At 36.9% G+C, this 72,089-nt stretch overlaps 3 protein-coding genes and 1 long non-coding RNA gene across 13 annotated transcripts; 2 read left to right on the plus strand and 2 right to left on the minus strand.

Annotated features, from left to right (window-relative positions):
* Window positions 1-1,315: 1,315 nt before the first annotated feature.
* On the minus strand, window positions 1,316-5,917 carry LOC145592383 (uncharacterized). 6 transcript variants are annotated; one of them, XR_014102385.1, is made up of 6 exons: window positions 5,513-5,917; window positions 4,816-4,995; window positions 4,298-4,355; window positions 3,573-3,843; window positions 3,224-3,461; window positions 1,316-2,151 (listed from the first exon to the last, which is right to left on the minus strand). XR_014102385.1 is itself a non-coding variant. In XM_081648825.1 (5 exons), the coding sequence occupies exons 3-5, from the start codon at window positions 4,313-4,315 to the stop codon at window positions 3,322-3,324; spliced, it is 429 nt and encodes a 142-aa protein (XP_081504951.1). In that variant the 5' UTR covers window positions 4,316-4,355; window positions 4,816-4,995; window positions 5,513-5,916; the 3' UTR covers window positions 2,223-3,321. The 6 variants fall into 6 exon arrangements, 2 of the variants coding, with proteins under 2 accessions (XP_081504951.1, XP_081504952.1); XR_014102384.1 differs by lacking the exon at window positions 1,316-2,151 and adding an exon at window positions 2,223-2,832; XR_014102383.1 differs by lacking the exon at window positions 1,316-2,151 and adding an exon at window positions 2,223-2,835.
* A 3,441-nt stretch (window positions 5,918-9,358) lies between these two features.
* Window positions 9,359-15,508, plus strand: LOC145590797 (cytochrome P450 81Q32-like). 2 transcript variants are annotated; one of them, XM_081647195.1, is made up of 4 exons: window positions 9,359-9,481; window positions 9,690-10,190; window positions 12,953-13,265; window positions 14,582-15,499. In XM_081647195.1, exons 2-4 carry the CDS (start codon window positions 9,745-9,747, stop codon window positions 15,206-15,208), a joined length of 1,386 nt encoding a protein of 461 aa, XP_081503321.1. In that variant the 5' UTR covers window positions 9,359-9,481; window positions 9,690-9,744; the 3' UTR covers window positions 15,209-15,499. The 2 variants fall into 2 exon arrangements, with proteins under 2 accessions (XP_081503321.1, XP_081503320.1); XM_081647194.1 differs by lacking the exon at window positions 9,359-9,481 and having other exon boundaries at window positions 9,587-10,190; window positions 14,582-15,508.
* Window positions 15,509-24,749: 9,241 nt separating this feature from the next.
* LOC145590798 (uncharacterized) lies at window positions 24,750-29,075 on the plus strand. Of its 4 annotated transcripts, none has more exons than XR_014102163.1 (7): window positions 24,750-25,288; window positions 25,394-26,408; window positions 26,934-27,176; window positions 27,289-27,529; window positions 28,460-28,569; window positions 28,665-28,804; window positions 28,862-29,075. It is a non-coding gene; the product is annotated as an uncharacterized LOC145590798 (long non-coding RNA). The 4 variants fall into 4 exon arrangements; XR_014102161.1 differs by having other exon boundaries at window positions 24,750-24,950; window positions 25,104-25,288; window positions 25,394-27,176; XR_014102162.1 differs by having other exon boundaries at window positions 24,750-24,950; window positions 25,109-25,288; window positions 25,394-27,176.
* A 2,382-nt stretch (window positions 29,076-31,457) lies between these two features.
* Window positions 31,458-40,449, minus strand: LOC145590799 (adenine phosphoribosyltransferase 1-like). The gene is made up of 6 exons (XM_081647196.1): window positions 40,245-40,449; window positions 39,521-39,631; window positions 38,633-38,725; window positions 32,902-33,051; window positions 32,602-32,660; window positions 31,458-31,635 (listed from the first exon to the last, which is right to left on the minus strand). Exons 1-6 carry the CDS (start codon window positions 40,330-40,332, stop codon window positions 31,582-31,584), a joined length of 555 nt encoding a protein of 184 aa, XP_081503322.1. The 5' UTR covers window positions 40,333-40,449; the 3' UTR covers window positions 31,458-31,581.
* Window positions 40,450-72,089: the final 31,640 nt, after the last annotated feature.

A 72,089-nucleotide genomic window follows, 5' to 3' on the forward strand; every position in this document is an offset into this window, starting at 1 on the left:
ACAACCATTGCCCAACACCACCCACCCAAAAACCACACATCTCACAGCCTGAACCACCCGGAAACCACCCACACACACCCGAACAACCTTAAAACAACCACCTCTCAGCCCGAAACCACCATGTCTAAGCCTGAAAGCACCCTCTTCTCAAGCCGACCACCTACAAGCACCCTGAATAACCCTAAAACCACCCCCTACAACCCAAAAAAAACCCTAAAATCACCCTCTCTCAACCCAAACAACACCGAAACCACCCCTTGTCAACTTGATTTTTTTAAAAAAAATTACACCTAAAAACCTAGAGCACCATTGAAATCAGATCTTGAGTAGTGACCTCGAGCATCGAAACAACCTCGAGCATCGACAGATCTTAAGCACCAATGACCTCGAGTAGCGACAGACTCAAGCACCGGTGACCTAGAGCAGCGACGACGTTAACGGTTGTGGTTAGATGTGGCAGCGACGTTGAGAAGGTGGTGTCCAAACCACCTCTAGGCACTCCAAAACCATCCCAAGCATCAGATCTAATCAAGTTTAGTTTTTTTAAAAACGAAGAAGAAGAAGAAGAAGAAGAAGAAGAAGAAGAAGAAGAAGAAGAAGAAGAAGAAGAAGAAGAGAAAAGAACGCCGAGAGAGGAGGCGGTGTTGAAGATGGTGATGGCAGCAGCGTTGAAGGTGGTGGTTTGAGGTAGTGGCATTAATGCTAAAGTGGTGGTCTGATAATTTTGTATGAGATGATGATGGATGTGAATGATTTTTTGAATTGATTGTTGGATTAATTGGGTGACAATATTATGTTAATAAAGTTAGATTAGAAGTTAAATGAAATCTGATTTAGATGACTAATTGTGTTTCTGAAATATTTAGTAAGGGTATTTTTATAACTTTATTTTAAAAAACATACTAAAAAAGGAAAAAAAATAGTTGCTACTAATGTGTAACACCCCTTTATGGCAAAAGTTGCAATTAATATGTAACGGAGGTAGTATAAGAAATGAGATAATTATATTATATTAATTTGACAACATTTATAAAAGATAAAATTGGCTTTTAAACCATGAAGTGTAACTTGGGTGCACCAGTCTCTAATACACTACCAATTGTTTGTGATGCAATGCATGCCAATAATGACACGATGGGCACTTATTTCGCTGGCAACAAGTAAACTTTTATATTTTACTAGGGTAGCTTCACGTGCGCGTTATGTGCGGAGTGATTTGGTAGAACCTTTATAAAAAAAATGCAAAGGTATAGCTACATTTGAGGTTAGTGTATGATCATTTGGGTCACACGCGATAGTGCATGTGTGTTCCGGTGTTGTGAAATGAGTTGATTTTTTTTTATTAGACGTCTAACTCGTGTTTAAATTGGAAGTGTATATATGTAGCTTATAGATTTTAATAAACCAACTTAAAACCACAAACCCCAAAAATTCAGCCTCATCTGTATAATATCCAAAACCCACAACATAAAGAATGTCAAATATAAAATGACATAATTAAAGACCACAAACTTTAAAAAAAAAATAAAAAACAAAAAAATAAAAAAAAAAAAAAACTTTAATTAGGCTGGTATATAATAGTCATCGAAAAAGTGATTAAAGAAAACTAATGCAATTCTTTCAAAAAAAAAAAAAAGAAAAATAATGCAATTCCCTTTGCTCTAATATCTAATGTGGTAGTGTAACACTGAAACATTAGTAAAAAGGTAATATTTCTTTGCAACTAACACCTTTGTTTGCAAATCACTCAACAAATAGTTTTGCCAATACCTTGATCTCTAACATATGCAGCTAGCTTAATTGTATGATCTAACTTTTGATACTTCTACTTTTTCATCTTTGAGCTAATATGATACAGTGGGTAGGATGAATTTTTGCTGAAGATATCGCCTTTGTAAGAACAAACTCAAGGGTATTAGTTCCAAACTTTAGCATTGAAAATCTCATGTCTATTAAAAATATATATTTCCTTTAACTAATCTGTAAATCGGTCCACAAACCAACTTTAGGATGGGTGAAAAGATATGCAACCTCATTAAATATGAATTGAGCTTCCTCCAGCGAGGAACAAGCTTATTAAGTGTGAACATAGAAGTATTAGTTTTTACTTACCTCCTTCAAGCTCTTGACTTTGTTGCCTCAAATGTTTGTCTGAAAATTCATGTAGCAGGATAATTATTAAGTTTTCCTCAATCTAATAATGCCAACACCAACATGATAGATCAGAGAAAAAAATCAATTAAAATAAATATTAAAAAATTTAAACTCACATAGATCAAACAATATTCACTACTCCCTTGGTATAAAAAGCTCTCTCTCTATATTATTATTCTACATCACAATTAATGTTTATTTTTCTCATCTCCCATCATCAAATTGAACTTTCCACTGCAAAGTAAACCAAACCAACTTGAACCAAGCATATATATAGACTAATTCAAAGTTCAAAGTTCCTGTTTTCCGGCACTCCTGTTAAGTTCTTCAAGTTTGGTGCTTTTCGGTCCCATGTTGTCCCTGATTGTGCAGCAAAGAGCTGCTGTAAAATTCGCTCTCAACTTCTCAGACGCTTCTTAAGATCCACAATATACAGGCTTTCTTTTTTTATTATTATGGGCTAAAAGATTAAACCTTATCTCATTCTTCGAGTACTTCTCAATGTATTCTGGGATGACAACCTTAACCTTTTGCAGCCACTGAGAGCCATTTTGTCCCCCCAACGCAAGGGTCAATGCTAATGAGTTCCTCCTTCAACCCATCTAGCTAGTACAAGACTCCTTAGTAGGGTAAATAGTGTATGAAATGGTAGACTTCATCATTCTTGGTTGTAGCTTTCTGCTGTTCAGGGATAAAGTGTTCAGGTCTAGCAAAACTATTACATGTTGTATAAAAATGATAATTAAAATTGAATTCAAGGTAGTCGAGTAGTTATGAAAAACAAAGGCTAGAATAAGAAACACAAGCCTAGTACAATGGCCCAAACACGCTCAAGTGGCTAAGATTGTCAACCCTAAGTCTCTCTCTTCTAAAGGTGGCCTAGGGTAAACATTAAATCACAAATTCTATGTAAAGAACATACTTTACATATTGAAATGGGAAATGTTTTTTTTTTATATATTAAATACATCAATGGTTTATATAGGATTTGCATTTTAGAGCAACCGACAAATTTAAGATAGAGAAAATTAGAAATGAATGAACATAAAATAAACTAAAAAATACAAACCCTTTTGCCTTGCCTTCAAACTAATTCATTAGACAAGAAGAAGGAAAGCAGCACAATATCGTAAAATGGTCGACACGGTTTGAAGATTGACATAACAATCACGGTGGCGATTGTTGATGACACAGTGCTCTGACACAAGTAAAAAGAAGCGGCTCTGCTTTTTGTGGGTTGATAGGGCAGAAGCAGAGCGTCTTCTTGATATAGATGAGAAGTTCCTGCAACGCTAAAACCCCCACTTCTGCAATTTCCACAGAAAAAACAAAAAAACAAATCCATTTCTATTATTCTTAAATCAACATTACATAATATTGAATTGAAAATATGGGAGATGAATAATTAGATAAACCACCTTTTTCTGGTTGCCAGAAGTTGGAACCATGGCTATTGAAAGCAACAATTGAATTACATATTACAAATGATCTATCATCGAAAGCTTTTGGTTTTCCCAAATTTGATGTTTTCTCTTGACTATTACCATTACCATTACCATAACCATTAACTGAGTTCCTGGCATGCCCATTTGAAATTTCATTTGTCCCATGAGCTCCATTGCTGTCGGTGTCCAGTTTTTCTGCCTTTAGCAGATCCAAAGTCTCAACGTATTTCTGAACTTGTCTCACCTACTTGTAAATATCACAACTACTTTAAAAAACTGAATTTTTTACTATCTCCAGATTATCACGATATCTACTAACAAGCATCAGAAAGTTTACATGTATCTTTCCTTGCAATTTCACATCACCGTTAACGGTAATTCCGTTGAATTTGATCAATTCATTCAATAATAATTCAATAAAAGAGAGGCAATTGTCGAGAGGAGGTGGTGGCAGCATAGGGAAGACAGGGTTAGGCGGCGGAGGCAGAATAACGGCAGCCGGAGGTACAAAAAACTTACTACCTCCGTTTCATGTTTTTTGCAACTTTGGACATTATTTGTGAGATATAAAATATTACAAAGTTGCAAAAAAGATGAAACGGAGGTAGTAATTGATTAGCCATCGCACTCCATCATAAGGTGCTACAATAATGAAAGCCATTAAAGAAAGACAATTAGGGTTCTGATGACCCACTCACCACTAAGAATGTAATCATTCAATCAGCAATCCATCACTGTCGACCTCCTCACCTACAACTATTTAATTTATTTATTGCAATAAATCATTATTTAATATACAAAATTAGTACCTTTTTTTTTTAATAAAATTGAGGATAAATTCATAAATACAAGGAATTGGTACCTCTCAAATCAAATCCTAAATTAGATGTTTACCTTTAACACAATCTTAACAATCACAAGTTGAAGAATATAAAATCAAATCAATATTAAATCTGAATAAGATAACAAGTATATGAAAAATATCATAAATTCATAATAAAATCTCAAAATACCCAAATCGTTTAAGCCATAAAATTAGCAACGAAAAAAGCTCTAAACATAAAAAATCATACTCAAAGCCAGAAATTTCACTTCAAATTCAAATCAAAATATTCAAAGCTTTAGATACTGAGACATAAATCCAGAAAAATCACCAGAAATCTACATATGTACTCAATAAAAATCCAGAAAAATTGAAAGAGTGAGGAAATGGTACCTCAGCAGCGAGATAATCAAGGACAGCAGAAAAGTAGACAAGAACCAGAATCGACCTTTTGGAGCATCTCGGCCCTTGTTCAAGAATCCCACAATGCGACCCACCGAAAACTGAAGACCGACCTAGCCGCTCTTTCGCTGGCCTCTGTCGGCGACTATGGCGCCATTTAGTAGAGCAGTTCTATCAAAATAAATCAATGTTCAATAATCATCGTCATCTACATCAGCATCAAAAGATATTGAACATTGATTATATGTTTTTTTATAAATAGAGGAACAACAAAATTGAGCAACACAAATTAGAAATTGAATTCGAAAAAGAAAAATTGAGCAACACAAATTAGAAATTGAATTCGAATTAAAAAAAGAGGAAAAAAAAAAAACTAAACAGGATTGTATTGTATATGCTAATAGAACCCATACTGACATCAACCCTAGAATTTCATGAAAAATTCCCCAATTTACACACTTAATCCCAAAATGTCGATAGCAAATTATATACAAACCTTTCAATTTAAATAATGAATAACAAAATTAACAAGAAACACTTGAATTGAACCAGATTTCCGTTGAGAAATTAGCAATAATCATACAACAATGAGCTAAAATTAAAACTAAAACCAAAATAAATTGAAACAGAAATTGGGTTGTGAAATTAATTTCGATGAATAATATTAAAAAAAAAAAAACATATTTACCTCATACGCTGCTTCAATGAGGAGAGAAAGCCATAAGCTGCTTCATCGAAGGAGAAAAAGGCTCACAAGCTGCCCCATCGCCATGTAAAACCATAAATTGAATTTTTTTTTTCTTAATAAATTTATCGTATATGTATATCCATTGTTGGCAATGCATGGTAGGATGAAATGGAGTTCTAGGTAGTTCTTGCAATCATCTTGTGGGGGTAAAACATAGATACACTTCAGAGAAGAGAAGAAAAGAGTAAAAATATTAAAGCCAAAGGTCAAAAGCAATTTTGCCTGAATCATGAAAGAGAGGAGGAGAGAGAGCAAATGTAGAAGAAGATATGTGGTATCCATCAAATAAACAAAAACAAAAATAAAAAAGACAAATCATACTTTGCCACGTCAACATTGCTCTCAAACATGCAATTGTCATGCTTGAGCACTGTTCATAAGGGAACAAGTTCAAACCTTTTAAGGGTTGAGGATTATTATTATTAATTTTTTTCCATATTTTTTATTAATCCTTAATTACCTTTCAATTAATCAATTAACCCTTAGTTAACATATTTAACCCATAGTTAACTTGACACACAAATCAATGTGTTTCACATACCAAAAAACTCTTCAGTTTACATGCGCGAAAAACATTTTCAATTTGTGTGTACTATGAAGACACAACTTGTTATCAGACTTCACCAAAGCTTGTATTACCATGTACAGCAATACAAAGTCTCCTAAAATATCCGTTTTAGCTTTAGCAGAGTGTTGCTATCTAATCCTTAGTTTGTAATAACAGGATTAACAGCTGAAAATCGTTCTGTATGCTATAATTTTCTCGTATACTTTCCAAAAAAATTCACAAGCACATTGGTTTGATAAGATAACAAGCAAAATGGACTTATCAATGGACTTACAGAAGAAAGATAATATGAAAAACTAATAATTAGAAACTAAAAATATAAGACTTTTTTCTTGTGAAAGCAGAAGAAATTTAATGCTTGATATGGAATTCACTGGATTCTAATATTACAATACAGTCAAGGTGTTTTATTCCCCACTATAAGTATGTATAAATCTCCCTGATTAGGTTATTCTCATTAATCAATATTTATAGGGATTACAACCTAGCATATGAGTTAACCTAAATATTCAAAAGGATATTCACAAAATATACTAGAGAATATTAACATATTCTCTATCATACCCCCGCAGTCATAGCGGTAGGAGGACGGACGCTAAGACTGAATCTAAAATCAAGAAATAGTTGTCGCGGTAAACCCTTGGTGAATATGTCTGCATAGTTGTATGAAGAAGGAATATGCAGAACCCGGATATGACCCAAGGCCACCTTCTCACGAACAAAGTGGATGTCCATCTCGATGTGCTTTGTTCGTTGATGTTGAACCGGATTTCTAGAGAGAAAAACAGCGGAAACATTATCACAGTAGACCAAGGTAGACCGTCGTAGTGGAAAAAATAACTCAAGTAGTAGATTCCTGAGCCAACATGACTCGGAGACAGCATTAGCGACCCCCCTATACTCCGACTCGGCACTACTCTTCAACAAAGTTGCTTGCCTTTTTGCGGACCAAGAAATCAGATTATCCCCTAAGAACACACAATAACCCGACGTCTCGTGTCGAGGCAGCCTCCCCAGTCGGCGTCAGTGTAAGCTATAAGAAGGTTTGGTGAAGATGGAAATAAATGAAGACCAAGGTGAAGTGTACCTTTGACATATCTGATGACACGTTTGAGAGCATTAAAGTGTGGTTCGCGAGGGGCGTGCATGAACAAGCAAATTTGCTGCACCGCGTATGAAGTGTCAGGGTGAGGGAAGGTTAAGTATTGCAGTGCTCCAGTTAGGCTTCAATACAAGGATGGGTCTGCCACCGGTTCCCCATCATGCGCACTTAGCTTGGAGTTGATGTCAACAGGTGTGGCTACCGACTAATAGTTCATCATCTTAGCCCTATGGATGATTTCTTCAGCACATTTCTTTTGGCAAAGGAACATGCTATTGGGAGTACGGGTGACTGAGATACCCAAGAAATAACTGAGCTTACCGAGGTCCGACATAGCAAACTCGGACTTAAGTAAGTCAATAGTGTGGCTCTTTAATCCCTCGGACGAAACAGTGAGAACAATATCGTCCACATAAAGAAGCAAGTAAGCTGTATCCCTGCCTTGACGGAAAATGAATAGAGATGTGTCACTCTTGCTGCAAGTAAAACCAATTTTCAAGAGGTAAGAAGCAAAGAGTTGGTACCAAGCGCGAGGTGCCTGTTTCAAGCCATAAAGGGACTTTTGAAGGTGACATACATAGGTTTGGGCATGCCGATTTACAAATCCCGGTGGTTGATGCATGTAAACGGTTTCCTTTAAGTCATCATGAAGGAAAGCGTTTTTCACATCCAATTGATGAATAGACCAATAATACCCCATAACAATACTTAGAACAGTCCGAATGGTGGCCGGCTTCACCATCGGACTAAATCACAGTCGACACCCACCTCTTGTGACTTGTCATTCACTATAATTCGAGCCTTATGTCGCTCAAGGTCACCATTGTCTCTGAATTTATGCTTGTATATCCACATACACCGAATTATATTAACCCCTTCCGGTCTAGGGACGAGATCCCAAGTATGTTGGTTAGTGAGAGCATTAAATTCCTCATGCATGGCCGTATTTCAATTTGGATCAAGCAAGACTAATTTCGAGTTCTTAGGCAAAGGAGAAATAGATTGAACCGTAAGGTTAAATGGGAACTTTGGTTTGAAAATTCCATGCTTGGAGCGGGTCTGCATTTGGGGTGAAAGAGATTAATGTGGACTTGGAGTAACTAGGCCAGCTGGTGAGGGAAAAGGGATTGGGCAGGGCGGGCTGGGTAGGGAATTTGGAGTGAGAGGAGCTAGGCCCATATGTTGGGTAGCTTGCAGTTGGGCCGTGGCTGATTGAACAGTCCCACACCCAGCCTGTGGACTATTCTGCCCAACAGGTGATAAAGGTGGGCTGGAGGTTGGTATTGGGCCGGCTTTAGGGGTGGGTTAATCTGTCACCATATATTGGTGAGTGATGGATGGTGCTAGGTCATGGTCTTATAAAGAATAATCTTGTTCTCTAAATTGTTTGATATTAGAGAAAGGAAAAATATTTTTTTGCAAAAGTGACATGCCGAGAGGTAATGACTTTGTTAGCAGAGTCAGCGTGACATAAAGGTCACGGGTTCGAATCTCATCCACCCCCCACTTTCAAGTGAAATATTAAGCGCTGGGTATGAGGAGGGCCCGTGCTGCATCCACACTTCTAGCCCAAACGGGCTCTCGTGTGAGGGGGCGTGATAAAGTATAAAACATATTCTCTATCACCCACCATAAAGGAAATGTGGTAATCTTCTGCATAATACAGGCATACGACATGCATCAACCCAGAGCAAATGACTCGAGTTTTATCAATCAACAATGGAACACAAACCAAAAAAGTTTATAGTGAAAATAAAATACCTTTAACTTATCAACCTTGCACAATAAATAGGAAAGATAATGAAAGAGATGTGGAAAACAGCTGGCCACCCCCTTAATGACCCAAAAATCGGTCAACCGGCCCTTTAGCACCCCACCTGACCCACCCGCCAACCCCAAAACCGCCTACCCAAAAATTGGTGGGCTGGCCCTTTAGCACCCCACCTCGATCAATTCTTCCTGCAACATATTTAGTCTAAAAAGTGGCTCGATATCTTTTAATAAAAATATTAGTCAGCAAGATTAAGTTATTTTCAAGTGTGTTGTATAACTACAAGTAATAGTTTGACTAACAACGAATTTCAATAAAAGCATGCTTGACTCTTTATACTATTATTTTTCCTACCATTCTGGACTATAAGAAATTGGTAATCAATCATCTTGTAATGTATCGCCGTTCCAAGCAACACTGCACACCAAACTAGAATACGTTGCTTTATTCTTCAGTTCTTCACTTAAGGTAAATTAGTCAAGTCTTTTGTTGACAAATAACTTGTAATTTTTTAATTTCTTATATAAGCATGTAATATGAAATCGTTGGTCATCAAACCATTATAGCATTGTTACATAGTAAGAGTATTCATTATGGATAATCTAAATTTGTTCACTTTGTCACTCTCACTTTTGATTGTCTTCATAGTTTACAAGTTTTTATCTTTAACTTACAGCAAGAAAAAGCTGCCCCCATGTCCTCCCTCTCTTCCGATCATCGGCCACCTTCACATGCTAAAACGACCACTACCCCTTCACCAAACACTCCATGAAATCGCCACAACCTATGGTGAAATCCTACTCCTGAAGCTCGGAGTCCGTAAAGTCCTCCTCATCTCTTCCCCCTCCGCGGTGGAGGAATGTCTAGTAAAAAACGACACGATTTTTGCTGACCGCCCAGACACTCTTGTTGGGAGGCTCCTACACTACAATAGCACATCGATTGCCTTTTCACCTTATAATGATCACTTTCGGGCTTTAAAACGGCTCATGACACAGGAGGTGTTTTCGTCTACTAAGATTCCCCTCTTCTCTGGAATTCGACAAGATGAATGCAGTCTCCTAATTCGCGACCTTTACCATGAAGCTGCCACTGAGGAGCCGGCGAAGGTCAATTTGAATCAGGGGTTTAATGACTTGGCTCTCAACATTATGACCAAGATGACAGCCGGGAAGAGGTAACTATTTTGCAACCTTGGTAATTATTAGTGTCAATTATGCTCATTATTATATCAAGTTTGCTTCAACTTGTTAATAAAGTAAAATTTACCACCTAAATAAGTTCAAGATGTATAAGTTAAATCTTGTGATACAAAATTTGTGAAAACATAGTTACGTAAATTCTGTTCCGAGGTAGACTCTTAAGCTTGTTTATTCAATTGTGCACCAACAGTTCATTCAATTCAGGCCTCTGCGCAATTAGTGTAAACTATGCTTTATGAGTATCCATTATATACTTGGTAACAAATAATTTGCAGCGTTTGTAATAATTAGTGTAAACTATAGTCATAATTAGATTTGTTTCGATAAGCTAATCGTGGGATAGTTTTGCATTGGCTTCAATAATGTAACTTTTAAATATGGACCATTACTATGCAATATTAAATCATAGCCATTCATTTATTTGACTATACAATTCTATTAGTAATATATAAAATTTATAAAATTACAGATTATCTCCCCTCATTTGCATCAAAATTTAGATCATCTTCCTTAGCGAGATACTCTGTTTTAAATGCAGTTTGTAGAGCTTGTATTGTAGTTTCTGCTTTAGGACTATGTTGTGCGGAGTTCGTCTTCTCTAGCCTTATTGGGAGATTCTGGATCACTTTGTATGATACGTTTAATGGCATTAGCCATCTAATATAATTCTTAATTCTATTAAAAAGAAATTGAATTAGTGACTAGTGTAAGTGAATGAAAGATCACGGTTTCTGTTAGTTTATTCTTCCATCTTTAATTACGTTTGTTTATGGTTTTGTAATTGTATATAAGGAAGATGATGGTTCATTTACTAATTTTGATGGGAATATAGTGCTTATGACTACAATAGTGCAAACTGGTTTCTTCAATTTGAAGGCTGAAACTTCAAAAACCATGGAGATTCAATTGTAACAAGCCTTTTTTTTTTTTTTTTTTTTTTTTACTTATTTGTCAAAAATAAGCTAATCTTTACGTGGTTAGCTCAAAATAAGCTATTATTTTAATTAACTAAAAATAAGTTGAATTTAATATAGTTAAGCCTTTACTGGTTGGAAACAGGTTAAACAAGTTTATTTGACAGGTGTTGCATTACATTGGTCTGACTTTGAAATTTTTATTTAAAGTTTTTCACTTAATTTTGTGTTAAATTTTTATTTTATTTTTTACCCCAACCTCTCTCCTCTCCTCCTTCTCATGACCCTTTCTCTCTCCTCCCCCTCCACTACCTGCTTAAGTTCAGCTTCTTGCTTTGAGAGTAAAGTGATGAACACCTTGTCAAACTTATCCTTCCAATTGTCACCATTAAAATTGTTGATGAAACTCAACTCTGGAGTAAATAAATAGCTTAGATTCCCATGTTTGAGTTGAGTCTTCTCGTCTACAACCACTCTTTTTGGCGATTCAACACCGATTTCTGACCGACGTAGCCGTGGAAGCCGACGAAAAACGGGCCAGGCCAATTCCTTGAACAGAAAATCTGTTAGCCCAGTTCGATCCTCCTTGAAACCCCAGGCCGTTGTTCTGAAACCATTACACCGGTGCCAATGCAGGAACCCATACTGTTCCGGTAATGGAATTGTGATTCTCCACCTAAAAGTTGTTGCAGGCCTAACGGAATTTGCTAGGGAAGGGAAAATAAAGATGATGGTAGGTCGCTATTTAGTTAATGGGGATTGCAAATCAGTGATATCGGAGCAGATTGATATTAGTAGATAGTAATAATAACAAATTGTAATAGTAGCTTGAATTCCCACATTTGACGATGGGGGGCAGTGATAAGGATAATTAATTAATTATACTACGTATTAGTTTACATTGGTGGCAGCTGTGATGAGGATAACTATGTTGGTTTACATTGGTGGTCGGATGGCTTCAAGGTGGTGGCTGGGTAGGTGCTAGTTCAAAAGGTGGATGATTTTAAAAAATTAATAAAGGTGACTTGTTTAGCAGGTTGTAGGTCATTTGACCTAATAAAAAAAGATACTATATAAAGAGATTAACTTATTTTTAGTTAATCAAAAGGTTGAATTATTTTGATTTAATTACATAAAGGTTATTTTTGACAAATTTTCCTTTTTTTAAATAACTGCAGAATAATTTTTTTCCTTGTTTATTTTATATATTTAAAAAATAATTTTTAAAGTCATTGAATGTATGGAGAAGATTGGTCTTTACAAATAAAGGGTCTAGATCAATTTTACCACCATAACTAAGTTCAAATAATATAGATATTGAAGAAAAATATAAGTTAGATTTGTGATACAATAATTGTGAAATCATAGTTCCGTAATTCTGTTTTGATATAGCAAGACTTCTTAGGCTTGTTGGATAAGATATTTAGAGGAGAAGGTGAAGTTAATTCAGAAAAAAAAAATTAAAAAAATACACAAGTTCATAAGTTTCTTCAATTCAATATGCTTTAATAGAAAACACCTTGCTGAACTTGTCATTGTTGTTGGTCCTCAACAACATAGTGACAATTACGGAAAATTCTCTGTTTCTCATATTTTCATGGGAGCATTTTCGTGAATAAATCAACAACCTTTTCATTATTGTAGGCTCTACAATTGAATAAAAGTGTTGGTTTATTTACGAAAATGGCATGTGAGACTATGAGAAACTGGGGCATCCCGGCGATTACAGTGGGAAACAAAAAATGTAAACTAAGTGATGAGCAACAAAAGGTACTCGTAAATGTATTTTCTAATGACTTATTTGTATTATTATTCTGTTTCAGGTACTATGGAAAGGAAGTCGAGGACATAAGTAAAGCGAAAGAGTTCAGCGAGATAATTAGAGAGGGATCAGCGTTAAGTGCAGCTGATAATCCAGGAGATTTTCTTCCTATGCTTAAGTTTATGTTTCGAGGATTGGAGAAGAAGATGGTTGCATGGATGGACAAAACGGACAACTTCTATCAACAGCTCCTAGACGAGCGAAAAGGTCGAGTGAACATAAATGGTTCTAAGGCTATTATTGATGTTCTAATTTCAGCTCAAAAACAGGACCCTGTCTTTTTCACCAACGAAGTCATAAAGGGCATGGTTATGGTGAGTACAATCGATCTAATGTACTTTCTCCGCCTTACTTTACATGTATTACTAAGAGTTTTACACTTAACAATGCACAATTTAAACAATTAATATCTTTGATTACCGGTAAAATTTATCAAAATTAGACTTTAATAAAATACAAATTGAAATAAATCTAACAAGGTTAAACAAAATCATATTGGGTCTAACACGCAGAGATTCGAATTGAAACATGGTAAAAAGGGAAAGTAAACAGAAGTAGGAGAAAGATGAACTAACACCTTGAAATAGAAACATTCCACGATAATGTGTGGATAATAGAAACATGGTAAAAAGGGAAAGTAAACAGAAGTGGATAATGTGTGGTTGGTGCACCCGGGTGCACCATGCGCATGGTGCAGTATGGTGCACCCGGAATGAACATTAGGTATATTTAAAAGAATATGGGCGAAAAAAAGAACATTATAGATATTTATAAAGAACGCAAGCATAATATATTCTTTAAGTTTGATTATTATGTTCTTTGAGTTTGAACTATATCTTCTTTAAATTATACAATATGTTCTTTAATGTATATGTACATAAAAAAAATTAAAAAAATAAAAAATAAAAAATTCACCCGAGTAACCAGGAAAAAGAACATGTTCTTTAATGTATTATCATGTTGTTTTTGTAAAGACTTTATGTTGTTTGGCTAGAGGTGATTAAAGTTAGACCGGCCCGGCCCGATTTTGGACGGGTTTTAGGAACCCAAAATCGGGTCGGACCCGGATCGTAAATTTAATTTTTGGGCGGGTTTGAAAATGCGTTTTTATGCATTTTAGTTGTTTTTTTTACTCGACCCGAAAAGCCCGCACGGCCGGACCATTTTGGGAGGGTTTGGGCACAAAAATTTCGGCCTAAAACTTGGCCCGACCCGATAAATGAGCTGATTTTTTAACCTTGGCCTGGCCTGCCCAATGATCACCTCTATCTTTGTCAAACACAAACATGTTCTTTTTTGTCAAATATAATGATCTTTTTCAAACACGTTCAACTAGCCGAGTAACCATGAAAAATAACATTTTTTTTTTTTGTAAAGACTTTATGTTCTTTGTAATGTCATGTTCTTGTCAAACACAAACATATTCTTTTGTCAAACACAGGTGGGTTCTTTTTCAAACACTCAAATGTTCTTTTTTTTTTTGCCTATATTCTTTATAATATGTCTAATGTTCTTTCCGAGTGCACCATGCGCATGGTGCACCCGGATGCAATATACTATTTTCACGATACATAACCTAAGTAAGCCATTTTTTTAGTTGATTTTGAGTTTTCAAATTTTTCTTTTGAAGGTACTAGTACTTGCTGGAGCAGATACTACAGCAGCAACCATTGAATGGGCAATGGCACTTCTCTTAAACCATCCAGAAGCAATGAAGAAGGCACAAAAAGAGATAGATGAAGTAGTAGGACATGATCGCCTCTTGAACGAAGATGATGTATCCAAATTAACTTACCTTCAAAATGTCGTAAATGAAACACTTCGTTTATACCCACCAACACCACTTCTCCTCCCACACGAGTCATCGGAGGACACAACTATTTGTGGCTATGATGTGCCCCAAGGAACAATGTTAATGGTAAGTTTATGGACCATCCACCGAGATCCAAAGACATGGATGGAGCCCGAAAAGTTCATTCCAGAACGATATGAGGAGAAAGAAGGGGAATCTCTTTATAAACTATTGCCATTTGGGCTTGGAAGGAGGGCTTGTCCTGGGTATGCTATGGGTAAAAGAGCGGTATGTTTGGTGTTAGGGTCAGTACTTCAGTGCTTTGACATGGAAAGACCTGATCTGGATATGGTTGATATGTCTCAAGCCACTGGACTTACTATGCCTAAAGCTAAGCCATTGGAAGCCTTGTCTAAAGTTCGTCCGAGCATGGCTACTTTACTTTCTAACGAATTTGGAGTGTAAGTTGTAATGGGCATCAATGAGTATGAATTTGTAAATCTTAAGGTTCTTTTATACCTCTTGTATTGCAAGTCTGAGAAGACTATAATAAAATATGTTGGTACATTGGTACCAAAATGTGTTCAACTAAATAGTAAAAAAAAAAAAAAAAAAAAAAAAAAATCTATTTATAGTTAATACAATAAAAACATTTTTCGATTCAGTAAGATGTACTCCCTTTGTTTTTAAATACTTGTTTCACTTTTCTTTTTCGGCCGTTTTTAAATACTTGCTCCATTTCCTTATTTGGAATACTTTTACAATATTTAATTCATTTCTCTCATCTGGTGGACTCAACATAAATCATATTTTTTTTTTATATTCTCTCTCCCCCAATTCTATCCACTACTTTTGCTTTTTATAATTTTTTATTCTTCCTCCTACACCACTATCTCCATATTTTATTATTTTCTCCTAAAACTCCGCACACGAAAAAATGGAGCAAGTATTTAAAAATGCAGGGAGTACCAACTATTTATATTACAGAACGTTCTAGTAGCAATAGGGTTTTACAATAGTATTGTTTGGGTCCATATTTTGGGCCAATCAATGTAATGGCTAAAAGCCCAATAGCTTAATATCATGTTCATGCCAAAAGCCAAAGCAACATATCTGCAACCAAGAGCTGTTTGTAATTTTTTTTTCTATGTTCAAAGTATTTTCTAATGTTCTAAAGCTTATGTTTAAATTTATTTTTTCCTATGTTCTAATTTTTCTTTCTATGTTACAAACTTCTTATTATGTTCTATTTTTTTTTTCATACTGATTCAAACACTTGTATCCACATTATACAAGTCCTATATTGAATTCGTACCCACATTTTTTATGCATTTGCACAAACCTCTACCCGTTGAGCTAATAGGCTATATATAAAATATTTTAACTAAGTAAATTGCAATGAAGATTGACATAAATAAGGTGGGTTCAATATATTGCCTACATTGTTTTTGAATAATTGACCATACTACCAAAATAATCTTCATATACTCCTTCTGTATTTTAATAAGTGTTACATTTTTACCGGCATAGGTAATTTAATTGACTTATAAAAAAAAAATAAGAGGTAAGTGGGGATAGTTGGAATATTATAAAATTATAAAAGGAAGATAGTGGGGTTAATAATTTATTGAAAAGTAATAAATGTGAGAGGAGAAGAAATAAAAAAAAAATAGAGTTGTAGTGGGTTTAGTTGGGGACCATGAGATGAGAGAGATATAATATTAAAATATAGCTTTTGCCAAAAAAGTAAGAGTAACACTTATTAAAATACGAGTGCATTTGGTAAGTGTAACACTTATTAAAACACGGAGGGAGTATGAAAAGTCATAGGATTTTCTTTGAGATTTCAATAAAAAACTAAAAATAAAGAGTAGAATAATTTTGCATCAAAATAATTTTAATTTATGCAGTATTTTGTAGACTTCGTCTACTTATCAAAAACATTAGAAGCATTTTTTAAATCACTTAACTTCAAATAACTATACTAAACTTGATTTCTTCAATCAACTCCACGGGGCAAGTCTTAAAAATTTTACTTATCAAACGATACATACAAAGCTAGTGGCGATCCAAGATTTTCGAGATGATGAGTCACCATCAATTATTGATCACTTGTGAAAATAAAATATTTTTTTTCTAGATCTTGCTCATAATTAATTTCAATCCAAAAAAACATTAATAGGCAAAATCACACATATGCACATCATAACACACACCAGTGTGAAATCAACATGCTCACAATCACAAGCATAACTTTAACCCAATCACAACCTTTACACAAACGAAAAACTTACAATTAAAATAAGTTTAATCTTGACCTGGAATTCAAATTGCAAACACGTGTTTAGTAGAAAGCCATTCCCTGGGAGTTCGACCAGTAACCTGAAGGCCTTCCCCATGGCTCCCGCTTGTGCTATTAGGTCTAATAAGTTTATATAAGTTCAGATAAATTCAGATAAGATAAGATAAATTTAGATAAGTGACAATCAACAGATAATAGAACAAACCCTTAAACTATTATTTGATTGAGCATATCCATCTTATATGACATTTATATATTTTGGCCATTTTTTATGATACATTAAGAGGTGGAACTTCGTATATGCACATTGGTGCATGTGCATCACCATCCAAAAAAAAATAAAAAATCAAATCTTTGATACTTCTATTCGTGCTCTGAAAGTGCAGCAATATCAAAGAGACCGGTTACGTTATTAATTTATTTTTTGCTTCTAATTATATCTTTGATGTGTACAAATTTCCCAAAGCTTCTCAATTAAGTTAAAAAAAAACCCATAAAGTTAATGTAATAGTTAAATAGTACCATTTGTTTGTAATATGTTATTTGTAGTACTTTAGGCTTGTAAGATGGAATTTTTACTTACTATTTGGTTGTAGTATTGATTTTTGTGTCTTATTTTTGGTTTGAAATCAATTTGGTTGTAATATAATTTTTTTGATTGAAATTAATTATGAACTAGATCCGGAAAAAAAAAATTGTACTTTCACAAGTGATCAATAATTAGTGGTGACCGGCTACATTGGCTATAGAGTAGATCTCCTTAGCATTGGCATTTGAAACTGATACATTTTTGAAGTCCATTATTTAACTATAATTAATTGAACCTCAGTAATGTACCAACGGTGTACAGTATTTACTGTACATTGAGGGTCACTTTTACAATTTTTTGGATAACTTTTATCAATAAAGTATAAATACTTCGTAACTTTTATTTATGTCAAGATAACTTTTGTTTATATAAGGGTAAATTTTGCTCATTTTAGGGAAACTTTATAACGGATGTACAATATTTCATTATACATCCGATTTATTTAAAAGTTTGTCGAAGTAAATATAGTATAATACTCCCTTCATTCATTTTTATTCTATACCTTTAAATTTTTTGATATCCAATATGCATTTTTACCACAAATATATCAATAAGATATTATTAAAATTGCTAAAAAAATTTACTTTCTGTCCCAAAAATATTGACAAAGTCAAACTTTAGACAAGTGTAATGAAATGCACAATATACAGTTGATATTATAAAAATTTTATTTTGGGTTTTTCTAAGCTATGCCCCCCAACATATTGAATTTCTAAGGTGTACCCATGCTTTTTCAAAGTTATAAGCTGTGCCCTCCACCTCACAATATTTTATCAACAATATCCTTTGACAACCATATCCATTAACGGAGTTAAGTGGCGTTATTAATTTGACACTGCATGTGTCACGTTCTAATTGGTCTAACGCTTTAAAAATAATTTAAAAAATCAGAAAATAAAATAATTAAGAATTAAGAATTTGGTTTTTTAAAATTTTTTATGTTTTTATTTTTATTTTTATTTTTTTTAATATTTTTAATATGTAAATAGCAACGACAATTAACGAACCCTAATGTCCGTTAATTAATGTTGACGTCAAAGGTTATTGCTAATTAAAAAAAGTGAGGTTGAGGGCACAGCTTAGACATTTGTAAAAACATGGGTACAACTTAGAAATTGAAGAAGTTTAGGGGCATAGCTTAGAAAAACCCTTTTATTTTTAATACATTACTAATAATTCCAACATGTAAATTATTTTGAAACATAAGAAGTATTATTTTAAAATTATATTTCAAAGCAAAACTAACCTGTAAAAATATTAATTTGTCTCCTTATTAAACAAAGTTGATTTATTTACAGTTTTACCATTTGATTAATCTTTTTACAAAAAAAAGATTAATCAAATGGTAAAACTATAAATAAATCAAGAAGGTTTTTTTTTTTTTACTATTTATTAAAACTGAGTCCCACAATTGTTGATTTATTTACAAATAAGCCATGCAGACTAGGAAAAATTGTTGATATATTTATAATTTTGTCATTTGATAAACAACTTTTGTTTACCATAGGGATGAAGTGGGGCTTTGATGTCTATAATATTTAGATTTAAGGGTAAAACTTAATTAAAAAAAATGACAATAAAAGTCAAATGTAAGTACTGTCAAGCGTGTTATATCGTGTTGGGTTCGTGTTCATGTCAATATTAAACGGGTTAATAAACCCTCAACCCAAACCTGACCCGTATTAAAAAAGTACGGGTTGAAAACCCTTGACCCAAACCTAACCGGTTATCTGAGTAATCTTTTACCCACGTATGCTATTAATTATAGAAGACTTTAAAGTGAAATAGTAGTAAAATTTGTCCACCCAAACCAAAAATTTCCCCAGTAAAAGTTTTACAAATGTATATATATACTATTAAATTATGTAGTTAGGAGGGTTAGTAAGATTGACATTTAAAAAATTCAATTATGTTGACTAATTTAATAGACAAGTCAAGCATGTCAAATTTAGGTTAACAAGTTGACATTCAACCCATTATTAATAATCGGGTTATGCATGTCGGTTTCGGGTTGAAAATTTCAACCCAAACCTAACCCGTTTTGTGTCGGGTTCGTGTCGATCCAATTATTTAAATAGGTTGAGAATTTTTGAACCAAACCTGCTTATTTCGTGTCAGGTTCGTGTCGGGTTTTCGTGTCATGTCGGCTTTTGACACCCCTAACTACTTGGGTATTATTTGTATGTGAGATATTACAAATTCAAAAGTGTACATAATCTGTAACGGAGATAGTAATAAAAATGAACAAAAAGAGTGAATGTTTGTGGCATGAGAAAATGGCTCGGTGCAATTTTATTAAATTGGACCCTAAATCATTTTTTTAAGGAAAAATATTTTACTAAATTATAAATTTTATGATAAAATTGAACAATAGATTAATGATTATCAAGTTTTCTCTTTACTTTGGATAATAAATTTCAAATATTGGGGCCCTTCTATAGTAGTTTCACTTAGGATGTTGTACGATCGACCACCCTACACAGCTCAGAACCACCCCTGCACGAGAGTTATGATAGTAAAAGAATAATTGCAAGGGTATTAAGGAGTTTCAAGGAGGAAAAAAAAATTAATTAAAATGTAAACAGTGGAATAATAAAATCAAATAAGTGAAGATTTCAATTAAGAAAAATATTAAATCATTAACATGGTCATATTGATAAATCTGACTTCAACATAAATAAAAACAGAGCTAGCACAACAAATAAATACAGAGTAATTGAAGCAACAGTGTGCCGTCTTGTGGTTGCAAAAAGGTGGGCTATGTTCCGTGTATCTACAATACTAAAAATATGACTAAAAAATAAGATTAGAAGATTAGAACAACTGAAGTGATCAGCAATCATATGATAAATATATAAAGCTAAACTTTTAGCCAGGTCATGAGGCAGCGACACTTGGCGTTTCAACTTTTCGTCAAGTGTTTCGTCAAGTGTCGCGCCACGTTAGATAGATTTAAATAGATCTCTTAAGATAAAAAATTTAATATCCAAATATATATCAAAGTAATTGATTTTGAATTGAATAGAAACTGATTCAATTAATTGTAGTCGTTGATCAGATAACCGATTCAACGCCACACAAACTACCACCAACAAATTAGATTTTCTGATGGCAAGAGAGAAATCATCTATACCGATCAAGACTGTCGTAAGGATGAAATCTATTATTATAAACGATTAAAAAGGGGATTTTGAGGATTACCACTAATAAAGGAACTAATGGTATCCCCTACCAATATTCATGAGCGAGATCAAGGAGAAAAGGATGAAGAAGAAAAAAGAGAGAAGGGAGAAGATTGAAATAAAACCCAAAAGATCGAAAAACCCTAGCAAAAACTAGGAAAACACCATCCCAAGGAGAAACCTAGAGGGAATGGATAAAGTTACCTAGTAAAATTCAAATGAGTGAAAATAATTAATACTCCCTCCGTCCCCAAATAATAGTTCCCTTGTGGACAAATTTTAGTCCCAAAATGTTCACCCCATTTGTTTTTTCCAACAATCATTAATATTAATTTTTTTACCAAAATTCCCTCCAATTTGCAACAATATTTGTGCAAATTTAAATTTCCCATGTAAATTTTGTTTTCCCATGTACTTTTATTACTTTCTCTCTCTACTTTGTTGCATACCCAATGTCAATTTACTTTTTCAATGGAATTTTACTATTCTTATTTGTGTTTATAATTCCCGTGAAAATGCCCACGAGGGACTATCAATAGAGGACGAAGGGTGTATCATTTATAAAATTCCACCATTGTTTATAAATACTATTAAAATCATATTAAGTTTCCCAAACAGAGTTAAAAGTTAACCCAAATTGACTAAAAGTTATCCTAAATTCGTTCGATGTACACTAATATTGTTATAAATGGGGTTTATGCAAAAATTGTTGAAAATAAGAAAGTCACTCTCTCTCTAACAAAATTTAACTAGTAACCTTTCTCCCAAAATTAAAACCACGTTTTAATTGACATAGTTATTGAAATATTCCACAAAAAACTTAGCTAGTTAACTACATAGTCAAAATGATGTAGGTTTGAATTCTATATAGGATATAGATATGAAAAGAATATTATGAGTATATGCTAAATTGGTTACTTTTAAGGTAAACACTAAATAATGGGTCATTATATGTAATTATTGATAACGATATTTGTTCACTATATTTTAATAGAGGAGATTTAGAAATTTTTACCCCAACCACGTGGGCCAATCAGTGTGTGACACATGTCATCGTAGAAAGAGTCCAAATAGACCTATCTGGATTTGACACATGGCATACGAAAACCCAAATGGACATGAGGGCTTTCAAAACCCATTTCCCAAGAAAGCCACAAAATGGTGCAGCCCACCAAACCTAGGTCAGAGTTACCTAGGTAAGGACATAATTATCGATGACCTTATAAATATGGAGATTTACCCCAATTTGAGGGCACGTTAATTTATTCCATTCCAATCAAATCTCTTATAACAAAGAAAACACCTGATCTCGAAATCCAAGAAGATACTTTTACTTTCCGCATTTTACTCTCTGAACACATAGTAACTTGACCGTCGAATGCGGAACTCCGAAAAACTGGAGCTTCAGTTTGTTTCAAGTACAGACAGCGAGGATACATACTTAGTGACATAACTCTCCCGTAGGACATCCAAATAAACCTGATACAAGAGATATAGCTCGGGTTGTTCGAGGATGGGGGGATGCGGGAAGGGGAGAGGTGTGACAAAGGTGGGGGAGGGATAACTAGCTGGTGAGGAGAAAGAAGTGAATTTTTTAATGAAAATTTTATTTCTATAATAATTATATTATAAAATTAATGAGAAAAAAAAAACCAACGTAACTACATTTAAATATTTAATTAAAATATATCATTATTGTTATGGTTGACTTATTATTAAAATTCATGATTATCAAATTCAATAATAAGTTCTTTTTTTTTTTTTTTTTTTTTTTTTTTTTTGCAATTTACCAAAAAGAAAAATTAAAGGTTCGATGTTACCGAATAGAATTTCCCTAAAAATAAATTATTTACAAAAGCCAACATTTGTATATATCGGTAAATAAATAAATGATCACTATATTTAAATAGAGTTCACTATATATAATGGAAATTATATTTACATAAAGGTCCAAATATATACTACCTCCGTTTCAGGTTAGTTGCAACTTTGAGTTCGACACGGTTTTTAAGACAAAATTTCATAATGGTTAATTAATGAATTAAAGTATCGCAAATTAAGGGTAGGAGAGAGAAAATGAAGGTAATTAATAAATTGACCTACACCACTAACAACAGCCACCCAACAACCATTGCCCAACACCAGCCACCCAAAAACCACCCATCTCACAGTCTGAACCACCTGGAAACCACCCACACACACCCGAACAACCTTAAAACAACCACCTCTCAGCCTGAAACAACCATGTCATAGCCCGAAACCACCCTCTTCTCAGGCTGACCACCCACAAGCATCCCGAATAACCCTAAAACCATCCCCTACAGCCCAAAAAAACCCTTAAATCACCCTCTCTCAACCCAAACAACACCGAAACCACCCCTATCAACTTGATTTTTTAAATCATATCAAAACAACCTAAAGCACCATTGAAATCAGATCTTGAGCAGCGACCTCGAGCATCGAAATAACCTCGAGTAGCGACAGATCTTGAGCACCGACGACCTCGAGCAGTAACAGATTTCAAGCACCGACGACCTCGAGCAGCAACGACGTTAACGATTGTGGTTAGATGCGGCGGCGACATTAAGAAGGTGATGTCCAAACCACCTCTAGGCACTCCAATACCATCCCAAGCATCAAATCTAATCAATTTTATTTTTTTAAAAACGAAGAAGAAGAAGAAGAGAAGAAGAAGAAGAGAGAAAAGAACGCCGGGGGAGGAGGCGGCGTTGGAGGTGGCGATCAGCTGCAGCGTTCAAGGTGGTGGTTTGAGGTAGCGATAGCAATGCTAAAGTAGTGGTCTGATAATTTTGTAGGAGATGATGATGGATGTGAATGATTTTTTAAATTGATTATTGATTTAATTGGATGACAATATTATGTTAATTAAGTTAGATTAGAAGTTAAATGAAATCTGATTTAGATAACTAATTGTGTTTATGAAATATTTAGTAAGCATATTTTTGTAATTTCATTTAAAAAAACTTACTAAATAAGGAAAAAAATTGAAAGTTGCAACTAATGTATAGCACCCCTTTATGGCAAAAGTTGCAACTAATATGTAACGGAGGTAGTATAAGAAATGAGATAATTATATTATGTTAATTTGACAACATTTATAGAAGATAAAATTGGCTTTTCAACCATGAAGTGTAACTTGGGTGCACAGTCTCTAATACACTACCAATTGTTTGTGATGCAATGCATGCCAATAATGACACGGTGGACACTAATTTCGTTGGCAACAAGTAAACTTTTATATTTTATTATTATTATTATTTCTATGTTTTTTTATTAACCTTTAATTACCTTTTAATTAATCAATTAACCCTTAGTTAACATATTTAACCCATAGTTAACTTGACACACAAATCGATGTATTTCACATACCAAAAAATCACTTCATTTTACATGCTCGGAAAACGTTTTCGATTTGTGTGTACTATGAAGACACAACTTGTTATCAGACTTCACCAAAACCTGTATAACCATGTACAGCAATACAAAGTCTCCTGAAAAATCCTTTTTAGCTTTAGCTGTCTAATCCTCAGTTTGTAATGACAGGACTAACAGCTGGAAATCGTTCTGTATGCTATAACTTTCTCGTATACTTTCCAAAAAAATTCACAAGCACATTGGTTTGATAAGATAACAAGCAAAATGGACTTATCAATGGACTCACAGAAGAAAGATAATATGAAAAACTAATAATTACTCCCTTCGTCTCTTTATTAGATTCCCCTTTCTCTTTATTATATCTATAACCATTATAAAACATGCAAAATAATTTACTGTAGCTGGTGAATAGTACTTTGTGGTGCTATTACAGCCTTGCCCCTAAAATTAATGCATTGTCAATTTTGCCCCTTTACTTGCCCCTTACTCTCTCACCGACTTCTGCACCTTCTTCCTCACAGACTTCCTTCTCTTTCCTCCTCCTCATCTCAAAAAAAAAAGCTCAGATATCTTGATGGAAAATAAGGAAGGAGAAACCTAGAGAGAGAAAATTTGTCCCCCTTCAACAATGATGGCGATGAGCTCAAAATCACCGATCATCCTTGAAAAACCATGGCGATGGGATTCGCTTCTTCTCAGCGTTTCAATTTCATCAGTTTTGGCGACGCGGTTGCTAAGGTTCATTTATCTTTCTTGTTCTAATTGGTTCGATACTTTGATGTTCATCTCCTCGATTAGATTTTACCTTTTATATGAAGGTTGTTTTATTTATTTCTGGGCTTTTCATGTAGTTTTTTTTTATTGAATTTGATTTCAAATGGTTTCCTAAAGCAAAGATGTTCAAAGGAATGTTCTAGAAGAAACAAAGCAAGGAAGAAGCTCTGCCGCAGCTTCGATCCCATGGATTGATGTTCGGAGCATGGGTTGTTGCTATTCAGGTCTCCTTATGTTCTTCAGTATTTTTCCAGAAAGAGGAGATTACTTTGGATCTTTGATTCAACCCCACCAAAATTAAGGTATTAGTCTTATAAGTTTTCAAGATATTGACTTTATTTGATTATTAATTTCACTATTTTACATTATATGGGTGTTTTAGATGTTAAAAATTTAATTTTTTCAAGGAGGAAGATGAACCCAGGTTTGGTGGATTCTGGTGCTGCCCTGTTACTGATGTTCTGTTCGTCCAAAAATCATCGACCTGAAGTTGTTTTTAGCTCATAGTCCCTTCATCAATGTTTTAGATCTCGAAAAGTTATTCAATCTAGGCTCAAGAATTTCTCGATTTGGAGTTGTGTGCTAGGAGTTATGCCTTCTGGAATTTACTACGGTCTGCTGCCCTGGTTCTATCGCAACGGGCTGTTATTGCTCATTTGATGCCTATGTGGTGTTGTTGTGTTGAGTTGGTTGGGGTGCTAAAATGAATGCCTGGGCTTCTCTTATTTATTTTGTCTTCCCTTCTTCCTTTATTCACACATTAGTTATAAAGTTAAAATGTGGACAATTTTGATTAATGACTATTTAGATGATGCCTAATTGATAATTTGCCAAAGTGATGAGGGATTAATGTGTATGTTAAATTTTGAAATGTGTGAGTGACTAAAGTTAATTAGTTTAAATGTATTGAAGGGATTAAATGTTTATAAAATAGATTTGATGAACGAACACTAATCTCCCCAAGTTTATTCATCACTCTTAATTAATTCTTATTTCGTATTACATGAGCCTTTTGTTGTTTTTATTAAATGAGGTGAGAAAATATATATGTAAAGGTTTGTACATGTGGTATGTCTAGATAAGGGTTGTGTTCTACTTATATGAATGTAATAACTTATCAAGTGAGTTTGGGAAGTATTAAGGAGTCAACAAAGAAGTTATGTTTGATATGATAGTCTCCTTATAATTTATTAATATATACGTGAGAGTAATTTACACCATACAACTGATAACTTGAGAATCCTTTATCTTTTCTACTGTAATATTAGCAGCAATTGCAGGTTGGTGCGAAATAATGCAGTGCTTGAAGTTAGTCTTATGCTTCTATAACAAAAAAGAAAATTCAACTGCGTGGCCCTCCTTGATTCCATATCAACTTAACTACCGAGAAAGCAGCCTGGACATCCTTGTTAGAGTAAAGAGGTTAGTCTTTCAAATATATTCACTCTTATCTCCTATTGTTGTATGGCAAGTATGTGTGCCGTTTCCTGCTTAAATTTAATGATGGTGAGCAGGATCGTGATCCTTTGTATCTGAAGTAATAATTAGTTTTTATTCAAAAGATGTGCAAAGTTAGATCATTGTTAGACCTTGCATTTCTATGAATCTCCATGAGTTTGTGAGGCGATGGATTCTAAAAGTATATCAAGATATTCTGTTTGAGATTATTACAATATACTACTCTTCTAGACTTTATGTTCTTGAGCACTTCAGTTATTTTACATCTCTGCTTGTTTACTTTATTTTCTTGATTGTATTTATTAAAAGCCTGCCAATGGCCCAATACTCATTAAAGCTTAGAGAGTAGTCATTACTTTAGGAAAATACAACTCATCACGATCACCAAACAACGTAGTCATGACCCGAAATTGAATATTGTTTATGTCATTTGTCATTTATGACTTTATCTACTCCTATAACACATAATGTGTGCTACAAAACCGACAGAAGTTTTTGAAGTGCACGTAAGGAAATAGATGACTTAATGTTCCGAAGATTCCTCTTACTTGTAATCTTGTGAAGAAGACGGGTTCCATGTTCTTAAAGTATTTGAAAAGGAGGCAGACTTTTCTGCCTAGGCATAGATAAAAAAAAATAAAAAAAAAGGACACCCTACTATGATATGATTGCGTTCGCAGGTGGGCATTACCTAAATTCAAAATCTGGTCGGAGGTCTTGATGAGTTTAAGCGTACGTCTCTTCCTATTTCTTTGATTATTTAGATCGCTCACTTATACTTCAGTTGCAACTATCTACATCAATGTTTATGCTATTCATACTTGTTTTGTGTGTTTTTATACAGGTCTTCATGTATAAAATCTTGATAATCTGTGAGCAATAATGTACCCCTTGAATCTGTCAGCTAGCCCTGATACAACAACTAAGTTGTAGTAACTCTAAAGTTGCTGTAGTTCTCACTCGCTCGCTCTGGTTTGTTGAGTTCCAGGGGGAAAAGAGGAGAAGATCGAAAGGAAGACAATCTTAGAGAAGTTCTCAATCACTCTGCTCAAATGCTTTTGGAGCTCCGAACCTCATAATAAGCTGTGAGTGACTTCTTGCTTTTATGGATTTTTGCAGGGTTTTTTTTCTTTGTTGTGCTTGTATGAATTTAACTGTATTTTATAACTATCCTTATTAATCTTTAAAGAAAGATTTTATTGACTTACAAATTTCTGAATTTAACATTCAGGCTTTGTTACTATAAATAGAGAAAAAAAATCAATTCTTTATTAGTTTATTTTGTATAATGTAGCCATCAAGATTACACTCTCTTTTTCTGGAAGCTCTTGCTAAATTGTTGCTTCTTCGTGTTTCTTCTGCACATCATGTATGCCTTGTTCTTGAGTAGGCTTGGGATGAAGGCATCATTGGCATTCCAGAATAATGGTGCTGAATGAATAGTTGGTTCTATGAATTGTTTTTGGGTTTATTTCTTAAGATATACTGCTTTGGTAAAACCTCTCATCTTCTTATGATGCTTTGCCTTATACAGTACATGTATATTTAGATTAGAGAAATTGGCAGCACATTAATCTTTTCGTCAACATGATAGACAATGAACTTGGTTATTGCTTGTATATATTAAGCATTTTTGGTTGATGGCTGCTCGCACAGGCTCTCATGGGAAGACCCACAATTTTCTATGGAATGCTTATTGTGAGATTTCTTGTATTTGATTTCTGATCAGACGTGTATGCAGCTTAGTGTTTTTTTTTTCTTTTTTTTTCGCATTATATATTTATATCGTGCCTTGTGGATATAAGTCTAGGCCATGCTTTTCCCCATAGATCTATCGCAAATTAAGTGTATAAGCTGTTAAAGGCAGCGAGAATAATAGAATTAAGTATCTTGAATTTAAAGTATCAGCTTTTGCATATGCCTTCATCATCATTTAGATATCTTAAATATATGTCCGCAAGTTAATACATTTGTTCTTTTTTGTTTGCTTATCTATGTAATTGATATATCTGCAGGTTAATAATTTGGTGGTTACAAATATCTCTTAATGTGGGTGACATTCAGAATGCTCGCTCCTCTTTCAGAAGAGGAAACTACTTGTAGGTTTCTTTTGTATGAACTTCAGGTATATATATGAACTTCACATAAAATACAAAGTAATTGTTTATCGTGTTATCATATGTGATTAGCTCTATTTTTTTATTCTACTGTTTTATGCAGATAATTTTGGGATGAAGTGAGCAAGACTGAAATATTAGGGCTAAGATGTTACTTGTAGGAGTGGAGCACGTGCTTAAAGGCGCCAAGAAGACAAGGATACAACCAGATGAAGCATGTGTGAGATGGTGATAGTGTTATAGGTTGAGGTTATGGGATTTAATTTCATTTGTAGTATGAGTAGTATTATAGTGTTATAGGTTGAGGTTATGGGATTTAATTTCATTTGTAGTACGAGTAGTATTTAATTTATAGTTTTAAACGGTAGAAATGGGTAGAATTAGATACATAAATGATGAAGTAATGCAAGAGCATATAAGTGAATATATGAGCATAATGTGTACTTGTTTTCAACTTCAATATGTGTATTGTGATTTTAGTAGAGAAATTATATCTTTGTTCTTGAGGCTAGGTATCAAGTTGGTGTCTTTTTTTATTTTAAGAAAAGAGGTTAATATCAAGTTGATTAATAATACATTTAATACAAAAGAAAAAAATAAAAAATAAACACAAATTTATAAGGTATGATGAGATAGTTTGTGTAGAAATTCAAGTTGATTGTAGTAGTTAGTAGAGAAATTATATCTTTGTATACCTACTTGATTTAAAATCAACTAAGTTTTAAGATTTACAAGGTATTGAGATACTTTATGTAGAAATTCAAATTGATTAGTTAATACTACATTTTAAACAAAAAATCAACCTTAAGGTAGATAGATAGATTAATGCTAGATTCATAAGAAGTTACTTTCTTTAGTTTGCATAAATATTCATACACTAGAGGGAAACCTATAAGTTTTGAAGTCATAAAAAAGGAGAATGGAGAAGAAGGAGATAGAGACTAAGGGCTTGTTCACATTTACTTAATTTTAGTTCAGTTCAGTTCAGCTCCTAATTTCCCTCTCTCATAAAATATTCATTTCAGCTCAATTCAGTTCAGTTTAGTTCAACTCCAATCAGTTCAGTTTAGTTCAGTAAATGTGAACAGGCCCTAAGAATGAGAAATAGAGGGTTTTGGAAAATAAAGGAAAGATGGAGAAACGGTTTAGAGTAAGAACATGATAAAACTTGCTTAGTTTTTCTTTTTTTTTTTAAAAAAAAAAAATAATGCTCAATCACATTTCACCGATTAGCTCTTGGCTTCTTGCACTTTAACTGAATTCAATTCACATAATACAATAAATAATCATACAAAGTAAAAAATCTTACCAAGCCAGTGTGCAAAAACACATCTACAAAGTTACGTGGACAAAGTTGGGGGGTGTGCAACGCGCGCGCTCCATACGCAAATATTTTTTTTGGGGTTTGCATGACCATTGAGAGAGAAAGAGAAATAGAGAGAGAGAGCGAGCGTTGATCTTTTTAATATTTGTACAACCATAATTATAGATAACTTTAGAGAGATAGAAGTAGGAGGTAGAAAGGGGGATAAGGAAACGGAGTGAGAGAGACTAGAGAGATGAGAGAACGAGATATAGTGAGTAAGAAATAGGAGGTGAAGGAGAGAAAAAAAAAGAAGGGGGGGGGGAGAATAGAGGGGCCGAGAGAGAAAGAGGGGGCTAAGAAAGAAAAAGGCTATGAGAGAGAGAGAGAGGAAAAGAAATCGGAGAGAGATAGAGAGAAGGTGGGCTGAGAGACAAAAGTGCAAGGAAAGGGAGCAAAGGCAAGACTGAGAGAGAAAAGTGCTATGAAAGAGAGGGAAGGTGGGCTGAATGAGGAACAGAGAAAAGCAAGGCCATAAGTTAAGAGTAAAGAGCATGTCGGGGGATAGAGTAAGCGAGAGAGAGAAGGGTCAAGAGGAAGAGAGGGTGGCTAAGAGAATGAAAGGTCATCTAAAAGGAGGAAGGAGAAGAGTGACATAGGGATCGGGAAAGAGACAATGAGAATTTGAGGAAATTTAAAAAAAAGGAAGGAAGGATAAAATACTTTTTAAAAACTTTCTAAAATACTCAATTATAAGACATAAATGAAGGTTAAAAGGATAGAGAAACAAAGTGACCAAGAAACACTAAAATTTCAAACCACTTAAAAATTTTCAACTTTAAAAATCTAACAAACAAATATACAATACTTTTGTACGGAGTATATTTTACATTTAATCCATGTTTCATAACTTTATCCTTTATTATTGCATTTCCTTATAACTACTCCTTATTATAACAATTATGCTAAAACGAAGCTATTCGAAAATTATTTAGGTACTCATCAATAAGAGACTATATTGCATTCTAAAATAATATCTAAACCAATACTCCTTCGTCCCTTAATAGAATGTCTCTTTCTCTTTATTATGTGAGGAATAAATGCTCAAAAGAGGAATTGTATTAAGGGACGGAGAGAGTAATATTTTTTTTTAAAGAATCTTTAAATTATAGCAAATTCTAAATAACTTCACTTATAACAATTGTTTTTCATACATATTTCCCCATAGACACTTATAAATTCATGTATCTTTGCTATTACAAAACCCGAACACAACCACGAATATCACAACAACCGAACACAACCACGAATTTTACTTATCTTGCCGTCGGGGGGCACCAACGACTAGTGAGTAATAAATGTTAGAAAGGGACTCTAATAAAGAGACGGAGGGAGTAGAAACTAAAAATATAAGACTTTTCTTGTGAAAGCAAAAGAAATTTAATGCTTGATATGGAATTCACTGGATTCTAGAATTACAATACAGTCAAGGTGTTTTATTCCCAACCATAAAGGAAATGTGGTAATCTTCTGCATAATACAGGCATACGACATGCCGAGTTTTATCAATCAACAATGGAACACAAACCAAAAAGAGTTAAAAGTGAAAATAGAATATTTTTAACTAATTAACCTTTCACAGCAAATAGGAAAGATAATGAAAAAGATGTGGAAAGCATGCGATGCTGAAAACTTGGTTAAAGAAAGAGGGCTTAAATCAAGCTGATTTGATAAGGACGAATAGAGGATTGTCGCCTAACCGTTCTCGACCCTGCACAAAGGCAAATAGCTTCTTATGGAAAATGCCAGGCCAAAGTTAATCTAGTAGAAATCTAAACCTTTGACTAGTAGACAATACAACCAATAGTTGATAAGCTTAACAAGAAGCACGAGTAACTTTTTTTTTTTTTTTTTTAAAACAGATACTCGAACTAGATACTATATTGAACATCTTGCTCTTGTTAAAGATTGTATTTGAGAAATGCATTTAATGAAGAAATAAAAATTACATATTCATGCCCAGCATTAGAACGGGGGCAAAATAAGCTAGATCAATGTACAATCCAATTTAAAACAAAATATTAAACAGCCATGTTGTGTGTGTACAATCCAAGACGTGTATGTTAGTTGGACCCGGATACCATTGTCTGACATGGATGTGTCCAAGTGTCTCACTCAGCTATTTTGTTAAAAATTTCTATGATTTTTGCCCACAATGAAAAGCGTCCTACTCATGTCCTAGTGTCAAGGATCCTACAATGGTGTTTAAGGTAAAATGAAGAGTCCATGTACCATACATGTGACGAAAGTAATCAGTGTAATTTTCTTGGAAATGTGCATCTGTGCATCTTGATTTTTGTAAAAAATAAGATTAATTCAACATATTCATTTGCTTGGAGAAGGAAAGGAAAGGTGACCAAAAAGAATACGTAGAATGATAGAAACACATTGAAAGACTGAAGGGAAGAGGAATGGGACAAGGCCACAAGGGTTGAAATGTTGAATGTTTGTATTTTATGAAAAACAAAGAAAAAGTTGGGAGCATTACGGAGAGATTTGGCATAGATCAATATTTGGAGCATAATCAATTCAAGTTATGAAAGAAAGATGATCACACACATTGAGCACAAAATACACCATGTTCTCACACTCAAAACTAAACATGCATGGCTAATATAAATAGCTTGAGAAAATAAATTTGCAAAAATGTCAACAGTTGTTGACAGCAGTGAAATACCTTAAGCTCTGGCAGCTCTATAAGACAGGCACACTCAACAACCTGTACTCCTACACGCTCTGCAATTAAACCACACATAAATTAGACCGGAGGCTCAAAAAATCATTAAATTTCAAGTAAAAAGTTTATATAAAAAAAAAATAATAAAATAAAATAAAATAAACCAAAAAAAAAAAAAGCTTAATATAAATCTTTAGATATGTAGTTTACAATGAACTCCAGTAAGTTTTCAGCAACAACTAGAATGAAGCACTTGTGAAAGCTAACAGTGTCCAGCAAAGTTTTAAACAAAAGCTTTACCAAGCAGCTTAAGCGCAGCAGATAAGGTGCCTCCAGTGGCTATGAGATCGTCAATAATTATGGCACGCTCTCCTGCTTCTACTGCACCAACATGCATCTCTATTTTGTCTGTTCCATACTCCAATGAATACTCTTCTGAAATAACATCCCCTGTTATATAACATCAATATTAGTATAACTGGTACAAGTTACAACAAATAGCATTATAATTTATAAGTTTACACTATATACAATAGAGGTTGCAAAACTTGTAGCTTAGAACAAAAAACAAGAATTAATCAATAACAGCATTTCATATAAAACCAGTAGAAAAGTATGCAGTCTATCATATATAATTACTAAGAAATTGACTTTGCCAGGTCAAAAGGCTTTTAAGTCACACATGATATAGTGTAGTGTCTTAGCAGTTAGGCTTAATAGCTGGTTGACATACCACATACATACATATAGCAAATGCAATATACTTTGCCCAATGTATAAAAAGGCTCAAGGCGCACCAAGGCATTTCAGAGCTCCCAGCGCCACTGTACACCTTGGTGCGCCTCATTCAATAAAAAAAAATTCTGAATAACATCTTTGTGCGCCCCAAGGGAGTGTTCCTTAAGTTGCGCCTTAGAACGGAAGGGGTGAAGGAACAGCTAGCTTCAATTTACACCACAATTACAGAACATATCACAGCAGGTATGCAAGGCCCCATAGCTTCGATGCAGCAAACAATAGAGGACCAAATTGCTGTGAGATTGGAACAAGCCACAAAGAAGCAAAGTGATGAACTAGCTGCGACGACACAGATGACATCATTGTAAACTGCTCAGATCAGATGTGCGAGAAACAAGAAGCATTGATGACATCATTAAGATACGATAAGTCAAAGTTTAAATCAAGATGCAGTCGGCTGTTTCACTGCTCAGATCGACTCAGATTACTCGATCGGAGGTGATGGCTCCCAGCATTAACAAACTTAATAACCTCACTTTTGGCAGAGGTTGGACTTAATGTGGGTGGCAACACAATGGGTAATAGATTGGTGGGAATCGGGGGTGTAGCCAGAGTATACAACCCAAAAAAAAGTGAAGGCGAACATATCAACGACCCAGGTGCTTCCCAATGGATGGGAGGGTCATGTGGAGGCTGTAGGGGATGTTGAAGGCATGAAAAGTTGTATCTCCGACAATTAAAGGGTCAAACCAAGATGGGTGGATCCTTTGAGGTGAATGATCAATCCGATTTTACAGGTTGAGTGGGGAAGATAACTTGAAGTAGCAGTGATGAGCTGGTGGTGCTTGAGGGAGAAGCGTTGCTTTTGGTTCCCATGAGAGAATAGCCTACGATCTTTAATTTTCTAGGAGTTGAAGCTCTGTTGTTCTGACAATCTCGGCCAAAGCTCAGCCGGCTCTCTGCATGAACAATGGTACGGTGCATGAATATTGTAGGCAGTTTATAAAGCGAATGGCTCCGTTGAGTGGTAAAGAAGAGTAAAAGCGGAGCTCAGTTAACATAACGCAAAATCCTCGGATCAGGTTATAGAGTTGTCCATTAAGGTAGAGGACAAGTTAAATTTGGACTTATACAGACCCAAGTCTGGCATAAGAAGTTCATTATAAAAGGGGGACCTAAACTAAACACATACTTATACACAGTAAGCCCAAACAGCCTTTACATTCCCACCACACCCACTAGTAGCTCTTTTCATTCCAAGCCCTCAGCGAGAAATAAATAGGAGGTTGAGTGATATGAAATTTCAAATGAAACGAGAGAGAGGTCTATTTTTCAGGTGTAATGATTAGTGGACAGTGGGGCCCATGCAAAAGGAAGGAGTTGAGTGTGTTAGTAGCACAAGAGTAAGGCGCTACTCTTTAGAGCTGCTTTGCACTACTCTACTTTATTGAATTTACTCTCCTTTACACTCAATCTGTTCTGCTGTGCTCGCCCCTCGCCCAGAAGCTCAAAAGAACATGGCCTAAGATAAGGAAGAAACACAAGGAGTGGGGAGGAGATACAAACGGATGACCAACAACCACATATATCCTATGTTGCACGGAAACAGATACGGGGACAAAAATGGGTACGGATATGGGGACGGGATATGGCAAAATCAAATTTTCTAAAAACGGGTACGGCATGGATACGACAATAAAAAAATATAAATCCATAAAATGTAAAAAAAAATTAAAAATATAGTACTATTTAAAAAGAAAAAATAAAATAAAATAAAAAAGCGGAAAGTGACTTCTACCTACTAGAGTGCCATCTACACACTACACTCACTGACTTCAAATAAAAATTAAAATAAATAAATAAATAAATAAAGAAAAAAGAAAAGTAACAGCAGGTTTGAGGAAAGAGAAAAAACGAGAACTAGAAGTCTAGAAGCAAAACATAGGGAGAAGAAAGTGAAACAGTTACAGGTCGAAGCCTCGCCGGTGTCCGGGTTGTCTTAGGTGGTCTCCGCCTCTCCGGCCGCCGCAGACAACTAAATTAGGTCGCACCTCCAAAGGAATCGTTGTTCATAATTATTAGGGTTTTTAGAAAATTGGGGAAAATTGAAAATCAGGTTTGTAATTCACTAAATTGAGGTATTTTTAAAAGAAAGGCCTGGGATTCTAAGGAAACGTCATAAAATGGTCCAAGCCGTCCCCGATACGTATCCAAACTAGAGGCTAGCCGTCCCTAAATTAGCTTGTCGTACCACTTTCGAAGGGGATGCCTTGGGGACGTTTCCTAGCCGTACCCATACCGTACCCGTCCCCAAAATGTATCCGGTACGGGAGATGACAGCCATTTGGCGAATCTGTGCAACATTGCATACATCCCTAAATCCATTCATTAAGCTTAACTTCAAAAACCAATAAAATGGTAGGTTAAGGGTTGGACTATGAAGTTGTGGTGATGATAGATCTAGGCAAAACTCATTTCCACCATTGCGGTGGAGAAATTCTAACACCATCCAAGTCTTTTGGAGTGTTCCTATGAACTAGAGATGCAATGCAAGGAGAAGGAGATTGCCTCAGAGGTTGTGCTAAGTAGTGGTTGAGGATTTCTTACCTCTTCCTTTGGAAAATGAGCATCAATGGATGGAAAAACCAAGGATGATGTACACCAAACCATCACTTATTACAAAGTGGAAGAAACAATTACCTTGAAGGGGGATTTCACCTTGGGAGCGACGATCATCTCACTAAATGCAGTGATTAGAATACTGTAAAAAGGAGGTGCCTAGTAGAATTCAACTACTATATAAGAGAAACTCACAAATTACCCTTGTTTCTTTTTCTGGTGCAAGTGATGCATTCTCTGTTTCTAACCTGATTCCTTGCAATATGGTAGAGCAAATTGAAAGGGAAGGAAAAAGAAGTTATGATTTCATTTTCCTTTGTTTAAATATGACATGAAAGAAAGGAAAGGAAAGGAATTGCAAGGTGTCATTTTTAAATCCCCTCTAATGAACCAAATTCTTGGAATGACTCGAAGAAAGCGTACAAGTTCACTCAATCTCTCCTAAGTCTCCTCTTTCCTTCCTCTTCCTTCCCTTACCCTCCCCTTTCCTTAGCTGTGTATAAAAAGGTCAAGATACACTAAGGCCATAGCGGTCTTGTTACACCTGAGCACGCCTTGGTCGACCTCATTGTTGTGAAGCAAAAATGGTAGGCAGACATATATAAAATAAAATAACCTTTGGTGTGAAAAATAAATATGTGTGACTTTTTGTATTTGATTCATTTAGCTTAAAAAAGCGTTGAACCTCTTTCAGCAAGTGCCTTAATGCCTAGTAGAGCTTTTTAATGCACTAACTTACCCTTAACCTTTCTGATATTCCTCATTTCCCACTTTTAGATATTTTTTTTTTTTTTTTTGAAAAGACGTAAGGACTTATAATAAGAGAATTATATGGAGAAAAAAAAAAAAAAAAAAAGGCTGTGATTTGCATAAGCCAATTTATTGAATTTTATAGTATGTTTGAATAGAAATATTTGTAGGGAAAAGGAGGAAGGAAAGGAGGGATAAATTTTCCCTAATTTGGATAAGTCAAGGGGTTAGAGAAAGGAAAGGAAAGGGATCCATTTTCCTTCCCCATTTAACAAACCAAATTTCTCCACAGTTGGAGCTATTTGGAAGGAAAATGAAATGTCAAACTTTCCCTCCTCTCGTTTTCCCTTCGCTATTGTTATCCAAACATAGTGTTAAGCAAATTTTATCTCATGTGGCCCCAGGTGATGATTGTAGCATTTTAACACCACTATATTTAGGAATACTACATTTTATACCAACCATAATTCAAGCAAAACATATGTGATAAACTGGCAACATTTATAAGAATAAATAAATGTGTTAGGCTTCACTAGCAAAATAGTAATCCAATACTGAACATTATTCCATCCATTTCTTTTTTATGTTCTTGTTTGTAATCTTATAAGTATGCACAATTTGAGAAAATCTCCTATATTATTACTCATATATATAAAAAGAAAAAAGTCATGTTTGGACTTGTTTGATTCGTAAGAGAGAGGCCACTTGTCAAGTAGAAGAAAAAGGTACGAGACTACTATGGGAGAGCAGCACCCACTAATATGCCAGAAACATGGACAGCAGCCACAACACTTCACTGGAATGCCACATGGACAGCAGCCACAACACTTCAGTGGAATGCCACATGGACAGCAGCCACAACACTTAGTGGGCACAAATCAAAATCCTTTGGGTGGTTGTGAGAGAGACAAAATTTAATATATAAGAGGGAAAAGGGTTGAGGGAAAGAGCAATATTCGTTTGGAAAGTGGTAACCTCAAACTATCAACTGGTGTCTTTAATTATGCCAAGAATCAGCCTCTCCACAATTTCCTGAGTTATTTTCGTATTATGTGATAGTGTTGGTGAAGCAAGTTTATCACATAGTCTCAATGAATGCTTAAAAAAAGAACAAATTTTTTAAAATTTTGACTATTATGTAATATTGGTAAAAAATGTAAATTCAGCAAATGGCCAAATATACATTTAGCAAAAACTTAAAAAGTCAAAAAGTAATTGTGGGAGTAAATTTCAAACAGAATAAGGATAGTACTTAGATTTTAAAAAGGAAAAGAAAAAAGTTTATATGCAGCTTAAGTAATACCACAACAAACAAATGATAAGACTCATAACATAACAGTCAAATCGATAGATAAAAAAAAAACAATAAACTTGCCGTTAATAAGAGAAATTTATGAGAAACTACAGCCTACATTCTAGAGCTAAACTTCAACAGCCTACTATTTACACACCCTTCCCATAAATTAGGCCACATTTTATTCTTCCAGTTTTAATATATAAGTAGGCATACATAACAGAGCATAGCCTAGTTGGGAGTCCAATTAAATGCAACAAGCAGCCATAATAAAGTATCCATAATCCTGTCGAAATGTGTGATTAGAAAGAACAAACAAGGATACCACTTAGGGTGCGTTCTATTCACTTGTTGGTTGTTAATCAAAGCTAGCCACAAGGATACCACTTAGGGTGCGTTCTATTCACATGATCTTATCTGAACTTATTAGCCCTTATTAGAACTTATTTTAGTTATAAATTAAATTTGGTAGCCCTGATTAACCCTTATCACAATTTATGTGAACTTATTTTTCCCGAACTTATCTTTTCTGAACTTATTAACCCTGAAATAAATGGAAGGTGAACAAAACAGGGCCTTAAACAATCAATTATTTATGACAAATGTATAGATAAAGTTGCCGTAACAAACCAGGTAATTTCCCAGGCTTTCTCATTGGAACAAATTTAGCACCAATGGCCAATGCAATGGGTGGACCGAAAATGAAGCCTCTTGCCTCAACCCCTACAATATAGCACGCGACATCACATGATCATCAATATGTAGATTGTCAAACAGTTTCCAAAAGAAAAACCATCAATAGGCATAAATAATATATGCATAACATAACATAGAACAAATCTCAACCACCTATGCAAGCTTCATCAATGAGTCAAGAACGTATTATAACATTATCAACTCAAATCACAAAATACAGGCAATTGATATTGAATAACCAAGAAAACAAATCACTTCCTCCATTTTCTTTGGTTGAGGGGATATGATACTACCTCCGTTCCTAAATAATTGACACGTTTGAATTTTTTCACTATTCATATACTAACTTTGACCCTTGCTTTTTAGATATAAAACAAATTTTAATATGATATATATTGTTAAATAAGTATTAATACAAAGCTTCATAGTATCAACATTTTAAAAAAAAATTAATAACATTTAATCATATACATCTAATATCAAACTAGTGCATTGATTAAGTATGTCAAGTTTAATTGTGTCAATTATACAAAAACGGATATAGTAATAAAAAGAGTATTTATCAAAAATCAAAAAATAGAAATAAAGTGAAGTGAACAAAATTTGTTTAAAAAAATAATGCTAGCACATTTTATACTTTTACATTAAACGAAAAGTCATCAATTAATATCTGTGTTACACAAATTCTTCATTTCTTCATTTTTCCTAATTGCTCTTAGATCGTCACAATATGAGTACTAGACTATAGAACAATCCCACCAACAACAAAGTATAGAGCAAAAAAACATCATATTTACAACTATCAAACGAGAAATATGTTACCTGCAACAACAGAAATATCTTTTCCCTTGTATCTTTCAACAAACAAATCAATTGTGTCCTTGAATGCCTTTGGATCCAACAGCATGGTAGTAATATCCTGAAACATTACCCCTGTTTTCAAAAATACCCACATGCAAAATTTAAATCAATATCAACAAAGAACACAAACCCATAAAATAAAAATAAATAGCACATCCAAATCATCAATTAAATTAAGCACACATTTTAAACAACAACAACAATATCAAAGCAGTATCATTACTTAATTAAAAGTAACTGTTTATCAAATTTAGAAAAAAAAACAGTATCATTAGTTAGTTAAAATACCCACATACAAAACTTAAATCAGTATCAATAAAGAACACAAACCCACAAAATAAAATTAAATAGCACATCCAAATCATCAATTAAATTAAGCACACATTTTAAATAACAACAATATCAAAGCAGTATTATTACTTAGTTAAAAGTAACTGTTTATCAAATTTAGAAAAAAAAACAGTATCATTACTTAGTTAAAATACCCACATACAAAATTTAAATCAGTATCAATAAAGAACTCAAACCCACAAAATTAAACTAAATAGCACATCCAAATCATCAATTAAATTAAGCACACGTTTAAACAACAACAATATCAAAGCAGTATCATTACTTAGTTAAAAGTAACTGTTTAACAAATTTAGAAATAGCAGTAACACAAATAAGGTTAATAAAATCGAACCAGGTTTAGGGAAGTTAGGGATGACACGAATAGAAAACTGAATTCTTGAGATTCTGTCATCTTTAGGAGGTTCTGAATCCAAAGCCATTTTGATCGGACTAACAGAGGGAGAACAACGACGGGGGAGAGAAGAGGAGAGAGAGAGGGAGTGCAGTGAGGTCGACTTGGGTGTGCGAATATTATTGCTCAATGGTTAATATTTCAGTGACAGATTGCCCTCGATGATTCAAGGAATGTGTTTGTCAAATATAATGGGCTGGCGAAGAAGGTATTCTCAGAGGACACATTTGGTATTTTTGAAGGACTTTTGTCGGCTATTACTCGTGGAAATGTGGAGTTATTGGTGACGTTGTGGGGGTATAAGAGCAACTCCAATAGTTGTATTTAGGTACTTGCTTGCAATATTAAATAATCTCTAACTATTAGCTTGACTATTAGTGTTAGAAAATGCAATTAGCTTGGCTAAGCAAATTAGCTTTGTCTTTGGAGAAAAACTTACTAAAAAAAAAATAAAAATAAAAATACAATCAATAAAATGAAATATAAAAAATTAATTAAGGAGGTGAAATTTATTTAAATTGTAAGCTAATAACTAGCCATTGGAGTTCATAATAGCTACAATGACAATTAGCTTAAAAGCTTATGTGGCATGCCAAGCTAATTGTCAAATTTGCTTGCCGTTGGAGTTGCTCTAAAAATTTATTTAAATTGTAAGCTAATAGCTAGCCTTAGAACCGCCACACATTTTTATAAAATATTTTTTTTTTCTTCTTCTTCTTCTTTGTATTGGGGAATGAGGGACCGCTACCCGGTATATATAGGTCACCTCGTCCAATACCAAGTGACCTCAGGCTTTTTTTTTAAAAAAAATATATTTAATTTAAGGTAAATAAAAGTACTTAGTAAATCAATAACAGTTGTAGACATCCAAATGTGTCTCCCCAAAACCAAACCCAGTGATGAACACCTTTCACCTCATTTGATTATCGAACGAAGTAAAAGTGTGAAAAGTCTAGTGATGTGGTCGTTTTTATTAAAATATCATTATTTCTGTTTTTGAAAATATTTCTTTTTATACTCTATTTATAAAAATAGCCAGTCCAATTTAGTTTGGTCATGATGAGGGTCCAATAATAGTGTAGTTGGATTGGGCTCGTAAAGAGCTTTCCAACGATATATTATAAGCCCAATTCCGATGAATAATGAGGAAGTTATGGATTAAATTAAATTGGGTTCGAAATGAATTTTATATGCGGCCCAATGATTTAGAGGAGGGCCTATTAATTATTATTCCTAAAGTTATTAGGATTGATTTTAATCTTCTAGAATATTTAGAAGGTTCCTTTTAATTCTAATGGAATTAGGATTAATAGTTATATTTTAAAGAGTTTTATTTGGAATAAAATAAGTGTTTCATGATAAGCCTGATTTTAATTTGATAAACACGGAATTTGCTGCTTAATCATATTAAGAAGAGGGTTCTGTGTACAAACGAATTTTATCTTTTAATTAGCGCAAAACGACAGAGTCTATTGCCTGGCGCTAACATCTGTCGCCTGGCGCTGATGTCTGTCGCCTGGCGACAGATGCCAGTTTTATTCCGTATAGAACTTGAAGTATTTTCTATCGTTTTCGGACTATTTTCCTATAAATAGGGGTTGTGTCTCCCCGTTTTCATTCATTAACAATCACCAACAATCAACAATCATCTCTCTTCTTTCTCTAAAGCTAGAAGCTTCTTCTCTCTATTCTTTTTCTAAACCTTCCCTCTTACAAAATTCCACATTCACGAGTTCTAGACACACCTAGCCAAGCTCGAAGTTGCCTTCGCCCTAGACGTGAAAGGTTTTATATTTCTGAGAGTTTGGTCCCAAATCTCTATTTAATTATTTAATTTAATTGTTTGATTTAATATTTTCCTTGAATTTACTAACGTGTGTATTTTGTTATTAGAAAGAGATACGAGGCATCCAAGTAAGTAATTAATTTAATCTTTATCTTGGTATAGAAATCATGCTTAGATTATTTTGTTAATTCCTAGTATCATGTTAGGATGTTTTGTTGCTTCCTAGTATCATGTTTAGGGTTAACTAATATTTCTGATATTATTTATATTATTATGATGCTTCCTATTTCTTTCCTAATATCATGTTAGTATCATGCTAGGGCTAAAGCTTCGATTTTTAATGCTTAGTGACATGTTAGGATTTGTTATTAATCTTGTTAGTATCATGCCTAGGATCTTGCTATTATTATTAAGCTTTATTGAGATTATGATTGAGATGATGATGATTGTTGATTATTATTTGTTATTGCTTGATCACGTCCTCTCTTGCAGGATTAAAGGGAATTTGTACTTGTAATCACTCTTAATAAGATAATTAATAATCTTGTTTAGGTTAATATGATTATAATTCAAGTGATCGCCAATAATAGATTTGTTTGTGCATTAATATTCAACCAACATAGATTAAATAGGTTTAGGGTTAACCTAATAATTGCATGTTAGTCAGAAAGTGCACATGAATACGAGAAAAATAAAGTAGAGGCCTATTTTTAGGGCAGGTTCAATCTCTTTTAGGTTGGTTTTGTACCTTCATCCCCGAATATCCAGTCATGGTTCCAGACCTATGGAGATAACGATCTGCTGGATCTTTAAGGGGTGTAACCTTCACCCTGTGAACGGTTTACAAGTTCTTAAAACTTGTTGGCGACTCTTTTACTCTAGCTTCCTTCCCTTTGGACGCCACCATGCTTAAGTGTATGATCACAGTGGGGCTCAAGTGTGGGATGCTTGAAATATTCCCTACAATAGTACTTAATAAATTAATAACAACACCTTAATTTAAAATAACAATTTTTAATAATACACTGATTATTACTATAATTCAATTTGATAATCACTTATATGACTTTTATTGGTACTAGGTATCACTATACTATACTACTTATATCTTAAACAAATTAACATTTATATTTAATAGCCCACCATGCTTCGCAATACAAAATGTTTTAGTTAGAGAGTTTTGACCAATACCTGAACTTAGTCGACAATGGAACCTCCGGTGTTCTGAGCTTCCGGCTTTACCAAGGTAGCTAACCCCAACCCTATCTTCCTTAGATCAGGCACAACACAAATCTAATTCGTTTCCTACCTTAGATTGTAGTCTCTACTCAAACAATCTCTATTGTATTTGTGATGGTACTTTTAAACATAAAAATAACTCATATGTGACATAAGTTTTGAGAGGATAACGTTCCCTTTTGAAAGGAAATTTTTTATTTAATTTAAAAAGATTACAACACTCATTTCTTACAGAATTAAAAACAGAAAGTCTAAACAGACATGACAAGAAATAGAGTTTTTCTATACTTTAAGAGAGATGGAGAACCAACCTGTCTCTTAAGGTGAGGATTTTCTCTAGAGAATTTTCTTATTTTCATAAACACTCTAGCCAACTCACTTCAAGCCTTCCTTCACTTCTTTCCCTAATGCCCTTTATATAGGGAAAGGCTCACAAAGGTCACCGACACTTTTTATGGTTTACAAAAAACCATAATTCAACAAGTGAATCTCGTTCACTGCTTTTCTAAAGTTTCTTTAAAACAAATAAAATGTGCTACAATAGTATAAGTAGAATACATTATTGCTGGTGTGGGCTCAGGACTCCATCATATCTTGTAGACCACCTTTAATTTACTATCCTTACTGTCTTCATAATGGACATACATTTGGTTGTCTTCTTCTATACTGAGATCCATCACACATTTGGCCGCATAGGATTCATCCCATGTGACAAAGATTTCCAATAAGTGTTCTTTTCCTTCTAAGGATAAATATCTCCCAACTTCAACTTGTTCAAGATAATCATACACTGATTCGCCATGTAATACTCCTTCTTCTAAATAATTTCTTAACCATTCTGGTGCTGCTATTGTGGTATTTCCGACATGTATTATGACGGGTGGTTCTTCCTTTATCGCTATGAACTGGTTAATGTTTCAGGGTTTTTGTGTCCCTTGGGAGAGTTACATCTCACAGACTGGATCCAAGCTGTCTGTACCTGCAAAACAACGGAACTCTGGATGTTTGGAGGTCCGCCTCCGAAGGTTAAGTTAGTACGGGTTCGGAGTAGAAAACGTGCGGAAAGTAAATATCTTCTCGGATTCCAAGATCAGGTGTTTTCTTTGTTTTTGAGAATAGTAAAATGATGTAATGATTTTAAGGTTGCCCCAATAATTGGGGGAATCTCCTTATTTATAGGGTCCTAGAAGGTGTGCCCTATCCTAAGGTTTAATGACCTAGGATTTAGGGCTGCGCCTTTTTTGCGGCTACCTCGGGAATTGGGCCTTGAAGGCCACCAATTCCTGAGGGCATATCTGCTTGACACGTGTCGGCCCCTGGGAGGTCCATTTAGGGACCTTCTCAGGTGACACGTGTCGCGCTCTCATTGGGCCACGTGGCTGGGTAGAAATACCCAAATCACTGTCCTAGGGTTTGATGACCTAGGATTTAGGGCTGTGCCGTTTTTGTGGCTACCTCGGGAATTGGGTCTTGAAGGCTGCCTATTCCTGAGGGCATATCTGCTTAACACGTGTCGGCCCCTGGGAGGTCCATTTGGGGACGTTCATAGGTGACACGTGTCACGCTCTCATTGGGCCATGTGGTGGGGTAGAAATACCCAAATCATTTGCCCCTCACAGGGTGACGTGGCATGCTACATGACGCCTGTGATAGGTGTCAGCTAGGTATTGGTCCGGCATGTTACCGTTTACCATGGGTAAAACTTAGGGTTTTAACCCTAAATTTTTCACCCTTTCTATAAATAGGGGTTAACCCCTCATTCGTGTTCACACATTTGTGAGAATTTTAGAGAGAGAATCTTTGAATCTTTGACTTTGAAAACTTTTGTCCACATTTGTGAAAGCATCCGACGCTCGGCACCTAGTCCGCTTGTAATCAGACGTCCCAAATCTTCAAAGCGGCTCTCATACCTTCACTCGTTAGGTAACTGTCTATTTTTTTTCTTTCAATTTTTTTTTTGTCTTCTTTTTGAAAAATGGTTTCCCAAATGCATGCGGCACGACCTAGGTTAGCGATCAGTCAGTCACCGGGGACGGCTGAATCTAGAACTAGGAGTGCTGACTGCTTATTCTTGGACTCCCCTTTGCGAACTTCTCCGAATTCGACTGTATCTGTGTTTGTGCAGGACATCATGACCGGAACAAAGAAGACAAGTAGGGCGTATAGAAAGGATGGTTCCTAGTACCATTCGGAGAGTTCTACCATCTATTCAGAGGGCTCCATTAGAGCGCATGTGGATGAGATTTCTAACCATCCACCTAGTAGTACTCTTAGTACCCCGGGCTCTTCGATTTTGGAGGAGTCTGGGGATGAAATGCAAAGAATGGTCTCCGAGCTAATTGATCTGGCTTCGGATGAGGAGAAGGGGGAGACACTGTTGGCCCTAGCCACAAGGCCCCCGGCTCGGACTCGGAGTCCGAGAGCTTTGATGACGACTTTGAGTCGTCCAATTCTGATAGCGCCTCCATAGATTCGGAGGAGGCGCACTCTAAGCTGGATGCCGCAAGGGAGTCCCTGTCAGTTGACAGGGGCGAAGGCTGGGCCGAGCCATCTGCTTTGCGCCGACTGGATTTTGCTGCCTACTATCAGCATGTTCCCCAAGGCAGACAGACAACAATGAAAGATAAACTTGGGCAATTTATCTCTGATCATGTCATGGGATATGGCTTTCTCCTCAGCGTCCCAGATGCTATTGATACGGTAGTGTGGCCAGAAGGGTCCAGCTACCATGACAAATGTTTTGGCTGTTATGAGGCAGCCATCCAACCAGGTCTTAGATTCCCTCTCCATTTGGCCGTGGAGAGGATTTTAGATGGATACTAGTTGGATGTCTGGAAACTTGCCCCAAACTCTTAGGTAAATATCTTGGGGTATGTTATCGCCTGCGAGATGCTTGAGGTAGAGCCAAGCTTTGAGGTGTTCGCCCATATGCACTACCTCAGCCGGACCCCAAAGTCAAGTGGGTCCGGATGGTTCACCCTTACCAGCCACAAGGGCTTTATGATGACTGTCGGGAAAGAGTCCAAATGGAAGGACTAGAGGAGGAAGTTTTACATAATATCTTCCCCCGACCGTCTGAAAAGTAAAAGATATAATAGGTGGAACAGGAACCCTCCCCTCCTAGCTGGTAAGGAGGCTTTGCCGCCTGTCCCCAGGAAGGCGAAGGAACAAATATTGGATCGAGCCTTTTCACTATGGCCGTTCGAACCAATGAGAGAGCGGGGGAGAAGGAGGTCACCCCCCAAAGCTATATTCCCCGTCATGAGTGGCTATCAGACGGGTTATATTTAGCCGCTTGCGGTCTTAGCACAGATAAGCCGAGAGGTAGCTGACAGATTGTTTATTTATTTCTTGTTGAATCTTGATTTTTATTTGTTGGTTTCTAACACTTGTTTATTGGTGCAGATAAAGCTATGGAAAAGCTCTCGGCCACAAAGAAGCCGGCTGCTGTCTCAACAGCGCACTACTGTTTGTCCGTTCTGGGAAAATGGAGGAATGAGGAGTCTGAAGAGGGCAGAACTCCTAAGGTAAAATATTTTACAACTTTGAATTGATTAGAAGTGCTTAACGTCGCCTACTTTCTAACATGCTTGTTTAGTGTAGGGTGGCTCGTCCAATGCTCCCCTTCTACTCAGCCGGACCCCAAGCTTAAGAAGAAGGATGGGGGTGATGTGTCTAGTAAGGCTAGAAAGCACATTGCTCACAAGCCTAGGAAGAAGGCTGGAGACGGCTCCTACCCTACAACTGGTAGGACCCACACAAGGCCGGATGCCCAAGGGGTATCGAAGAGTGGCAAGCCACTCCACACTGATGTCGGCCTAGCAGGGGGTGGGAGTAAAGCTTCCCTTGAGAAGGAGACGAAAGGTTGTAGACACCTAATTATGTCTCCCCCAAAACCAAACCCATTGATGAGTACCTTTCACGTCATTTGATTATCGAACGAGGTGAAAGTGTGAAAAGTCTTGTGATGCGGTTGTTTTTAATAAAAATATTCTCTTCTTTCTGTTTTTGAAAATGAACTCTATTTGTGAAATTTTCAATACAATTTAGTTTGGTTCATAATAAGGGTCCAATAATAGTGTATTTGGATTGGGCTCAAAAAGAGCTTTCCAACGATATATTATAAGCCCAATTCCGATGAATAATGAGGAAGTTATGGCCAAAATACTAAATTGGACTTGAAATGGTTTTATGGCCCAATGATCTAGTGGAGGGCCCATTAATTAATATTTCTAAAATTATTAGGATTAATTTTAATCTTCTAGAATAATCTAGAAGGTTATTTTGAGTTCTAATGGGATTAAGAATGATAATTATATTTTTTATGAAGATAAGAATTCTATTTGGATTTCTAAAATTTATTTTGGCAATATCTCCTAAATTTATTCTAGTATCATGCTTAGGTTGCTTCCTATTTCTTCTATCATGTTGGTATCATGTTAGGGCTAAAACTTTAATTTTTAATGTTTAGTGACATGCTAGGATTTGTTATTAATCCTATTAGTATCATGCCTAGGATCATACTAATATTATTATTATGCTTTAAAGAGGTTGAGATTATGATGATGATGATTTGTTGTATCAATAATATTATGTTGCTTGATATATTATTGTTATTGCTTGATCACACCCTCTCTTGTAGGATTAAAGGGAATTTGTACTTGAAATCACGCTTAATAAGATAATTAATAATTTTATTTAGGCTAATATGATTTTAATTCAAGTGATCGCCAATAATAGATTTTTTTGTGCATTAATATTCAACCAACATAGGTTAAACAGGTTTAGGATTAATATATTGACTGTATGTTAGTCAGAAAGCGCACATGAATATGAAAAGAATAAAGTAGAGGCTTATTTTTAGGGTAGGTTCAATCTCTTTTAAGTTGGATTTGTACCTTCATCCCCGAATATCCAGTCATGGTTTCAGATCATAATAGAGTTAGCGATCTCATGGATCGTGAAGGGGTGTAACCTTCACCCTGTGAACAGTTTACAAGTTCCTAAAACTTGTTGGCGACTCTTTTGCTCTAACTTCCTTCCCTTTGGACGCCACCATACTTAAGTGTATGATCACATTGGGGCTCAAGTGTGGGATGCTTGAAATACTCCCTACAGTTTTTGGCGACTCCAGTGAGGAGGATTTCTATTTTAATTCCTAAAATTTATTTTGGCAATAATTTAGAATGAGTGGATGAGACTCGAAACATTCTAATTATTCATGTGCGTAATTTTGATTGACATTATCGGCATATGCATAAAAAATCCGCATTGGATAGACCATCCGTAATGCGTCAAAAACATAGGATTTTTACACATAGGAAATGTGGGAAATATCTTTCACAACTAGGATCGAAATAACGCTGCGAAAAGCTAGAAAATTCAATGAACAGAAAGCTGCTGAGGCATGTAAGAAACGGCGCTGAGAAAACAGAGCCTGTCGTGTGCGACAACAATGTCGTGTGGCGACAGAGTCTGTTGTCTCGCGCTACATTCTTCCAATACCGAGCAAGAAATCTACCTTCTTGTTTTGCCTAGTTCTAGTGCTGTTTGCTCGATTCTACTTTTTGATTGAGTTTTTCTCACTTTTCTGAACCCATATGTGTTCTACATATGGCCATAACCATCTGGGAATTCACTCTCCATCTACCCAATCGAACGCTCATGGCAACGAAGGGTACATCCGAGTTTGTGAATTCACCAAACCGTGGAAGCAAGTTTAACTTGCGGGGTCCTATCCACACGCGCCAACCCTTCTAAAGGTAAGGCTTCCTCGCAGTGAATCCGGACTCATAACCATGGACCCTCTTTGACTAACCTTTATCCTTGAACTTTAGAGAACTAGAGCCATGGTTAGGTTGCAAACTCATTGCATCAAATTGTGCTTACTTGACTACTTGTGCATCTCTTGTACGTGCATGTTTACTCTAACCGTTTGTTTGACTTGTGTTTGAGTTTAAATAAATTAATTAATGACTAAAGGACGTTGCTTAATTAACTAATCAATTAATATGAGTTTTTAAAGTCTAAATAAATTGATCGAACCTTACTTAGTACGTCTATAGGAATTTCCCTCTAAGCTAGAATACTGGAAACAGACCCAGATTGACGTTTCAGCAATGATGCCGAAGTTTGGTCAATGGGGCGACACGCTAGTGTCTGGCACGACGCGAAAAAAATGGCGCGCCGCGATAGAGCAGGCGCATCGCGACAGTCCCGTCGTTTTAGCGATGGTCTAGTTTTCTGCTTGAATCTTCACGCCTAGTCTGTTTAATCAATTTATTAATGACATTAACCGTATTGAGTCCTTAATTGAGTCTAGGCACATTGTCCCATGGTCTTACACAAGAGTAGAATCATGTCACTTTCACTCACTTCTAAAGCACACACTTTATATGTATGTTACACCTTGACCATGTCTAGAGAGTCTTGTGTGCGCGTGTTTTCCGTCATTTTTTTAGGGGGGTAAGTCAGATATTAATCCTCCAAACATAACCATGTTGTTTGAACCCTATACTTGATTCCCAAAAATATGCACCCTATTTTTGCCTTTAAAACCAATAAAGTCAAAGTCAATTTGAGTCAAGTCATTTAAACAAATATGGTTTAATTTACAGTACTTGGTCAAGAAGAGAGGGACAATTAATCAAAGACAACACCTTCGTCCAAGTTTTACTTTTCGATAAGCCCATCAGACACAGAAAAAGGTTCATACTAATGGCAACCCAACAAGAAGTCGATGAGCTTAGGCAAAGCCTCGTTAACTTGACCGAGATGATGAAGACCCTAGCTCTTCAAGTCAATGACCCTGCGAAACAACAACAAATAGAGAGAATGGAGGAAATCTTGAGCAAGCTTTCCAATTACTATAAGTTCCAAGGGATTAGCTCACAAGGGGTCTTAGTGGACAAGGAACTTCTTCCGCAAAAGTTCAATGCCAATGACATCCCTAAGTTTAAACCAACTGACAACCCCTATTTTCACTTAAGGGCCTTTGAAAACATAATGAATATACACTAGTAGAATAAGGCAAATGGGAAGCGGTTCAAACCCCCTAAAGGGAAGAGGTTTTGAACCGCATGCACTTGGGGGGCTTCCCATTAGCCTGTTAATTGGGAAGCGGTTTGAACCGCTTCCCATTTGTAGTGAAAGGGAAGTGATTTTGGCGCCAAACCACTTCCCATTATGCCTTTAAAAAATAATTTTTTTTTTCTCAGAAATTAATACACAATAACTAAACATATGTAAAAGATATATATTTCCATTGATAATTTGATGTAATATTACATTTTAATATTGTTTCAAAAAAAAAACATTTTAATTAAAAAAACAATTCTACTGAAGCCACCAGCCCACCACCGCCGTGCTATTCTGCCACCACCACCGCAATCTGAAGCAAATATGAACAAACCAAAAAAAAAAATCAAAAAACGAAAGATCTAAAAACACGAACGACCTAAAAAATTAGATAAAAAAATCGAACAATCTAATAAGGAAAGATCTAATTTAGATTAAAAAAAAAATTCAAAAACTTTTAGAACTCAAAAACTTCAAAAAACTCAAAAACGAACCCAGAAATTTAGAACTATAAACGAACCCTAACCAATTTAGAACTCAAAAACTTCAAAAAAAAAAACCATAAATCTAACCGATTCAAAGCAAAACATAATCTAACAACCAGAAATTCATATAGATGATGAAATTTGAAGGGAAAAAAGAAACTAGATCGAAATTCTTACCATAAACATAGATTTGAAAATCGGTGTGGGCTACTCGGCGGTACTCGGTGTGGGCTGCTCGGGGTGCTAGGTTTGGGCTGATCGGTGGTGCTCGGCGTCAGTGGTTGTTGTGGTCGGTGTGGGTGTGGGCTGCTCGGTGGTGCTCGGCGGTGCTCGACGTCGTGGATGTTGTCGGTGATAAGAGGAGAGAGGAAAGGAGATGAGAAAGGAAAGAGGACGTGAGGGGAGAGGGAGAGGGGAGAGAGGAGAGATAAGTGAGGCATGAGAATAATGGAGGGGGAAAACTGAGAAATGAGAGGAGAGAGAGCGGCGTGAGAAAGAGGGAAGAGCTAGAGGAGAGAGAGCGGAGAAATGAAATGAGGTTTTAATTTTTAGGGTTTTTTAGCAAATGGGAAGCAGTTTAATGTTCAAACTGCTTCCAATTACAATATTTGGAAGCGGTTCACCCAAAACCGCTTCCCATTTGTATGTTTCAGTTTTTTTTTTTTTTTTTTTTTTTTTTTTTTTTTTGTTTTTTTTTTTTAAAAAAAAAGTGGGATTTTGGAAGCGAAACTCAATAACCGCTTCCCATTTAGGGCTTCCCAATTGTATTTTTCTACTAGTGATAAAGGGGATTGAAAGGAAAGTTTTCCACACTATGTTCTCACTATCTTTAGAGACCGTTTGCCAACAATGGTTCTTCTCCCTTGAAAAGGAGAAAACCTCTTCTTAGGATGGCATAGTAAATGCTTTCATAGATAGGTACAAGTGTAACATCCAAGTCGAAACTGACTATAGAGAGCTTGAGATGTTGAAACAAAAAGAGAATGAAGGCTTTACTTCTTTCTTTAACAAGTGGAAGGAAACTTCCGCTAAAATGGTTGAGGTGCCTACTGAGAAAGAATCTGTAAGGATGTTCATTAAGAATCTCCAGGAAAAGTACTTTAAGCATCTCAAATACCAAAGCAATTTGAACACTTTTAAGGCCGTCTATGACGTAGGGATCAACATTGAAGACGACCTTGCAAAGCAAAAAGCTGCTAACAACTCCAACAGTGGCTGGAAAGGAAAGAAGAGCGACAATCCTTCTTCTTCCAAAACTACCCACTCGAATAATGTTAGCACCTTTAATCTGAATGAGGTCCTTGCTATGAACAACCGAGGACAAAAGAAGCCATTTAGGAGAAACTTCACACCTATTAGCATGAGTTATGACACCGCATTTGATCGCCTACATGCAAAAGGTCTTATAACTCCCATTGGACCATTTGGGGATCCACCGGTCGAAAAGAGGACAGCTAGTTAGAACCCCAATGCACACTGCAAATACCATCAAGGCAGGGACCATCATACTGAGAATTGTTGGAAGTTAAAGGAGGCCAGTCAAGACCTCATTGATAATAACAAACTTCCATTGCCTCCTGCAAGAAACCAAGTATCAATAACGCTCCACTTTCAAACTCCTTGGCTATTTCTGATGAGGAAGATCATGTTGATCCAACAACCCTCATTGAACTAGTAGAAAAGACTCTTCCCATCGAAGAAGAGGAGGAAATCTTTTTCGGTGCCAAGAAACACACTATAGGAAAATCGCCGGCCAGTAAAGAGGAGATATGGCACCTCATAAACACGATAAAAGAAGCAAGTGATACATGTTGTGAACTCCTCGATCGTCTAAAAAGAATTCAAAGTGAGAGTGATTTGGAAAAGGCAATGATTGCTAAGACTAATGAGAGAAAGTCATTTCCTCTCCAAGTGGTTGAAAAACCCAAAAGGAGCAATAAACCTTATACTCCAATTGGGACCTCTTATGCAAATATGTTTCCAAAATCTCTTCGAGAATGGGAAGATTAAAACCTCTCGAGCCAGGACCTTTTGAATCACTGAAAAGGACAGACAGATTCTATTGTCCATACCATCAATTTGGGGGACATACCATTAAACATTGTTTTAAGTTCAAAGATCTAGTTCAAGGATTAATTGATAGCAAGAAGTTAGTCCAAATAACTCTAGAAAAAGATGCTAACATCAATGGAATTTAGGAAAGCGATGATGAGGATGTCTACCTCAAAGATTTGGAAGAAACTCCACTTTCCACAATCTATCCGGTAGACGATATTTGGGATAAAGAAGACTCACCCATACATGTCCTCACAAGATCCAGGAGAATGCAACCTCCCATTACTACACAAGCTATTCCTATTACCCAATAAATTCTCATACCCCTCATTGAAGACAATGATGTTGTAAAACAACTCAAGAAGACTAAAGTCGAGATGAATGTTTGAAAATTGCTAGCCACATCCCATGAGCATAGAGTGGCAGTAGTGGATGCTTTGGTTAAAGTAGGGATAGATTCTGAAACCACTTCTGAAGGGTTAGCTAACTTTCTCACGAGTGATCTTCCAAGTCCTATCAAACTAATTACCTTTTTTGACAAGGATCTACCTCCAGAGGGTGATAAGCATAATAAGGCCTTAAACCTCACAGTGATCTGCAAGAGAATGAATGTCCCAATGACAGAGGGTCAACAATCAATGTTTTCCCACTTCGAACTGCGAGAATGCTAGGGATAAAAGATGAAAATTTGTCTCCATCTACACAAGGAATAAGGGCTTATGACAACACTCATCGCCAAGCTCTTGGGACTATCACTATGAATGTCACGGCAGGTGTCATTGAACATGCTACTACTTTCCAAGTGGTAGATATCAAAGCTTCTTTCAACTTGTTGTTAGGGCGCCCTTGGCTTCATGACCTTAAGGCCGTCCCTTCATCCCTTCATCAACAAGTGAAGGCCATAGTTCGAGGAATTCCTGTCACTATCGATACTTCTACAATAAGAATTAAGACAATTGATAAGCCAATTATAAATGTGGAGCACGATGAAAATGATGAAGACCTATAGGGCTTTAATGCAGAAGAGGTCTCTTTTATCGATGGGATCGCCTGACCTTCCTAAATTAGATACTTTTGGACTTAGTTTTGAACTGACTCCGAAAGACTATAAGCAAGCCCGGGAAAAGATTAATGCACGGAGGAATGCTCGTACTCAAAAGAAAGCAATCCTAATGGACCAATATCCTCTCACTCTAAATGGTCAATTCATAAGAGAGGGTGAGGACTACCGTTGTTACGAATTTCCTGAACCCTTTGTCAAAGATGGGATAAGGCAACCCGGGTTTGAGATCTTCTTGGATTGCAATTTCTTGGATGATATCCCAACTCCTACCCATAAGGAGAAAGCACCTCCATGCTTCGACTTTAATGTCATGGGATTAATCTTTGGCTACGAGAAAAACGAGCCTAAGCGCATCAATGACAATTCAGTGCTTATTCAAACAGTCTTGCAAAGTGAAGACTTTGATCCCACAAAACTCATTAATCCGGCAGAGGGATTAGTCCAAGGATGGAGGAAGACCGTGAAGGTGACTACACCAAGTGGAAGAAGGATCTCCATAACAACAGGACAAGGACCAATGTTCAACGAGTCTGAGTCATCCGAGTCTGAGTTAGAGTCCGAGTCTGAATTCAAGTCTTCCTTAGTCGAGTCTTCTAAACCTTCTGTAGAAGTATCTTCTTCTCCCCCTTCTACTTCAAAATCCACCCCTAGGATAATTAGTAGTCAAGTCCCAACGGACATATCTTTATTTGATGTAATGATTTCCGAACTTAATAATATGTCTTCTTCCGCTTACTCCTCGTGTCATTCCCTTATTCAAGATAATGAGCATTGCTTAGCTAACAATGAAAATGACAAAGAAATAATTAAGGAAATGGAAACACTTGAGAATAAAGCACCGGTAATTGAAGATACTGAAACGATTGTTATCTTAAAAGATCCAACCATTAAAAGAGAAGTTAAATTGGTCTAATTCTTAATAAAGAAGAAAGGACCGATTTAATAAATCTATTAAAAGAATTTATAGATGTGTTCGCTTGGTCATACAAAGATATGCTAGGAATAAATAGAGAAATAGCTCAACACACAATACCGCTAATCCCAGGAATGAAACCTGTAAAACAAAAGTTACGTCGAATGAAACCCGACGTAGCTCTAAAAATAAAAGAAGAAGTTCAAAAACAAATAACAGCAGGTTTTATAAGGGTATCCAAATACCTCGAATGGGTCGCAAATGTGGTACCAGTCCCCACGAAAGATGGAAGGGTAAGAATGTGTGTCGACTACAGAGATTTCGACTATAGAGATTTAAATAAGGCAAGTCCAAAGGACGACTTCCTTTTACCAGACATCGATATTTTGGTAGATAATGCAGCGAATCATGCACTTCTCTCATTTATGGATGGATACGCAGGATACAACTAGATTCTCATGGCAGAAGAAGACATGGAGAAAACTACATTCATAACACCATGGGGCACTTACTGTTACACGGTAATGCCAATCGGGTTAAACAACGCGGGTGCCACTTACCAAAGAGTAGCGACTGCCTTACTCCATGACATGATTCACAAAGAGGTAGAAGTCTACGTGGATGATATGTTTGTAAAATCAAAAGATCGTCCAGGACATTCAGTAGCCTTAAGGAAATTCTTCGAAAGGCTAAGGAAATACAATATGAGGCTAAACCCATCTAAGTGCACTTTTGGAGTCACCTCAGGAAAACTCTTAGGTTATATCATTAGCTCTAGAGGAATAGAGATAGGCCCAACTAAGATTAAAGCAATCATGTCAATGCCACCGCCCAAGACTGAGAAGAAAATTCGAGGATTCATTAGCCGGTTGTAATATATAAGTAGGTTCATATCCAAGATAACCATGATATGCGAACCAATATTCAAGAAGCTCAAAAAGAATGTATCAGTAATATAGGACGACGAGTGCCAAAAAGCCTTTGAGAAAATCAAAGCCTATCTCGCTAACCCTCCCGTATTAGCGCCAGCACTTCCGGGAATTCCTCTTCGATTATACCTAACAGTCGCTAAAGAGACAATGGGAGCTATGCTTGCGCAAGAAGTAAAAGGCAAATAGAATGCCATCTACTACTTAAGTAAAAAGATGCTCGAGTATAAGGTTCGTTACACACCACTTGAGAAATTGTGCCTCGCACTAGTGTGGGCCACAACCAAGTTAAGACACTACATGCTCGTTCATACAGTCTATGTAGTATCTCGAATGGACCCACTAAAGTATCTCTTCGAGAAATCTACACTTAACAAGCGAATATCAAGATGGATAGTCAACCTAGCCCAATTCGATGTAAGGTTTATGCCTCAAAAGGCTATCAAAGGATCAGTGGTCTCAGACTTTTTAGCAGATTTCCCAATAGAAGATTCGATACCAATGCATGAAAACGAATTTCCAGACGAAGATTTGACGTTTACAGAAGATGATACTTAGACATTATACTTCGATGGAGCTTCAAACTAAAAGGGTTGTGGCGTAGAGGTATTATTAGTATCACATAAAGAGGAACATGTCCCAATCTCTATAAAGCTAGGTTTCGACGTTACCAACAATGCTGCGGAATATGAAGCATGTGTGGTAGGCCTCGAAACTGCTTTGGCATTAGGATTAAAGAAACTTCGAATATTCGGAGACTCCTCTTTAATCATCAATCAGATTTCCAAAATATGGAAAGTAAGGAGTGAAAGCTTAGCCCCTTATCAAACATATCTGGAAACTCTTACTGACCAACTCGAAAAGGTAGAATACACAAATCTACCAAGAGAGGAAAATCAATTTGCTGATGCCTTGGCAAGACTAGCCTCAATAGTTAGAATTCCTAAGGAAATCGAGCAAATGCCTCTAACAATAGGGAAAAGGCATGAACCGGCTTACATCTAAGCTATAGAAGATGATGAGGAAGCTCAGGAACAAGAGGAAGTGGAAGAACCTTGGTATACTAACGTCCTCAATTATGTCACCAAAGGTGAATATCCGCCTCATGCTGACAAAAGAGCAAAGCGAGCTCTAAGACTTTTGGCTTCCCAATATGTACTCATAAACGATGAGCTTCATAAAAGGGTACCTAAAGGTAGAGCTCTGCTATGTGTAGGCAAAAAGGGCGCTCAAAGAGCAATGAGAATAATCCACGAAGGAGCATGTGGAACTCATATGAATGGCAAAATGCTAGCCCAAAAAGTAATGCGCCAAGGAGACTATTGGACTACCATGAATAGGGATTGCCATCAATATGTAAAGAGATGCCCTAAATGCCAAATATATGCTAACTTGCAACATGTTCCTCCATCACTCCTTTACACTTATACATCACCGTGGCCATTCTCAACATGGGGTATAGACATTATTGGAAAAATCACCCCTCCTAGGATATCTGCTGGGTTTTGATGAGTTTGACTCACCGCGGAAGAAAACCCGAGCCAAGACCACACTCACAATAATTATAATATAAAGCATAAATAAATTAAACAACAAGATTAAGAAAGAGATTAACACCTTTGGCGCGTGCTTCGCTCAGTAAAAGAGCTCTGACTTCGAAAGCTCTAAGTCTCGCTTGCACGAGAACCTCCAACGGAAGTCCACCCGTAACTCAGCCCCCGAAAATGGTCCAATGCTTAGGGGTTAGCTAAGCCCGACCTAAACCCGAGTAATTATATGTGTTCAAAGTTTTTCTCAATGGAGATGCCTTTTTCAACACCTTACTCAAGTGAACAATCCCAAGGTATGCCTTGGCTATTTATAAGGAGTGCTTCCTTTTGAATTCCACTCATCTTTCAATGTGGGACTTTTTCACAAAAAAGATCCCACATAGAAAGAATGTTGAATTCAATCCTTAGTTAAATAAACCAAGGAATAACAAAGTAACAAGTGTCACATGGTTAGGTGAGGACCACTTCCTCACTTGCTCCCCAAGGCAACTCACATGCATTGTGATCTAACCATGTGGCACCCAACCTTGAGCCCTAAGTTGGGTTCAGTTGGGCAGCCACCTTTTGGCCCACGTCCATGACCCGCCACCCAGGTCGGCGGCCCGTTGCCACATGGCATTGCCAACGTGGCACGCTGCCACGTGGCGCGTTGTCACTTGGTAGCTGCCAACGTGGCACGTCGCCACCTTGGCGCGCCGCCACATGGTGGCTGCCACGTGTGCTGCCACATGGCGCTGCCACCACCATGGTGGCTGCCAACGTGGCACGTCGCCACCTTGGCGCGCCGCCACGTGGCATGCCACCACCATGGTGGCTGCCACGTGGCGCGCTACCACTTGGTGGCTTCCACGTGTGTTGACACGTGTGTTGCCACATGGCGCTGCCACGTGTGCTGCCACATGGCGTTGCCACGTGGCACACTTCTATTTGGCGTAGTAGAAGCAGCTAATAAGAACTTAAAGAATATCATCGAGAAAATGACAGAAAATTACAAGGATTGGCTTGACAAACTCCATTTTTCTCTTTGGTTTTATCGCACGTCAATTCGCTCCTCCACAGGAAATATGCCATTCTCCTTAGTCTACGGAATGGATTCCGTACAACCTGTAGAGCTAGAAATACCTTCTCTACGCACCGCGTTAGAAAGTAAACTCGATGAAGTCGAATGGACTAGAGCAAGGTATGAGGAGCTAATTCTACTAATGAAAAACGACTAGAAGCTCTACATCATACTCAATGCTATCAAACTCGCATGACGAGACACTTTAACAAAAAGGTCAAGACAAGAAACATTAAAGTGGAAGACTTGGTGTTAAAAGCACTAAGAAAAAATGTTCTAGACCCAAGAAGCAAATTTAGGCCCAATTGGCCCGGACCACACATTGTCAAAACTATCTTATAAGGAGGTGCTGCAACATTAATTGATATGGATGGTAATGAATTCTCAAACATGACAAATCTTGACTAACTTAAAAAGTTCTATCCATAATAACTTGAGTAACATACTCAAGAGAGCTACGTTTGGCCTGATTCCTTAAGAAAGGATACATAGGCAACCCTTTACAGGGTGCGGCCACTTTAATTTTTACAAATCTTGCATCCCCGCATCAGTGCGTCAACGCAGAACAAGCGGCGCACATAATTCAAATCCAGCGCTGCACGATAACATCTGTCGTGCAACGACAGATCCAGCGCACCTCGACAAGACTGTCGCGCTGCAACAAATTCTAAAGTCTAGTGCCAGCATTTTTTCGTCGATCTGGGCGGATTTTTGTGTATTTCGAGAATTTTTGACTTTCGTACTCGAACAATTTTCGAAATTTATTCAAGTCGTTTTCATTGCTTTAATAATTAATTCAATGTAAAAAAAAAGAGTCAATTTAATTTAAAAGCTGAAAATTGCATTAATAAAAATAAAATTACATTATTAATGGAATTAAAAATAAAATCTTAAATTAACTTTTAAAAAAAATATAAAATCGGCTAATAAATTGATAGTAAAGGCAATGTCTAATCTATCTTCTTTTTTCCGGCCCTCTTCCAATTCTTCTCTGCTTCTTCTTAATAATCCATTCTCTTTTACCAATAGGGATCCCTTAAAAGACCTACACACAATCTTGGAGTTGATAGTTTCTCCAATGGCCATTACACCGTGCTTCTTTTCAACCCATATTTTCTTCTTTGCAAAGTCAGTATTTCTTTTCTCCTTGCCCCTTGTAGTACTTTTCTTCTTAGGCATAACAGGGGTCTTGAATTCAACTCTCTCACCTAAGCTCTCCTTAGGAGGAATTTTCTTGTCTCCTAGGCGATCTTTCACATTGTTCTTACTCAACTTTCGGGCTTTGTTCTTGTCCTTTTGAGATCTACCAATTAACCATTGCTTCACATCCCTAGATAAAGAATGAGGAACCTTTTGGGAAACTATTTCCCACAAAGGTCTAGCACACCCATAGTCATCAAACCTATCTATGTCTTGTGATACCGGAAATTCATAAGGGCGACGAAGATCTCCGGAGGGAATGGTTTGAGCAAGTTCGTATTGTCTCTTCACTCTAGAAGGGTAATAAAAGGTCAATTTGGACAAACTAGGAAGACGACAAAAAGGTTGGCTATTGACACCAACCATCTTCTCAATCTTCCACCAAGGAACAACCCACTTGATAGCAAATTCGTAGGTTTCACAAATTCTACTCCACTCCCTGCGGCCCATCTTTATGGAGAAGCGTTTCTTCCTTCTTACAAAGCAGTTTGGTGTATATTTTTCAATATTGTCAGAAGGACTGATTAATTCAAGTCTCTCCATTAGCCATACCTACAAAAATTCAATGTAAATATTAGTATTACTATACAAAATTATATTTTTGATTTATGCAATTAAAAATATCAATTTTCTACCTGTAATAAAATTGGAGAACCTCGAAGAGGTGCTTTTGGATCTCTTTTTAGTTCATCTAAGCTAAGCATCGTTTCTCCAACAATTAATGGCATTGGATTTCTCCCTTATTCAATTTGCTCCATGACAGACACTAATATTGCTTGACCCTAACGAATATTACCACTAGTGAGGAGATATTGGCTAACCATGCAAAAGAGAAAAGCTCTTCTCTTATAAACATGAAAAGACTCCGAGCGTGGTCTATCAAAATAAAGGCGTGCAAATTCTTTCAAATTAACCACATTCCCATGCACTATATCTTTCAAGTCCCTATCCCGAAGGTTAAGGAAACGCTCAAAATCTTTATAATAATATTCATTAACTTTAGGAATTACCGCAAGATTTAAAGACGGGAAGCCAAGGATGGCACCAAATTCTTCCGGTAAAGGGAAAATTTCATCATGACCTAATCTAAAGCAATAAGTGTTTGGGTCCCAATACTCTAAGGCGGTATGAATAAAGTCTACGTCAAGATCTACCCCTTTAATGCAAAGCGATCCCCCCAAGTGAAAAAAGTCAAGCTCTTTTCTCTCTTTAGCAGTCAAAGACCGACACCACTCACGAGTAAAATCGCTAAAACTTTTAGACATGATGAAAAATTAAAGAGGAGATTATTTTTTTAGTTCGAATTGTACGAAAATCGACGAATTTGGGGGCTTTTTATTAACAGAGCTGACGTAAACCGAATCCTGGAAGGATTCGGACAAATAAACCCAGCGCACCGCGACAAGCTTGTCGTGCCGCGACAGGGGTCAGCGCGCCGCGACAGATTTGTCTTTTCCCGCGTCAGCGTTACGCGTTTCGCTGACCATATGTTATCCGACCTTGACTTGGATTTGTATTTTGACTGTACGGTTTTGATGCTTTTCAAAGCCTTATCCAAACATTTTTTTTTTTTTTGCCAATCTTATCCAAACACTTATCTCATATTTGATTATTTTGAGTTTAATTAAATTTAAGCTCATTTTTTTTATCAGATTCGACTTTATTTTTCATTTTTTTTTCTTTTTGGGGGAGAAAGTCAGATACCCTCCATTGATAATAAAAATGACGGAAAATTTTGCGCAAAAATTAGTCACATTTCTTCACACACTCATATGCACACAAAATGAAAAATAAAAATGCAAAGACAAAATAGACATATTAATCATAAGATATATTTACAAAGTGTCCAACAGGAGTGTCAAGTCAAAATAAGCAAAGTCCTACAAGTCAAAATAAAATATATACAGGTACAACTATGATGGCGGAGGACGCAAATGTGGAGGAACCCCAAACATGTCGAAGAACTGTGTAGTCCGTGGAGTCAACCCCTCGCCAGCATTAGGATCGCTGGTGGTCAGGATCGAAAGAATGGGGCCAGTCCATCCTGCCTCACCCTACGGCTGCACTCCCAATTGCTGAGGCTGCTGTGGCTGCTGCGACGATGAGCCAACCTCATACGTCCCACCACCCGCTGAAGGAGTCGATGTCGCGCCTCCTTGGCTAGTCGTCCTCTTCGAAGCACCCTCAGACGAAGAGCTCGAATCCTCCAATGGTACGGTGTGGTCCGACTCCGCTCGACCACCTTGGCTCCTTGTCGAAGTAGGTCGGCGCCTCGAGCCAGATCCGGATCTTTCCCTTCGAGTCTCAGGTCTCGAACGAGTACGCGTCGGAGGAACAGGCTGAAATAGAAAGAACAAACCAAGTCAAGAACGGCAAAATAAATAAGTAAAGTAAGTAATAAGGTCAAAAGAAATACCTCCGTGCCATTGTCTCCACGACACCTAGGTCGGTGACTCAACCTCACAAGCTGGTACCGAAAAGCGTCTATGCCTCTCGCCATCCTCGTCATCACCTCGTGGGAGAACTATCAAGCAATAAAGTCAAAAATAATCAAAGAACATCTACGCGAAAAGATAATGGTAAAAGACTTACCTAGGTCTGGTGGCGAGGTATCGATTCCTCTATCAACCGCCAAGGCTCAGGGGCCAGAGAAATCATCTCCTCGACCGGGCCAAAAGACCCTTGATAGGTGATAAACACCGGTGGAGGCACAAAATCCCTAGCCGCTGCGGTAGCCTGTCAAAACAAAGTCTAGGTGATTAAAAATCCGCTAGGGGGCTATTAAGAGAACAAATCAAAGGCACAAAATATACTTGTGCTTCCTCCGATATACATGGAGGTGAAAACGCGGCATGTGACTCTCGCCATAACTCCGGCTCGAATGGAAAATCGCCAAATTGGACTCTTATAGCCGTCTGGTCAAACATGTGCTGAGGGGGACGAGCGAGAACCACAAAAGACTCGATAGAGTGCTGAATCGCAACTCTCTTGCCCAAATACACCACAACTTCATATGTCTCCTGAAAAATAGCGATGCTGAGCTGTATACTGGACAACTCGTCTAGGATGATCGAAATCGGCCCATGGTCGAAATTGGACCTTAAGCCCTTACAAAATGAACACCCATGAGATAGATTCCTACTAAGTAGGAAAAGATGGAAACGATAAGCAAGGCATACCGAGAGGATCAACTCTCGAACGCGGGCAGTAGCAGTTTGGTCATTGTAACGGCCTCCCCAACTAGCAGCAACGGGGATCCCACGAGGCGAGGGCCTCGCTGGTGAAAGAGACGGGAAGTACTCGTAGAACCAGACCTGTAAATGACGGAGAAGCATCAGCAAGTTGCTAGCACATGTCTAAAATAAACTTTAGTTAGAAAAACAAAGGTATACCTCTACGACCCTCCAGAAGCTAGAGAGAGTGACCTTCTCCTCAAACTTGCGATGGCGACAAGTGAGTCGCAATCCAAGCAAGAAGTCAGCATAGGCCAAGCTGGTCCAATCATATGACCTGACCATACGAAGGTTGTGAAGGGCAGGCAAATAGTAGAGTAGCACTCAGCTCCCTTATCAGGAGAGAAAGTCCCTGAAAAAAGAATAAGGACAAAGATGAGCACCCGCTGCTCCGGGTGGTCGCACCATCTCGAAAGGCCTCCACGAGCATAGACCGCGTAATACATCGGCTACTAATCTGCATCGGCCGAGCCTCGCCGCGTGCTCGAATAGCGATAGGACCGAGTAGTTCCTCTGCCTCGGTAGAGAAAACGGTGATATCGCTACCAAATGGAACCGCAGCAGTCCGGAACTCGAGTCCGGTGATCAGAGAGAAGTCGACAGGAGTGATGGTCATCTCACCCCAAGGGAAGTGGAAAGTGTTAGTGGTATCCCAGAAGAACTCCACCAAAGCTCGAATCAGAAAACGACACGAGGACGAAGAATAGAGAGCCTGAGTGGCCTACAACAGTGGAGTTAGACCACAAGACTCCCACAGCCCACGCAACTCCTCGTTGTTGAGGAAGTAGGACTCGTACAACTGTCCGATAGTATCGTTGCCCGAGCCATGGTAACGAACTTGCTCGTCAGTCATCCTGCGGCGAACTTGCTCTGAGATGTCAAACAAAGGCTCAAAGTATAAGGTACGCCCATCCCACTCAGGGAACTCCCCCAGACTGGTGGAAGTACCCTCGTCGGCATCGACGAGCTCGTCCTCTCGTTGAGCCCCACGAGAGCGTGAGCCGGAACCGCGTCGTCGAGACATGCTAATTATGCAAGCAAACAGTAAATCAAAGGTTCTATAGTATCTAAGGTTCGCCTAGCCGCATGATAATATGTTCGTCAAAAAAAGAGTACGTAGTACTAAAATAGAGCATGATTTCAATTCTGGCATAATTAGCATTTTCAAGCAATCAAACAATTTCTTGCAATACTAGGACAAATATTGTGACAAATTGAGCATGAATAGCTAGCAAAAACATGAAGAACAAGTCACATTGTTCTCACAAACTCAAGGAGTCCAACAATGGAAAATCGCTCATTTCTCCACCAAATTGAGCCAAACAAGTCTCAAAACACTCCTAAGGTGATATACAAACATAAGCAAGCAAATTCATGGCATAAAATTTGACAAACAAAGCAAAATAAGCAAGAACATTCTCGGTTTCTCCGGAAAACCGCGAGTAAACATGCACCAAATTCGCGTGAAATAAAGCGAGTTTGAGCAAAACTTATATAGATCGGCAAACTAGAGATCACAAGCTTCAATTTGCAAAAAACTTGAGCAAAACTCGTTGAGAAATGAAGGAGAACGAGTAAAGAGAATTTTCGAGGGAAAAAGAAACAAAAGAGGCACGAACAACGAAATGAAGGAGAAGGGGTTTAAATCCAGAAAACCTGACTCCAGCGCAAAACGACAGACATGTCGCCCTGCGACAAGCCTGGCACACCGCGATAGAACGTAAGGCACGTGCTGGATCTTTTTCCTCAGCGACATAATTTGTGGCTCCCATATTGATTTATGCGGACCTCATGCAACAATTTTGGGTTCCTTGGTACGCCAGTTAGCCCCTATAAGAAAATTGACATGATTAGTAGTTGGCTCGATTACAATCACAGTAAGTGATCGACCTGATAATGATCGTCTCACTTAGTTTAAGTGCCTAAGAATTGGCTCATCGCAAGCACCAAAATATTGGTTCATAAAGCAAACAGAAAACGCAAACATCAAAGCACAGCAAAATACAAGCATTAGTGCAACAAGCATTACAACAAAGCACTAGCAAACTGAGGATCAACAAGCAGTGATCTTCGATAGCTTTCCAAGGAAAGTTATCACGCGGAATAGAGGATTGCTACAAGCAGAGTGATCTTCGACGATGATCCCTAAGATGTGGAAAATTGTCATAAAGGCTGAAGATGGTTACAAGCAGAGCTATCTTCAACAGTTTTTCCTAAGATGTGAGAAATTATCAAAAATCTGAGGATGACTACAAGCAGAGTTATCTTCGATCATGTTCCATGGCTTGTGGAAGATGGTCACAAAACAGCAGAAGACTGCTACAAGCAGATCAATCTTCGATGGTGTTCCTTAATATGTGGAAGACTGTACAGCGGAAATGAAGGCAGCTACAAGCAGAGTAGTCTTCAAGCGATATCCCCTAGCTTGTGGAGGTCGTCAGACAAAATCGGTTACCCTAGAGACGTGTGCTCGACGATGCTAGATACGCGTTTCTTAACTCTTTTATCTGTTTAACTAACGCTAGTTTGCAAGTATCGGCGTTACAAGAATGATTTAGGATCATAGAACATTCTGAATCATTCTCCGTCCCTATCGCTACTTTGACTTTCGTTTTCGAAACATGCGTTTCTCCAAACTCAGTCAAAGTGGGGGCTTTTGTAGACACCTAATTATGTCTCCCCCAAAACCAAACCTAGTGATGAGTACCTTTCACGTCATTTGATTATCAAACGAGGTGAAAGTGTGAAAAGTCTTGTGATGCAGTTGTTTTTAATAAAAATATTCTCTTCTTTCTGTTTTTGAAAATGAACTCTATTTGTGAAAATGTCCAATCCAATTTAGTTTAGTTCTTAATAAGGGTCCAATAATAGTGTACTTGGACTGGGCTCGAAAAGAGCTTTCCAAATGATATATTATAAGCTTAATTCCGATGAATACACTAGTACATAACTAACCTTAAGTAACACCTAAAAAGTGTTACATAAAGTGATAAAAGTGTTATTATAGACAATAGGTAACAATTTAGTGGGTGATACATCCGCCCATGTTACCTAAGGTCTTATGTAACACTTTGGGTATCATATGGTAACACTTAGAATAGTGTTACTATAAACGTTCTTATGTAATATTTCTAATATTATTAGTTTCATTTTTAAAGTGTTACTTTTTATTTTTTATGTAACACTTGCTTATCTTTAGTAACATTTTTCAAGTATATAGTAACACTTTATCCGACATTGTGTATCACTTTTTCAAACCTATGTAACACCTTGTTGATTATTAGGTAACGTTTTTCAATCATCTTTTTAAGATATAGTTACACTATTTTGGACATTATGTATCACTTTTTGCAAATTAATATAACAGCTTTTTAATTGTTATGATTATTATCATTACTATTATGATTAGTTAAAATATGCAACTTTATTTTTTAAATGCAAAAATAATATTAACTTGTACAACAACAACGAATGCAAAATTAACATATAGAATAGAAAATAACTTGAATTAATATAATTTCTTAAAAAAAATTCCATGAGCACCAATTTTTTTGTTTGGCTAAACAATCTAATAAACAAAACAAAAAGAACGTCAACTTCGGCCTCTAGAATACACCCCCAAATTACAAAAAAAATAAAAATACAGCCGATATCAGGTGATAGTAGCAACAGCCGGTAGCAGCAGCATCAGTCACCAGTTTTAGGCTAGCAGTAACAGCAGATAGCAGTAGTTGGAGTAAACTCAGTCAGCGGTACCAAGCCAACAGACAACAGTAATAACAAACTGTAATAGCAGCAGGCATCAGTTATAGGAGCATCAATAACAATGACAACGACAGCTACATATATGCAAGCACATTTCTTGTGTCCTTGTAACAAAATAGAAGTATTTGTTTCCATCGTCTCCGAAACTTATGGGATCTCACTCCCTAGCTCATAAATGAAAGAGAATTAGTAAATATAATGAGAATTTATTGAAAAAAGTGTTAAACTAGTAGTCTAAGAGTAAAATGAAATGTACTTTTGAGCGAGGACATGACAAGGTTTCATACATCCTAAATAAACATGAGGCTTTGGACTTGTACTACTAAACATTACAAGGAAAGTTGCAATTATGTAATTAGAAGGTGGTGCTATGTAGCTTTCCTATGTATCTAGAAATGAATTATCCACATCTTATATCCTACATTGTTTTTGTCAAGAATGGAGTTTCAAATGTCACCCTGAAGAAGTACAGAGTAAAAGGAACCTTAAATCCATAATCATATTGAAAAATATCGGTATAAGAGACAAATCTTGTCATTTAGTTTTACTCCTTATAGGATTCGGTCTTTTTCTTATCCTTTTTGGGCTATTTTCTCTATAAATAAGGTCGTATTTCCCCATTTTTTCAATCATCAACAATCAATCATCTAATTCTTTTTCTCTTCTCTCTCAAGCTAGAAGCTTATTCTTTCTCCCTCTTTCTAAGCCTAGCCTTTTTCAAATAAAAATACCGCATTCACGAGTTCTAGACACACCTAGCCAAGCTCGAAGTTGCCTTCGCCCTAGACGTGAAAGGTTGATAATTTCTGAGGGTTTGGTCCCAAATCCCTATTTTAATTATTTAATCAATTATTTGATTTAATATTTTCCATGAAATTACTAACGTGTGTATTGTTTTGATAGAAAGAGATACGAAGCATCAAAGTAAGTAATTTAATTGCTTAATTATTCTATTGATATAGAAATCATGCTTAGATTATTTTAATTCCTAGTATCATGTTAGGATGTCTTTTTAATTCCTAGTATCATGTTAGGATGCTTTTATTGCTTTCTAGTATCATGCTTAGGTTGCTTCCTATTTCTTCTATCATGTTGGTATCATGTTAGGGCTAAAACTTTGATTTTTAATGTTTAATGACATGCTAGGATTCGTTATTAATCTTGTTAGTATCATTCCTAGGATCTTGCTAATATTATTATGCTTTGATGAGATTATTATTATGATGATGATTGTTGTTATTATGTTGCTTGATTATTACTATTGTTATTGCTTGATTACGCCCTCTCTTGTAAGTTTAAAGGGAATTTGTACTTGTAATCACGCTTAATAAGATAATTAATAATTTTATTTAGGCTAATATGATTTTAATTCAAGTGATCGCCAATACTAGATTTGTTTGTGCATTAATATTCAACCAACATAGGTTAAACAGGTTTAGGATTAATATATTGATTGTATGTTAGTCAAAAAGCGCACATGAATATGAGAAGAATAAAGTAGAGGCTTATTTTTAGGGTAGGTTCAATCTCTTTTACGTCGGATTTGTACCTTCATCCCCGAATATCCAGTCATGGTTCCACACCACTATGGAGTTACCGATCTCATGGATCATGAAGGGGTGTAAACTTCACCCTGTGAACGGTTTACAAGTTCCTAAAACTTGTTGGCGACGTTTTTGCTCTAGCTTCCTTCCGTTTGGATGCCACCATACTTAAGTGTATGATCACAGTGGGGCTTAAGTGTGGGATGCTTGAAATATTCCTTATAAAGGTATAACTGCTTTTGACCCTTTACCCTATCCTTGTAGGGTAAAGTTCAATGCAAAGTCGTCCAGCACCTCTAAAGACACTCGATCATTCGGCCGGACACATAACATCTACTAACAAAATGTTGAATGTGCAGAAGTCCCTCCTCCGAGGCCGGATGTCCAACAGCTAGCCAAGATGATGCTGAGGGCGCTTGAGCCTGAGGAAAAAGCATCCGTTAGGGGGGTTGGCTCCCTCAACCTGATGCTATCTCGGCGCTTCTTTGCGAGGTATAATACTTTTAAAATTTTTATAATTTTTATGTCTTGCATAATGTGTGTGGCCGTTTGGTACTGACTATTCCCGTTTTGGCCGAATATAGGCTATGCTGCACGTAAACGGTCTCAGCCGTTTAACGAGAAGTCCAAAGAGGTAAAGGCTGCGAAAGCTCGGGCCGCCTCCTCATTAGATATTGCCAATTTTGAGATTGCTCAAAACGAGCTTTTGACTATTGATATGATGCATTCCAAGGCGTCGGCCAACTTGTAGGTCAAGCAGGACTTGGATGGAGTAAGGAGGCGGATAACCAAGCTCGAGGCGGAGGTCAAGGGCCTCAAGGACAAGCTCGAGCCCCTTGAGGAGGCGGACAAGAAGGCGGGCCGACTGAAGGGGCAGGTGGACAAGCTCAAGGGTCGGCTGCAGAACCAGGAGACCTAGCTTAGAACAAAATACAAGTCCTGGGCTGAGGAGGAGAAGAAGGCCTTAGTCAAACAAATGATGGAGGATTACGACGTTATCATACGAATAACCTGGGAGGCGGTCCATCCAAGTTCTGACTTCAAAACTTGGAAGACCAAGTTTGATGAAGAAAATGACGAGTTCAACACCCAGCTTCTGAAGCAGGCTGAGGAAGAAGTAGCAGCCAATGCTGAGGTGTCCGCCTCCACAGAGGACTCGATCTCTGGGGATAATGATGATCAAGAGGAGGAGGAGGAGGATAACGAATCTGATGAGTTGCCGCCTAAGGGAAACCAGGAGGATGCGGCTGCCAACACTAAAAACCCCACTCCCGATACTTAAGCATTTCATGTTTTTTTGAGGCCGAATGGCCACTTGAAATTTCTTCTGGCCTGCGTGCCGTGTAAACTTGTATTTTTACCGTCCAAGGGGTCGGGTAAATCTACAATTTCCGCGCGGTTGTACTGGTTAACTTTTACAGTCGTCCGTAGGGACGGCTGGCTTATTAATGAATATTATTCGGTCATATGACCGGTTTTTATCATATTGATTTTGTTTTTGTCTTAAAAAATTTTAAATCTTTTAGTTTTGTTTGATATGCGTAAATTTAAGTATTTAATTTGCCTATATACTATGCGATTGTATGTAATACTGGATGTCTTGCCCCTTGCCAGATGTTCGCTTGGTTTAAAAGGTGGATTGATTGACTTAGAAATTATTGATACTTAAAAGAGTATGATTGGTTTCTAAGTCAATCAATTACTATGGTGATTGCCCCAAACCAAGCGGACAGTCGGCCACCTTGAGCAGACGGGTAAGTGCTTAAAATATCCGGCCAAAGGCCTTCAATGAATTGTTTATAGCAACTCTAAGTTGTTATGTCTTTGGACTTAACTTATAGTCGATAAATAGAATCTATCCGCTTGCATTGACCCAGGGCAATAACAGGCGGTAACACATGAGTATTAAAGCCTCTAAAATGAAATAGTAGCCGCTTCCCGCCTGTATTAGGACAGTTGAGAAACTCAAGCTTTTTAGGTTTCAAATTAGATTAAGTCAAATAGCTACGAGCGTTATCTTAATCCAAATAGTCGGTAGGGCCGTTTGTTTTCTGGTTTATAGAGCAATGTACCACCCAAATGGGAGATGCTCTCTTCGACGAATTCACCCAAATGGGTGTCGCCGGTTGTCGTACTCATGTTGGAGCAGAAGGTAGGTTGTTTTTAGATTACACCTGGCCATTGGCCTGGTTAACTCGTTTTTGGAACGAGGGTTTAGCCGCTGAGTTTTTTAACTCAGCTTATATTAGTTGAGTGAATGCAGGCCGTCTGCGCATTGTGTTGGCGGTATCTTTATAAATCAATAGACAAACAGGATTGAAAATAAAAAGCAACATTTCATTGATTAAGCTTTTCATTCAAAAATTTACAAAATTTCAGAAGTAGTACTTTTTCAAGTTATCTACATTCTAAGTTCTGGCTAGTTGCCTGCCGTCTGGTGTTTCCAAACGGTAGGTGCTGCCTCTTAATTCTTCATAGATTCGGTAGGGGCCTTCCAAATTAGGGGTTCGTTTTCCTTGTTCATTTGCTCTACCGACTGCCTCTATTTTCGTAACACAAAGTCCCCCACTTTTAAGGGCCTCTTGTGTACTCTTTTGTTGTAGGCTCTAGTCATTCTCAGACGGTAAATCTCATGTCGCAGGGCAGCGTTGCCCTTGCGCTCGGGAAGTGATTCCAATGCTAGTCGCATGGATTACCAATTTGCCTCTTCGTCATATAGCATGACTCGAAGAGTCGGCTCATAGTGCTCAATGGGCAAAACGTCTTCAGCATCGTAAACCATGAGAAATGGGATCTCTCCAGTTGCCTCTTTGGATGTTATTCTGATGGCCTATAGGACGTGAGGTAACTCATCCGCTTATAGGCCGCCAGCTCTTTCAATTTTCTTTTTTACGCCGTCTAAGATTGACTTGTTGAAAGCTTCAACCTGGCCGTTTGCTTGGGGTCGGCCAACCGATGCAAAACAATGGGAGATCCCTTGATCTCCCAACCAAGTCTTGAGATGAGGTGTCTCAAACTAATGACCATTGTCAAAAACCATAGACATAGGCACCCCAAATCAGGTGATGATGTTCTTCCAAATGAAGGAGATGACGTCCTTTGTCTTAATGTTTTTGACCGCCTCTACCTCCACCCATTTGGTGAAGTAATCCACTACAACAAGATTGTACCTCCGTTCGCCTGATGTCGGAGTATATGGCCCAAGAATGTCCATGCCCCACTTGGCGAATGGTATTGGGCTATGTCTGGCCGTTAGATCCATGGCCGGACGGTGTATTAGTTTGTCAAATTTTTGATACTTGTCACATTTCTTTACCAAAGCCATGGCATCTTCCTCAAGGGTGGGCCAGAAGTAGCCCTGCCGTCTGGCCCTTTCTACTAGAGTCTGCCGCCTATATGTGAGGCAGAAAAACCCGCATGTAAATCTTCTAGAATCTCCTACCCCTTTTCTAGGGTGGTTCATTTCAAGAGGGGTTGTAGGAACCCTTTCTTAAAAAGCTCTCCTTTGTGAATCTCAAAGTTGACCACATGCTTTTTCAGTGTCACTGCTTCTAGAGCTGAGTCTGGCAGCATGCCGTCTCGTAGATATGCCCGGATGTTATCCATCCAGGTAGAGGTTCGGTCAAGTACTCTAATGGGATCTTCTTCTCTCTCTCTCTCTCTCAGTATATTAAGCTTTCTACTCTCTCAGGACACTGAGAGCATGATTTGAGACAACCAAGTACATATAGAGCGTCTCTTTGGGCAGAGGGCTGACTAGCCTTGGCAAAGAATGAAAATGTTGCTTTAACTTTTGGAAGGCCGCCTCAGCATCATCCCCCCATTCAAACATAGCTTTCTTCCTTATTGCTTGGAAGAAGTAAAGCCACTTGTCGCCTAACTGGCT

This window comes from Chenopodium album, chromosome 18, assembly GCF_948465745.1.
Source record: "Chenopodium album chromosome 18, dcCheAlbu1.1, whole genome shotgun sequence".
In the NCBI taxonomy this organism is placed as follows: Eukaryota; Viridiplantae; Streptophyta; class Magnoliopsida; order Caryophyllales; family Amaranthaceae; genus Chenopodium; species Chenopodium album.

Bases quoted from the DNA above. Each gene is read 5' to 3' on its own strand.
- LOC145590797 (XM_081647194.1), top strand. From the start codon at position 9,607: ATGGATAATCTAAATTTGTTCACTTTGTCACTCTCACTTTTGATTGTC. The intron at 10,191-12,952 runs GTAACTATTTTG...ATTCTGTTTCAG, and splicing joins AAGATGACAGCCGGGAAGAG to GTACTATGGAAAGGAAGTCG. The intron at 13,266-14,581 runs GTGAGTACAATC...TTTCTTTTGAAG, and splicing joins TCATAAAGGGCATGGTTATG to GTACTAGTACTTGCTGGAGC.
- LOC145590799 (XM_081647196.1), bottom strand. From the start codon at position 40,332: ATGGCTTTGGATTCAGAACCTCCTAAAGATGACAGAATCTCAAGAATT. The intron at 33,052-38,632 runs GTTTGTTACGGC...GTTATATAACAG, and splicing joins AAAGCCTGGGAAATTACCTG to GGGATGTTATTTCAGAAGAG. The intron at 32,661-32,901 runs GTAAAGCTTTTG...GTTTAATTGCAG, and splicing joins TGCTGCGCTTAAGCTGCTTG to AGCGTGTAGGAGTACAGGTT.
- LOC145592383 (XM_081648825.1), bottom strand. The intron at 3,462-3,572 runs GTGGTTTATCTA...TGGAAATTGCAG, and splicing joins CTTCTGGCAACCAGAAAAAG to AAGTGGGGGTTTTAGCGTTG.